This window comes from Podarcis raffonei, chromosome 3, assembly GCF_027172205.1.
Source record: "Podarcis raffonei isolate rPodRaf1 chromosome 3, rPodRaf1.pri, whole genome shotgun sequence".
NCBI classification, from domain to species: domain Eukaryota; kingdom Metazoa; phylum Chordata; class Lepidosauria; order Squamata; family Lacertidae; genus Podarcis; species Podarcis raffonei.
Genome location: NC_070604.1, coordinates 67,759,505 through 67,831,593, shown reverse-complemented (window position 1 = coordinate 67,831,593; position 72,089 = coordinate 67,759,505). Strand labels below are relative to the sequence as shown.

General features: G+C 42.7%; 1 protein-coding gene across 1 annotated transcript; it reads right to left on the bottom strand.

The window, feature by feature from the left end:
- Positions 1-19,806: 19,806 nt before the first annotated feature.
- On the bottom strand, positions 19,807-62,475 carry PPP1R14C (protein phosphatase 1 regulatory inhibitor subunit 14C). Its single transcript, XM_053382158.1, has 4 exons — positions 62,006-62,475; positions 23,820-23,903; positions 23,362-23,394; positions 19,807-21,071 (listed from the first exon to the last, which is right to left on the bottom strand). Exons 1-4 carry the CDS (start codon positions 62,267-62,269, stop codon positions 20,997-20,999), a joined length of 456 nt encoding a protein of 151 aa, XP_053238133.1. The 5' UTR covers positions 62,270-62,475; the 3' UTR covers positions 19,807-20,996.
- Positions 62,476-72,089: the final 9,614 nt, after the last annotated feature.

Here is a 72,089-nt window from a genome sequence, read left to right as displayed (position 1 = left end):
TCAACAAACATTTCTAGCCATTTCTACACCTGCCCTTAGTGGCTGGGGCAACACAGTCAGATGGGAAGGGTACAGGTAATAAATTATCATTATCATTATCATTATATTATTATTATATTTATAGTACAATACAAATTAGCTTCCTGTGCAGCTACTGGGTTTAAGAGATTTTCTAATTAGGGACTGACCCTGGGCAGAAGAAAACTTTTAGCAGTCACCCAGACTGTCAATGATCATCTGCAGAAGGTGGGAAGAAAAATGGAACTTGCAAGCCCTGAAGAAATATAATCCATTGGTAAGGGCTAATATGGACAATGCATGTACACCACTTGGACTACATTAACACTTGATGATTCATAGCTGAATAGGTGTGACTGCCTTCATTAAAAACAACAACACAGCATTTGAGAGTTCTTTCTGATGTGTGATGGGTCATGAACAAATGCAAACCATTCCCTTCTCCTCTTATCTCCAAACTCCTGGCGTGTGTGCTGCTTATTCCCACCATCTTTACTTACTTCTTTATTCTTGAACCCTTCTAATCTGGCATCCTATCTTTCAGCACTCTGCTAAAACTAACCTTGCCAAAGTCACCAACAATTGCCTCACTGCCGAATCCATAAGCCTCTGCTTAGTTGATCACTTTGTTTTGCTGGACTATTTTTTTTTTATTATTTTTTGCCCTAGGCTTCTTGTGAGTCCGTCCTGTTATTTTCTTCCTACCTGTTTAATCACTCAGTTCCATATGGGAAGCTTTTACTTAACTCTTACTGATGGGATGCCTCAGGGTTCGGTTCTTGGCTGCCTGCTGTGCTTTCTCTATACAATGTCCCTGGGAGACTTCATTGTGTCCATGGCTTTCAGTACCACCTAAATGCTGGTGGTACTGCGTGGCAGTATATGTCTTGGGGTTAAATCCTTAAACTCAACAACTTCCATCCGAAAAAAATCCCAAAAAAATCTTAACAAGTTTTGTTGGCCCTCACACATGTTCACTTCATCAAATCTGGCCCTCTTTGAAAAAAGTTTGGACACCCCTAAGATGGTTCATATTCATTTAACATACAGTATGTCATCTGAACTTCCCATCTTCCTTCCCATCTCTTCATTTACTCTCCTTATCCACTAGCAGCTTCACCATTCACCCTGATCAGGAGGCTTAGCCTTGTGTCATGGCTCCATTCTTGAGCATCGCTGAAGCTGGGAGATGGAGGAGGAGTTGGCCGATGCTTTGTCCACCATATCACTGTGTGAAGAACACAGCCAGTTACTGAATGTGTGGTTGACCACTGTGAACTTGCAGAGCCTGAACTCAGACTCTCACAAGTGGTTTTCCCTGAGCCCAGTTCCTCTGAAGCATCAAGCTCCACAACAGCTGCCAAATAAAGGAGGGAGCATACCAGCCAAGAAGCCACAGAGGCCTAAAAGAATTCACATTTAGGCCAGAGTGTGTGTATGAAGCCACACCCCAGAGAGGAGTAGTAATTTCGACTGGAAGGAGTTATAAGGCATCAGTTACCTGTTGTGCACATGTCCTGTTTGCAGACTACTCACATGCATCTGGTTGGCCACTGTGAGAACAGGATGTTGACTTGGATGGGCCATGATCCAGATTCAACAGGCTTTTCTTGTTCCAAAAGATCTCAAATCTGTTCCAAGGTACAATTCAAGGTGCTGGTTTTAACTTGTGAAACTTTCTACAAATTGGAACCAGAGATGTCAATGATAAGGAAAGGAAGGTGATAAACACAGGACACCAGGATATGGTTAAATTGTTCTACATATGACCAAGGGGAAGAATGGAACTGGGCTTCCATTTTCAGTCAGAGCTACTTATAACAGAGGCAACCAACATTTTTGGACTGGTAGGCACATTTACAAACCAACAAAATTATCATGGGTTATGTTGTGTACTGAAGTTCTCACCCTGGGCCAGCAGGGGGATACTGTAGATAGTTTTCACTCAGGTCCACATATGCAAATAAGGGATTGAAAGTGACGTTCAGTGATTGGATAGTTACAGAAAATTGTTACAGTTGAATTGTAGTAGAGCTCTTTATAAGCAGGCTGGCTGAACCCTTCAGTTCAGTTTTGTTCTGGCCTGTGAATAAACAAGAGCTGTTTGAAGAATTGCTGTGTCATCTGATATGTTCACCCACAACTTAACAGGTTACACACACCCTAATAAGGATACACCATAACATTTTCTATTGGCTGCAGTATAATGTCTATGTCAAGCCTTCTTTCTAATTTCTGTGACAGGAGGGGCAGGAGATTCTGTGGCCCACAAGGGGCTGCACATTGGCAGCCCTGACTTGTCACATGCAGGTCCACCCAAATTCTGATGCTGGAGGCAAAGTAAAGTATCAAATTTCATCCAATAAGCAAGTTGGTTTGCTACGCATTCTGGGATAAAGGGCATTCCCTTCCTTCTTTCCCTGTCAGTAGCTGTGTGTTTTTCCATTAAGCTCATAATCGGCAGCCTTGGGTGGCTTTCCCATATTTCTGCATGCTCACATAGTTCATAGAACAAAAAAACTGAAATAAAAAGCTGTGGAGGCACGGCCGACATAACTCCCACGTGAGCAAAAACCAAACAAACACAAAAACAGCTGGCTCCATTCATGGAATGAATTGTATAGAGACAAGGCCCTGTTGAAGATGGCCAAACAAAAGAACTATTATCTTGCTTGGAAACTGTAAGGCTACTTGGTCAACAAGTCACTTCATTAATTTACACATTAGTTGAAGGGCCACTGCAAAGCATCGCTTGAAAAATTGGAACAAGGAGTCGTTTAAAAGGGCCACACTGACAGCACAACCATAAACACAACTACCCCAAATCAGGAGGTGTTTGGAGAAGCTGAAAAGGTGGGAAAGTTATAACTAAGGAAAGGACATACTTCCCCCCACTTCAAAAAAGGCAATATCGTTTACAAGTAATAATTAAAAACAAAATCCTCAACAAATGTGTCTAATCCTCTTCTAAAGCCATCCAAGTTGGCAGCCACCACAACATCTTAAATGAGCAAATTCCATTGTTTAACTACGCGCTGTATGAACAAGTACTAGTGCTATTTGCCTTTTTTAAAAAACTTCATATCAAATGCAAAGATGCATTTAATGCCACATCTGCTTTGGTCATGAACAGTCCTTGGACCAGACACAATACTTCATTTGGAGGAGAGGGAACCCCGCTTTCCTTTTATTTTAAGCATATTTTGTAGAATCCATTATTAAAATTTGGCGTATTCCATACAATGTGTTCCTGCCTAAAAATGAGGTACACCAATACTTCATTTTAGAGCAGAAAAGCACAATTTAGATAAAGATATTTCTAGCATTTGAAGTGATCTTGCTATAGAAGTTGCTGTCATGTTACCAGAAAGATTATGGGTGGGTGGGTAGAATAAGACAAGAAGATGATGTATGGGTGGGGAAGAGTATAAATGGAAGCCTTTTCAGAATTAGAAAATAATGACGGAAGGAAGGAAAAGCATAAGAGTTATATTTGGAATTCATGTAGCCGCTTGGGGAAAGTGTATTAAGAAGGCTTTAAAAGGATTCTTATCAACATTTTCTTCAGAAATTAAAGTACTGTATAATTTAGTCATCTTTAATTTTTCAATTTGAAATTGTATGGCAGAGAGCAGGCTACTGTGTGTACTAGCCAGTAAATTCTCAGCTAAGTCACATCAAAGAATGAATGTTGCTGCAGGGAGTAGGAATGAAACAGCAGTGGAATTCCTATAGCTGAGTTGGAAATCTTAAACATGTATTCATTTATTTATCTGACAAATTGCATGGTGGCAAAAAGAAAACCTACCCCAAAAGATCGTGAAAGCAGCATGAATATTTCCCCCCCAAGATTTTTAGTTTGAGGGTATCTGCTTAACTTTTGTCAGCTGAGCAAGAAGGACCTAGTTAATAAATATACAAAATCCTGTAAAGGCTATGCATCAAATCAATTTCTGTTTAAATTCACCACTTTTTTCTGGAAAAAGGGTGAGGGAACTCACCATGAATGTTTGTTTGTTGTGGGCCCAGTCACAGTGCCGCCATGCCGCCCCTGACCCCCATGAGGGTGTGGCTAAAGGTAAGATGTGATTAATAAAGTCAAGTGGGCAATGATCTGGATTAAAAATGGCCACAACTATATTGATTACAGATATAGATGGATTTTTGGCTCAGGCATTGAGGGTATATCTGTTCCAGCCTCCCCACCCCCCTACCCCGACCAAAATAAAATATTATTACTTAATTTTTAAAAGGTAACGGCCTCAGTTCCCCTGAGTTTCTTCTCAGAAAAAACCCCTGCTTAGATTGTTGTCTAGACATATAATGATGGAGTTGTATGTTAACTGGTACTAAGATCATGCCCAGACCCTCCAAGTGTCCCTATTTTCCAGGGACGTCCCTGATTTAGAGAAATTGTCCCGGTTTCTGATTTGATCCTGGAATATTCCTGTTTTCCTTAGGATGTCCCTGTTTTCATTGGAGAAATGTTGGAGGGTATGGAGTATCCGACCCCCGAGCTGTCTGAAGGCAATCTTGTAGAGGGAAGCCTGTTTAATGTTCAATGTTTTATTATGTTTTTAGATATGTTGGAAGCTGCCCAGAGTGGCTGGGGCAACCCAGTAAGATTTGTGGGGTATAAATACAGTGGACGCTCGGGTTGCAAACGTGATCCGTGCGGGAGCCACGTTTGCAACCTGCAACATCCGCAACCCACAGCACCGTGTCTGCACACACACGGGTTGCGATTTGGCACTTCTGCACATGCGCAAAGCGCAATTTAGTGCTTATGCATATGCGCGAGCGCCAAAGCCCGGAAGTAACCCGTTCCGCTACTTCCAGATTTTGGCGCATCCATAACCCGAAAACTCGCAACCTGAAGCGTCTGTAAACTGAGGTATGACTGTAGTAAAATTATCATTATGGAATGGGACATCCTTAATTTCATCAGAGACTTTTGGAGGGTATGCACGCCTGCTACATCAGCTGTGATCTGTGGCAGCACTTGCTTATAAGTTCCCAGAGTGGGAGTGTCTTCGACAAGCCGCAGGTGTCTCCAGTCATCTCCTCCAGGTTCTGCCAGGCTTGTAGCTGAGGCCAAAACCCCTTGCACTCACACCTCAAGCAACTTATGAGGTTTAAATAGCCACATAGGCACTAGAAGAGCATTGCTGAGTCAGCGTTGTTGGATCAGACCAAAGGCCCAGCTAGGGCAGCATTCTGTTCTTGCATACAGCACCTGGCACACAGAGGCAGAGTGTCTCCAGTAGTGTAAAGCTCTCATACAGGGCAGATCTCATACAGGGCAGAGACTTTATCAGCAATGATCCAGGACTATTTTTAAAACCAGGCTTTTTGCTCCTTTTGTAATTTAATTATGTATCAAAGAAGAAATAAAAGTAAAAACTGCAGGCTGAATTTAGGAGTACTCATTTTTTTATTGCCAGTAAAAAGGCAGACAAAGGCAGATACTGCTTGCATTTTCTATAAATGTCTCTTCAGGTTTATTTTTATGGGCCACATTTTATTAGTATTAATAAATATTTTCTTTAAAAAACTCATTAAAGGTATTAATAGCTGTGTTAATAAATGGCTGGTTATTGCTACAGATACTTAGAGAGACATCTGGGGCAATAAAAATGTTTGTAACAGTTGCTCATAACTACCTGTCTCCTGCTGATGTGCTTGAGTCCCCATAAACATATGCAGCTAATTTCTATAATAAACTCGTAACGTTGGAGAGTCGCTCATTGGCCATTAAAAGCAACTCACATTAAAACCAAAGGATGACACATTTTACAGAACATTTATTCAAGAGGCTTCCATATTAAAGCAGATTTTAATTGCACCACATATTGTAGTTACCTTAGAGTTTGTTAGAAACCAAGACACTTCCAATTCTTTAGGCTTTCACCAGGACAGATGTGCAAATATAGCCATCACCACAGAGCCTCTCTTACTGACACAGGAAGCATAGAAAATTCCTAGGCTGCATGCCATAGTTTCAAACTGGGAATTTTCATCAATATATTTGATAACATTTTGCAGCAGCCATATTATCTCATAAATTTTCCACTAGGGAAGCTTCCTCCAACATGGTGCTCTCTAGATCTTTTTGGACTTGAGCTTTTGGACAGGCTTGTGCTGGCTGGGGCTGATGGGAGTTGTAGTCTGGAAGGCAGAAAAATGTGCTAGGTAAGATAACCACAAGCAGAATTATAGTAGTGAGAGTTCATTATGTTGGAGATAGGAACATTTTTTCAAATCCGAAGGGAAATGTTAGCCCCGTTCAGTTGTGTAAAGCATGTTCCATGAATGCAGGAGACCATCGTATATTCAGCAAATACATAAAGAAGATATTTAGTTACAGATTTGGGGTAACAGAGTTTGGGTGTGTAAGGGCACCCATAACTGCTAAAGTTGGTGACTGTTATAAATTAATAAACAGTAGAATTTAGATAATATTTGGAGTATGGAAGGGAAGATGCCAGGCCAGTGAAAAATACACATGGGATACAAGTTGCTAAGAATGACAAAGGATTTTTAAAAGTGACATTAACTAGTGCGGAACAAGTGTTTTCTGTTTTTGAAGGGAAAGTGGTTGGGTGATCATATTTAAATTGGCTGGCGCCTGGAGATGGGAAGAAGCCCTTAGGTCAGTGTTGGCTGTTGTACGTAGGTGTTAGTAGGCAGGGTCAGTATAATAGTGATCGTCAAATACACTTAGTATCTTAAAATAGAAACAGCGGGATTAGCACAGTAGCTTGTTATTCCGGTTTAGCTCAGTAACCCAAACTCTCTTGCTGGCGGATGAAATGTAAAGCATCTCCTGTCATTAGCATTAGCCTTATATGCCCAGCACTCCTGCAAGAGTTAAAAATAACCCAGACCATTGTGATATGGGGGAGAGAGGTTTCATTCATTTTTGTTCTATGTCTAAGCAGCTTTCACTCAGGCCAGTTCATAGCATAGGGCAGTTCAGTGGTAGTATCTCTCCAACCATAGATTACCTGGTCACAATCTCGCCCCCCCCCCTAAATTTGCGTCTATATATAAAAATTAGCATAAACCTATTTTATGCAAATCTATTCTCCTTTGTTCTATTTTTGGGGTTCTATATAAAGAACCTGCCCTATCTGCAGCTCTATTTGGCTGCAAAAGAATCTGTATTATGAACGTGGCAAGGCTGGAGCCAAACCACCTGCCTTTTCCTAACAATACTTCATAGTTCAGTTCCCAAACATAATGCCACTTCAGCTCTCCCATTCTAAGTGAGGGACAACTACAGATTTTCAAGCCCAGTCTCTTCCTGTTGTCTTTGCATTATATTTAGATCATAGGCCTCTCTGGTTCAGCTTTCCAGAACCTGCCCAGCTTCTGTGTTTATTTGCAGCTCTCGGTGCCAAGTACACTCTTTGTACCACTCACATATGTAGACAAACCTGGCAGCTGTCATGGAAGGGGCCTGAGTAGCATGCAAGTAAGGGGTGGCAAAGGGCCAACAGCAGGTCTAAAAATATTGCAAGATGGAGGCATAATAGACTATTAAGTAATCCGATAGATTAAGAGAGAAATGTCTATCATGCCTGCAGAGATGCTTGAATATGGATTAGCATAGAAAGTGCTCAGAGCCATCGGTGCTGAACTTTCTGGGAGGTCCCTTGTTCCTTCAGCTATTACTCCGCTGTCCATGTATCCCCTACCCATTATAGCCTCTCCACTATCCTTACTTCTCCCCTAAGCGTTCATTCCCCCCCCCAAAAAAAATCCACATGTAGCAAATAGCAATTTTGAAGTTGAGTATATGCGTTTTGTTAATGTCATTCATGCATGTAATGCTAAGCCAAACAATGGTTGAGCGCAACCAAGCAAATGTGTGGGTTCCCAAAATGAAGATCATGGCCATTGTACTCCTCGCCTGGTCCTGCTGCTGCTCTGCTATCCAGGGCTAAGGCATGGTTTGGCTTAGTGATACCTACAAATCCAGGAGCATGCCTCCTTTTCTTCCAGAAACACCATGAGCTAGTTTCATTCTGCTGCTTATGGTTTGTCTGGGGGGCGACAAGTCACAAGCCCAGGGTCAGATGTAGCGCTAAGCCAAACAATAGCTTAGTCCTGGGTAGTGCAGGAGCAGCAGGACCAGGGAAGGATAAAGTATATAGAAAGTTGTACAAGGTCCTGTAAGTTAAAGTATAAAGTATATAAAGTATAACTTCCAGTTATATTTACTCTATGACACTCGTATTTTTATGTAGACAACTTGGATTTTTAAGCCAAAGAATGTGAATAGCCTGGGTACCTTTTATCACATGTGGTGGAACTGTAATGTAATAAAAAAATTCTGGGAAATGATATGTAATGAAATGAAAAAAATGTTCAAACTAACTTTTGTTTAAAAAAAAGAAGCTTTTTTATTTAGGAATTATAGGTACCAAGATTCCAAAAGATAAGAAGAAACTGCTTATGTATGCTACAACAGCCACCCAGATGCTGCTAGCCAAGAGATGGAAGGAAGAGACAGCCCCGACCAAAGAAGTTTGGCAGATCAAGTTGATGCACTATGCCGAAATGGCAAAATTAACTGGGAAGCTCAGGAACCAAGAAGACAAGAAATTTAAAAAAGAATGGGAAATGTTTATAATATATATACAGAATCATTGTAAACAGGTTAAAACATTAGCAGGATTTTAAATAGACTTGTAATGCAATAGAAATTACAGATAATTTAGGACGATGAAAACTTTGGAGAAGTATTGTTATACATATGAAAATAGAAGTAAGGGCCCATGGGTGAGATGGGGGGGGGGAGTCAGGAGATTCAGAGCAATCTCGATATGTGAGTGTGTATGATAACTTTGATGTAACTTTTTTCTTTTTTAGTTTTTCTTTTTTCTTTCCTTATTTTTGAAAACTGTGTGTGTGTGTGTGTGTGTGTGTGTGTGTAATGTGAATAGCCTTGCATATAATATATGGCTTTTTATTTTTGTATAACTGCTATTGATATGCACACCCTACAATTCTAGGCTTCTACAAAGCCTCTTAACACACACACACACACACACACACACACACACACACACACACTTGATAATGGATGCCATAGATTCAAAGAATATCAAGGATATTGTCTTCATTATGCGGAGGGAGAAAGAGATACAATTTATACAACCAAGGTGGTTATCTCACATGAGCAGGGCTGGAGGACTGTTTCTAGAGTAAAGTTCACTTTGTAAAAATACTTTATTGCCAGGAGGGAATAATAGCTCAATAGCAGCAGACAGCTGGGAAGGGGAAGGTTTCAAAAAGCAGCCAATCAACCAAGACTTCCCTGAGGCCGTGTTTCATTTTTCCAGATCATTGCCAACTTTCTGCTGCCTCATTCTAGGTAGCCTCAATATGTTAGCTACTCACATGAATAGTTCATTATTTTTTTTGCCAAGATAAAATCACCACATTTGGGGACAAACGGTATAAGTAACAAAATGGCGACAAAATGGAAAATATATATATTCCTCACAAGGTGCCTTAATGCTAAAACTCCCACAAGATCTCCATAAAGACTTGATAACCAACATGCCTGCCATTTTGCATGGGTGTTGTTTGCTAGACATGGGGAACTCCAGCCCATGGGCCAAATTAGGCCCACCAGGCATTCTAATTTGATACATAAGACAGCTTTCCTCAGCCCCAGGCACCTGTCCCAAGTCAGGTGTGGTGCAGGTAAATCTGTGACTGCAAAGGAACAAGAAAGAGTGTTCGAGTGCACTCCAGATTGCTCCTGTGCAAGTTGGAATTGCATTTAGCACTTTTTAAATCACCTCCTGGCAAATAGAAGGGGAAGAAATGGAGGCAGTGAGAGATTTTACTTTCTTGGGCTCCATGATCACTGCAGATGGTGACAGCAGCCACGAAATTAAAAGTCACCTGCTTCTTGGAAGAAAAGCAATGAGAAACCTAGACAGCATCTTAAAAAGTAGAGACATCACCTTGCCAACAAAGGTCCGTATAGTAAAAGCTATGGTTTTCCCAGTAGTGATATATGGAAGTGAAAGCTGGACCATAAAGAAGGCTGATCGCCGAAGAATTGAGGCTTTTGAATTATGGTGCTGGAGGAGACTCTTGAGAGTCCCATGGACTGCAAGAAGATCAAACCTATCCATTCTGAAGGAAATCAGCCCTGAGTGCTCACTGGAAGGACAGATCGTGAAGCTGAGGCTCCAGTACTTTGGCCACCTCATGAGAAGGGAAGACTCCCTGGAAAAGACCCTGATGTTGGGAAAGATGGAGGGCACAAGGAGAAGGGGACGACAGAGGACGAGATGGTTGGATGGTGTTTGCGAAGCTACCAGCATGAGTTTGACCAAACTGCGGGAGGCAGTGGAAGACAGGAGTGCCTGGCGTGCTCTGGTCCATGGGGTCACGAAGAGTCGGACACGACTAAACGACTAAACAACAACAACAACAAAGTTGGCACCAAATGTGAGACCCAGATCAGAGCTCCTGCATTAAGGTCAAATGCAAGAGTCATGGAGGAGTAATTGCCTTTTGATATGCATAGCATGTAGATTCATCTAAAGCAGCCACCAGTATGTGAAACATGCATAGTAAAACACAGGACTCCCCTGAGGCTGCTCTGGCATTTTGTTTGGCATGTGGGTTGGTCACTGAGTACAGCAACTTTATCATGGGGTGGGGGAGTCTTTCTGCAAAAGCACAAATGCCTCTCTCTTTGCAGCATATCAGGAAGGATTTTGCTACTTGCAACATACACAAAAACACACAATGTTTCTCTTGCATGCTATGTTTGTGATAATCACATAATCACCATTGCATTCTTACGGTTTATGTTTTGACTTTTACACTAAAAAGAATTATCTTGGGGGGGGAAGGAGGGGGGGAGAATGGTTTAGTTTGACAACCGTGTGGCTTTCAATAAAGTCAGTCAGCTGGACAAAAATCATCTGACAGGATCCAGCAAGCAGCCAGCTGGAAATAGGATTCAGCCAGTACTGTTTTACCAGTTCTGAATCTTATGCGGCACTTCACAATTACAGTTTTCTTCTGCTACAATGGAAACAAAGCACACCACCAATGGAACAAACAATTTATTGCACCCACTTACAATTTTGTTCCCCAACATGTCTTTATTCAGTCTCTTCTCTCCAGAGTTGCTGTTTCACATAGTACATTTTGATGAAATGGGTCCCCCCACATCTAGATTCACATCAATTTTTGTCTTCACAGAACAAACACTGACTCATGAAGATGAAGAGTTCCTTTGAGGCCTTTAGACTTCATACAGAAAGCTGCACTTCTGCTTCCATCTGCTGCGTACATGGTGCCTCAGCAGCAAGTACATCTCTCTCACATATGTCCTTTGTTCAAGCAACATTCAGCTGAATGTTACATACCGTATTTTTCGCTCCATAGGGCGCACCTGACCATAGGGCGCACCTAGTTTTTAGAGGAGGAAAATACGGAAAAAAATATTCTGAATCAAATGTTGCACTAAACTATTTAAAGCAGCAAAGCGGGCAGCTCCTGTCCGCTTTGCTGCTTTAAATCGAGCCTCAGAGGAGGGTAGGAAGGGGAACCATGGCTTATCTAAGTCCAGTTAATAATGCTGAGCCTGACTTATGGCCATCGAGATTAGCCTGGCCGTCTCAGTGGAAATCTGGGGAGGCTGAGGTGGACTTTCCAGTGGTCAAAGTGTGGTTGTGTCTTCCTGCCCGGCATCTATTTCCTGCCCTCTTTCCCCCTGCACCCCCGCACCCTGCTTCAAGGGAAGGAAGCGGAGCCATGGATCCTCTGATCGCAACTGCAGTGGATTCCCTCCACTTTGAAGCAGGAAAGTGGGAGAGGAGCTGCTTACACGAGTGTAAGCTGCTCCCCTCCCACTTTGCTGCTTCAAAGGGAGCCCGGGAGGAGGGAATCCGCTGCAGCCGCAAGCAGCGGAGGATCCATGGTCCCCTTCCTTCCCTCCTCCGTAGTTGCTTTGAAGGAGGAAAGTGGGAGAGGAGCTGCTTACACGAGTGTAAGCTGCTCCCCTCCCACATTGCCACTTCAAAGGGAGCCCGGGAGGAGGGAATCTGCTGCAGCTTCCCCCACCTCCCGCAGAAGCTGCACGCTCTTTAAAGGGGCTGTGCGGCTTCTCCTGGCTTTTCTGGGAGGTGGGGGGAAAAGTGCGTCCTATGGTGTGAAAAATACGGTAGTTCTAGACATTTGCTACACTTATCACTCAGAAATGCATTACACTACACTATTCTCTCCCCCCCCCTCTCTCTCACACACACACACATATTGCCAACAGTAGAATTTATCAGAGCTGTTAGGTTGTACAATATTGCTATGCATTGTATTGACTTAATTCACATGGAAAAAAGAACAGAGCATGCAAGTATTGATAAATATTGGACAGGTACATATTCTTGCAAGAGCAAGGATATACTAAATAAACAGTGGTAGTAATTTTAGTCTACAATTCATACTGCATTTTTAAATGTAATTAATGTAATTAATTTAAATGTAATTAAATGGTACCAATTTTCATATTTACAGCCATTACTTGTACCCACCTGAGCAAAATGTGAATGTGATATACACCTGTTTGAGCCCATGGCAAGTATGTTTCTGTTAGTGCTAGGTGAAGCCTTTTTTTTTTTTTTTTTTTTGATCCTCAAGGAATGCACTCTTAAAATTCTCCTCAAGTCCAGTAGCAGAACAGGGACCAGGAAAGAAATCCTACTCAAGCGGCCTGGGGGTCACTGCTCCTTCTAGACTCTACCTATCACCCAAATCAATTACATAATATGAAATTAGGTGTATAATACTGGATTGAGAGAAATCAGCTGGGGAATGCAAAAAGAGCCTTCTTTCTTCAGCTCTGACATCCAATTGCATCCAACTGAAAGGTATTCCTTGATGGCATTTCCTTTGAAACTTTGCAAACAGGTGATTCTGTCAGTCCACCAATAAGTTCTGGCACTCACAGGGATCATATATTTTAGTGTAGAAACTGAACTCAGGGGACAGTGTGGTAACTCAATCTTTGTTTTTGCTTTTCTTGCAAAACAGCCCAGTGAGAAATTCAGCATTTTCAGCATAAAAACCACATCACTTCAAGCACATAAACACAATGAAGAAAACTAAACCCAGACGTAATTTATTTATTCCCAATGTCTGTACAGTAAAAAGTCCTCAGCAATCCTCAGTTGGTCACTTTATTTTTAAAAAAACAAACCTAACTAGATTTTATATTGTTAAATGCGAACATGGTTGGTTAGCTTTTGGTATATGAAAGAACTATAAAAAGTTAGGAAACAAAGGAGGGGGGACAGAAAAAACACTCTGCTCATATGTAGATTAGGGTGTGTTCTGTAACCCTGATAATTACAGAACCACTTATTTTGTGGCTCAAGGGGGGTGAAAGTTAACCATTTGAAACTCTGTTGCAAAAAACCCTCAAAGCTGTTAAAGGCTGTAAACTTATTTTTTCTCCCCAACTGCTCAAAGGATCTGAAAATCTGCACTCTGAAATGAGTTTATTGTCTAACATCCTGGTAAAAACTTCACACAGGAGAGTGAAATCATTCCTTTGACTTAATTGGCTGCCAGTTGCAGCCTTGACACAGGAAGAAAGGAGTAATTCAGCAAAGTGGTTAAAAAGGTAAAGGACCCCTGACAGTTAAGTCCAGTCACGAACAACTCTGGGGTTGTGGCGCTCATCTTGCTTTACTGGCCGAAGGAGCCAACGGTTGTAAGGAGACAGTTTTTCTGGGTCATTTGGCCAGCATGACTAAGCCGCTTCTGGTGAACCAGAGCAGCACACAGAAACGCCGTTTACCTTCCCACCAGAGCGGTACCTATTTATCTACTTGCACTTTGTCGTGCTTTCAAACTGCTAGGTGGACAGGAGCTGGGACCGAGCAACGGGAGCTCACCCCGTCGCAGGGATTCGAACCACCGACCTTCCTATCGGCAAGCCCTAGGCGCTGTGGTTTACACTACCCACATCCCACAGCAAAGTGGTTAGGATGATCCAAAACCTGCATGCTCTTATCCAGTGCTTTTTTTCTGGAAAAAAAATGTTTAGGAGTACTCTCACTTTCCTACTCATATTGAAATACTGCCCCTCAATGAGGCCAAACTTAGATTCAGAAAATGTTTAGGGGTATGTGTACCCCTGTGTGCCCCCAGAAAAAAGCACTGCTCATATCTTCCTCTTGCAACTTTTGAAAAGCAACTGCCCTGTGTTGCTCCATTCTGTTAAAGCCATTAGATTGATCTTCTACCTCTACTAAGATCTAGGATTCCATGCATCTAAGAGACAAATCAGCTTGCTCTCAACATACACTTTTCTTTGTCCCAACAACAGAAGACCTAGCCTGAAAGAGGAGAGAGTTGGGATTAAGCTCTATGCACATACTAAGGCCAAAAAGCAAGTCAATACAACTGATGCAAGCCCATGCCAGGAGCACAGCTGAGGACAATGAGAGAGCACTTGATTTTTAAAAAATGACATCTTAAGGACTGCAGCATTATACACATTCACTGGTCCAGTAAACGGTTGTTATGGCAACCAGGAGAAGGTCTTTTGTCATTTTAAGACATGAATCTTGCAAGCTTACAGAACTTTTCATGGGCTTTCAAGCCAGTCCTCTACAGCATAGTTACAAACAGGAAGTCATCAGCAACAGCATAAATCTTGCCTTGAGCAGCTCTTAAAGAGTTTGCAAGCACCAGGAACTGGAAGATGCCTTTCAACAAGGCCTGCATCCAATTCTTAAGGAGTTCCAAGCGAGGAAAAGTTCCATTGATTCTTCTGAGTCAGAGAATGGCAAGGCTGTTTACAGTCCCTGAACGTGATTTAACTTCTATTTAATTAAGTGAAAAAGTGCTTCATGGGTTCTTGTTGAAATTCATATTAAACATGCCATGACTTATCACTCTTTGGTGCTTAATACAAATATAGACAGTAGCAAAACCCAGCTATTGCTGGCAAAGAATTAGAACAATTTCAACACAGGAGCTTGACTTGCTTAAAGAACAGTGTGCTCAGCCCTGTTTCCACAGCCAGTGCACAAAGTGGAAGGTTTAAGAAAGCCATTTTCTCCCTAATCAGACATAAGACTAATGGAATCCTACACTTAACACAAGCCAGGCTCTCTAACAGTAACAAATTAGACATTGCTACAGATTTAGCCTGCTCCTACGGGCAGCATTGTGTTTCATTTCGTTTGCAGCCACTACACATCAGACCTCAATTTGAAGACTGGCAATTCAGATAGCAGTATTTATGGTAAAAGGCTAAACAGTATTTCCTACCATTTTAACTTTGTGTGCAAACAGGAGAAAAAGGCTGGCATGTTGAGACTGGAACAAGCAAGCAGCTGCACACTTCACCTGATGCCATTTGCTGGTCTAAAATTGGTCTCAAAATGGTGGGACCAGAAAACAGCATGCCAGAATCAACGTGGGATCCCCATCTCCAGGACACAGATGACTCAAGCCACTGTCTTGAATGTCAACTCAAGTCCCTTTCTAAATTTAACCTTCAGTCTAACCCTCAACCTTCATTTCTAAACCTCCCAACCCTCTGTCTCTTCTCATCCTTGCACAGCTCCCTGCTGGGCATGTAATAATCTCAACTGGGACAGTAATCGCAACACAAGACATTAGAAGAAGGACAGAGCATAAAATAAAAATGGCCTATTGGCTTTTACAAGTCCCCACCTCTTCAGCAGGGAGGACACTGGAATTAAGGGCTCATCCACACTCAGTTAACCCGTATTTTGATCTTATTGTGCACTGATTAATTCCCCTGGGTCTGAGAGTGTAATACAAACAATGACTGAAGTGGAAGAAGTATGAAAGCTAGAATCACTTTGGCCTCACTCTGAAACCCACCCATCCAAGCCAAAATCTCAACAAGTGGAGATCAATAATGTGTACTCAAAACCCTCCTGCTGGCTCTTCTCCTTCAGTCCTATTTTAAAAGAAAATGCCAGAAATGGGCTTGAGAGCATGCACGTTCATTCCTAGACAAGATTAGGCTTAATAGCACTCCCAATTTCTGAAGGTAAATGAAATTATACTGTGGCCAAACACGACTCTGTTCATGCTACTTTCGCCACCTAAAGAGCCTAGGCTGGAGATCTGGTTTCTTGCTGTTTTAGTTCACGGTGTGCTATTGAAATGTCACTCCATTGCTAGAGGAACACCCACACAGCATAAAAGAGGTGAATCACAATGAGATCTCAACTCAATGGGTCCAATTCTCATCTTACAACATCAGAAGTAATTCTGTTAGATCACTGACGTTACACCGCTACTCAGGGGGGAAGAATCCAGCTGCTTCAGTCCCAGAAGCAAAACCAGCCAAGAAATGATTTAAAATTCAGTTCCGCTCTCAGATACATTGTAAAGGGACAAAGGAATTTTCAGCATGTGTAATCTGTAGGAGTGCAAGCCACAACACTAACTGTTTTATGCTCACGCATGAGACTGAAGGCAAACAGATACTGCTTTTTAGCTCAGAGCTTCTCATGTTTCTAGTGGGTGGGTGGTGGGAATCTTTTCTGAAATGAGTTTCTTAAAGGATGCCATTTTCAGCAACCACTCTGCTGTGCAATTCAGAGCATATAGCACCAACTTGGTTAACTTCCAGGAAATTGTGGAGTGTTTTTTAAAAAAATACATTTTAGGTAAAGCTTTATGTTGTGCTATGTGACGATTTCAGAGTTGAAGAACAAGTAAAGATCCCTATCTAATTGTCAATGTTTCTTTTGTTTTACTGCCAAGTATTAAGTATTTTAATACTTAATACTCTGGCCGCAACCCCAGAGTCAGTCACAACTGGACCTGATGGTCAGGGGTCCCTTTACATTTATTAACAAATTATTCAGATGTAAGAAAATTTGTCATATTTTCATATGATGAAAATGACTTACAGTAGGTTGCCTTACTGTCTGGCTTCCATTTTTAAAAGACCCAAATTACTTAATGAACCGGAAAGCAACTTAAGACACTTTGTTTAGCTGCCATCACTATGGGCTGGGGGAGACTAGATTTCCCTCTTTCTATCCATTGTTCAGTCATAAGGATCTTTTTGAAGATTCTATTTCCAGTCCAGACTGACTTAGTGGGCTCCTAGTGTGGTGCTATTTTCAGATTGAATGCAAACACAATGAAAGCTGGCTTGGTGCTCTTGCACAACAAGCCAACTCCCCCCCCCCAGTGGATATTTTGCTGTGAGGAAAGATATGTGAAAACACCCTGGAAAGTGTGGGATGAATGAATGATGCAACACTACACAACCTCCCTACAAGAAAATAATAATATTCAAAACAGGTTGACTGGAAGTGAGTCTGGGGGTGGTAATCCAAACTTTGCCCTTCTACTTTTACTCTCATGTGATAAAGAACTACAATGTTCTGAACATGAACAGAAGGAAGAGACAACCAAAGCTGTTCTCAGTTACAGAGGTCCTGCAACTTCTTGTTGTTGTTAGGTAGTTTAATGTCCCTTTTATCCAGAAAGGAGATATTTAATTGTAATAATAATAAATTCTCCTCCTACATACATGTTAGGAGTTGCAAATAATAAAAATACTTAGTGTTTAAAAAGGTAAAGGTACCCCTGACCGTTAGGGTCCAGTCGCAGACGACTCTGGGGTCGTGGCGCTCATCTTGCTCTATAGGCCATGGGAGCCGGCGTTTGTCCGGGTCATGTGGCCAGCATGACTAAGCTGCTTCTGGCAAACCAGAGCAGTGCACAGAAACGCCGTTTACCTTCCCGCCACAGCGGTGCCTATTTATCTACTTGCACTTTGATGTGCTTTCGAACTGCTAGGTTGGAAGGAGCAGGGACCGAGCAACGGGAGCTCACCCCATCGCGGGGATTCAAACCACTGACCTTCTAATCGGCAAGCCCTAGGCTCTGTGGTTTAGACCACAGCACCACCATTTAGACCATAGCGCCACCCATGTCCCACTTAGTGTTTAGCACCCCTTTAATTTCAGCTTGCAAGCAACCAATATGGGAAAGTGCATGTGCATATATGTTTAACTTTTAAGAACCCCTTTAGACCGTGAGAATGCCATATTTAATTCCCCATCCCCATCCCATTCAGTTCAGGGTCCAATTCTAACATTTAGTGAAATTATCAAGTTCAGATAATGAATATGTGCTGAAAAATAAAGGTTCATTTTACTCTGCAGGTTTTATAAACTGTCTAAGGGCCTCTCCAGACTGTGGTGCCTTGTTTTGTAGATGTATTCAGCAACATGTCATTGATGCAATAATAGCACATTTGTGGTAGATTTATACTAGACCATCTTTCCATTTTATTAGTTCTGTGATACTACCCCAGTGTCATTACATTATTGCTGTATGAAGGGGTTAGGGTTGACTATTCAGGATGGCTTTCAGTCTGTATGGAAACATGCCTTCCTCAAAAAAAAAAACTCCAGCTATATAGATTCTCTTTAGGCTCTCTCGTTCCTCTGCCAGAGCACTCCAAGTCCAGCAAATCAACTAACTATCTTTCTGTACTCAGTCCAAAAGCATTGCCAAGGCTTCATGCTGGCACATTTAAATGCATTCTCCCCAGCAGTCCTGGAAGGAAGATACATTAAAAAACCCCTATCATGAAGGCAAGTGCCCCCGAGACTTGACACAGGTCAAATCAGTGATCCATGTCCTCTTCCTTTTGTCATAATCCAACTTAAATCTTTATTGAACCTTTCTTATCAAATCTAGCAGGGTGAGCAGATGCATTCCATGTCCTTCTACTCCTTTTGGTTCAAAATGCATCTATCACTCGCAGTGTGAACCGATCCCACTTTGTAATCTTCCTCTTTGGAGTTCATGACATGATTACATATTTTAAGTTGTTGGTGCCTATTTATTCCACTCTATGCTATTCTTCTTATTTACCTCATTCTTTTATTTTATTTTATCATCTTTTACTCTATTATTCCACATTTTAAGACTGTGTTCTATGTGCTTTTTATTTTGTTTCCTTGGTGCTTGTCATTGACAGCAACAATAAATATTTTATTTGACTGTAGCACAACAGAAGTGGGACAAAAACCAGAATATTTGTGGTCTAAAGAGTCGCAGGATTTCAGCAGGAAGCAATGGAACATCCACTGACTGCAAAGAAAGCAGCATCACTGCTCTCAATCTTCAGCAGGCATAAACAGTATTGAAATTAGGATCGTGTAGAACAGGCCCAACACCATCATGAGCACAACTCATCATGAAGGCACAATAAAATGATGTGTGGAGGAACCATAACCATGTAGGTGTCTCAACATGGAAGATAAGGGGCTGCACATATACCCCAGGCCCTCAATGCACACTTTAAGAGGACTACTATAGAGAAATACATGTGGCGTAAGGGAGCAATCATTCCTTTAAAAAGTATGACATCTTGTTGCCCTGTGGGTCAATTATGACCATGTAAGCTATTTATAATGTACTAAACGCACCAGCATATTTCCTTTGTGATAGGCATATGCCATTTTTTTAAATCTTCAAAATTAAATCTGAAGCAAAATGCAACACTATACATTAAAAAGCTATTAAGATCCATTCTTCACACCTTTCCTGGGCACAGTGGAGTCTTTTGCCTTAAAATAAGTTGGTCAATAGTTTCTTTCAATGGAATGCTGTAAGGAGACTTGAGTTAACACAACTTTATCAGGTTGCTTCTGTACTCAAAACAGGTTGGCAAAGTAAGAACACCTTTCACTTCTGCTAATGGTTAAAATACACGTAAAACAAAGCCCCAATTTGTTGCATTTATTTGAGTAAATATCTGGTAAATAAAGTCATTGATAAAACATTACAAAATTAAATACATTTTAAAAAGCTTGCCAGTATACATAAAGTCCACAAACATGTATTTCTTCTTTTAAAAAATAATATTATGTTCAGAGCACCCTTGATATAAAATGCCAGACTAGCATCTACCAGCAGATGGTAGCTTGTGAAACATTTAGAATGTTTTCCTGAAGTGTTAGGGATTCCGGCTTTCACAACTAAGAACCAGTACCACCCACACAACCTACCAAGTCTGATGCCAAAGTTGGAGAATCAGTCTAATATACTTGTCACAAGAAGGGAGGGCAGGAAGAAACTGCACTGGGCCAATATTACATGGTTTTGTTTGGTTTCACTTGCATTTCCTCATCTGGAAACCTTCAAATGGCATCAACCCTTCCCTGGCTGTTGCATCAGACCCTTAGGCAGTAGGTTAACACAATCCTAACAGACCATGAGGTGAAGAGGAGATGATCTGGCTAAGCATCAAAAGTCAATAAAATAAGTTCAAAGTCTACAAAATTAAGCCCTTGAAACCCCCTAGCTTGCTCATATGTTGCTTTGTGAATGAGTCTATTCACCCCAATGCTTTAAATGCATTTAGAAACAGTGGCAGCATTGACTTTTAACAAATTGCCTCCCTCCCCCACCCCCAACATCACATCTGCTACAACTTTCGTTTAAATTGTTAACTAGACCACATTTCCCTTCCAACCATGTGAAGCAAAACGTAACACTCACTCGATAATTTATGTACATAAGCACAAGAACCTTAACATCCATGAGTCTGGTGCACAACTTAATGAAACAACCCAACTGGTCGCAAAGGAAGAGCACCCCCTAGTAGTTCTATACAGAATTCGTCAGGTAGGATTACTGTCTGGGACAGTGGAAGTCTCTCTAAATTTGGCGTTTCCCCAACTACTTTGAGCATCCTCAGGTAGTAAAAGCAGCATCCATAATGTTGATATCCATGATAAAAAAACAACTGACACTTTAAAAAAAGCCTTAAAAACAGAAGTCGTCAAATTCATTAAAATGTCAGAACTCAACCAAAAAGTAATAATAAATTGCTCATAAAGACCGAACTAGAAGTTGATCTATTGAAAGTCCCAGTTTAGCAGCCACATCTCTCAAGAGGGCTCTGCTTCCAGTTATATACTCTTCTTCTGAGGAGGGCTCAATTTTCTCATCCCTCTTATCCGAGTTAGCAGTTCTTTGATAAAATCCTACAAAAACAAAGAATTGGGGAAAACGTGTCATTAGAAAAATCACCAAGAAAGTGCAACCCCTACCCACGCATTCATTCTAACACAACATTCAAAGCAAGACTAGGCCATGGACTCCTGAATGCATGTTTTAACAAAAGGCCGCCTTCAAAATCCCAGTGATCCAGATTGAGCACAGTTGCCAGTAAGAGTTTATACAAGCGGGAACCCAGAAAAAGACTATCAGCGGCAGAAGAGGGGAACGTCTCCCCTAGTGACCCCATTGGCCTTACGTGCAACCAAAGGGCATACTTTGCCCAGACCTAATGCCTCCTCCCCACTCCCTTTCTCTCAATTACAATGGTGGCAGAGGGAAATTGATCCCGTTCACACACACACACGCTTCCCTCCCACCTGCCAGCAGAGAACATTCGCTAAGTTTCTAGCTATCTCCATATATTCCTGCTGTGGAGATGCATTTTGAAACATGAGCACTGACTTCTAAAGGAGCCAGCTTATGTCCCCCATTTGGAGTTCCATCTGAATAAATCAAAAGACTACTGTATACATCTCCTGCTCAAACATGAATGGCACCTGCATCACTAAACACTCTCTGCTTTGCTGTGAAGTTTCAAGAGAGTTCTATTTCTAGCCTGCTTACTGGGAAAAGGACAGTGCGTGTATTAATAGTACAGAGGCATTAGTCATTTACAATACCCAAACATTTCCTAGAGGCTTGTAAAGCCAGAGTGCCTCTTTCTAGGCAACAGATTTATGTGGCTTCTGCACATCTCCAGAATTTCCACTGGCAAGCTGTGACTGGGGTTCACATTAGGAGTTCTCAAGTCACACACGGTTCTCAGCAGCACCAAGTGCCTGGTACAGTTGTTCATAAAGTTCAGTGCAACACTCCAATAGTTTGAAAGATTGGCTGTTTCAGTCTGACTGAATCTGCTCACATACACACAGAAGGTCAGAGATTTTCCCTGCTGCTTGCAAAGTATGTGTTTTCCCAGGTTGATGCCACATGCCCAGAAAAGTATTTTTAGCTGCTGGCATCCACTAAACAAGCTTACTTTTAAGATAAGACAGCCACATCAAAACATTGTGTCATTCATTTCTTACAGATGACTAACTACAAGAGAGAGAGAGAGAGAGAGAGAGAGAGAGAGAGAGAGAGAGAGAGAGAGAGACTCTCTTTCTCCCTCTGTTGTAGAAAGCAACAAAGGAATCATGGAAGCAGTGAACAACCTGACAAGTATATATAGTATGCTTGTTTAGCACAGTATAAAAGCTGGTGTCTCAAATGCCCTTATTTTACAATACACAGAAGACACCCAAACACATCACCGTGATACTATGTGCAGCTGCACAACACACTTTCAAGTTACTAAACACAGGAAGCTGCTATATAATAATTTGGACCACTGACCCATCTACTGGTAACTCAATATTGACTACGCTGATTAGTTCACCAGGAATTCAGGCAGGATATGTTTCCAGCCTTACCTGGAGATGCCAGGGACTGAAACTGAAGGATGCACAACACAAGCTTCAAGACTGAGCTATGGCCCTTCCACAACAGTTAATTTTTCATTCCACATTGATTCTTCTGTTTGTCATAATTTTTCAGGTGGTAGATTTCATAACACTCAACAAAAGGCTCATGCTCAATTTACAGTTGCCTTTAACAACTAGGAAAATTCTATGTGCTATATACCTTTATCCCCTTACCCTTTAATCTTACAAGGGATCGATTAAAGGACAGGTGATATGGATGCAAATATTTGTACTTAGAAACTGCAACAGAGGATTGTTGCAGGAAGACCATCAGTAGTCCACTACTGTTGCTTTTAACAAACAAATAACGTGTAGATCTTAAACACATGTCGACATAGACCAACACTGCACACATTTATGGAATATCTATTCAGCTTCCCCATGCAACTACAGTAATGAGCATACACACACATTTTAAATATGTGTGCAATGTCTGCCCAGCATGTGTTTGTTGCAGGAAGAACACCAGTGCTCCTCACAGCCACATGGGAAGCTACCTGAGTTAATAAGGATTTGAAACATGGCAGAGCAGTACCAGAGAGGCAGATCATTGGGCAGTGTGGCTTAACACAATTTGAGATCCAACTATCTCGTCAAAAGTATAATGGCAAAGTATTCAAATAACCCCATTAACATGGATCTAGATTATGGCTATCTGTGCAAGTTTATTCATTTGGGTAAGACAAGCTGATTTGTACACACTAAACTATCATCATGTTCTTAAATTTAAAACAGTATAAGATTGGTTTACCTCTGTGGGTTTGTAGCAATCTACAAGCGCTTCCTAGAAACAAAATAAGAGCATCAGTTGTTTTAATAAGGGCAGTCTTCCTTCATCCTTCTTGCATCTAAGGATTGGACACTTTCAGAGTAACCACCACATTTGCTGGGGAATAGACAGCTTTTCTATGTCAGTATTTCATGGTCCAGGGGAAATAGGTAAACAAGTTCTGCCTACTGCAATCAATGCCTGGATTCATATTACTTTACTCCACAATTAAGGGTTTATCTTTCATTTCTCCCAAGTTATACCTAGAATGGGATTGAGGTAAAAGACTATTCTACATTGCAGCAGTAACCTCCACACCTACCCCAATAAGTCTGCACAGAAAATTATTCTAGGTTTGCAATTCAGACAGTGAAGAACTAATTACCATAGGTTGCCCATGTATCTTAATTGCTGTCCCAAGTTGGTAAAATCAAACTAACTTGTAATTTGAGTGCTCTCTCCTCTTCATTAGCAGCATCAAGAAGGTCATCAATGTCGATTTCTACATCGGGCATCTCTTCCTCCTGGGAAAAAGAGGAAGTTCAGAACTATATCATTCAATTTCATTTTAGCCAGGTTAAAAAGCTGAATGGCAATCTCACACACATACATTCACACCTCATTCTACCACCTGCTGGTTTGGTCCTAATAAGACTTGTGGCATGCAGAGACCCAATTCTTCCCTAATACACCACCATGTGAACTGGAGCATGAAACAGACCAAGAGGTGAAAGCACCTGCTAGGTGGGCTTTTTGAGAAAGACATTGAAATGTGTAGAGGCTGAAATATCTTGCTTATCCATTTAAGAAACCAAGAGCAGCACAGCTAGATGTAACCATTACCTGGTAAAAATAATGCAGTTTTGCAGGTGTAAAGAGAAGCAGACTAAAGGAGAGACCTGCAAAGTATTCAAAGAGGGTTAAGTCCCTTTTCCCGCTTCATTTCAGCTCCAGAAAAAAGATGACTTTTTATTTTACTTACCGTATTTTATTTATTAGATTTGCATACCACCCTTCATCAAAAGATCTCACTTTTCACACCTACATTATGGGAGCAGCTTAACTTAGAGAAAATGTATTTCTTTCCATTCTGATAATTCCTACAGCATAATTTTTATTATTTTATTTAATACTAGCTGGAAGTGTTCAGGGCTGCCCATGAATTTTTTGAAACCACTTTCCAAAATATATAGTAAACTTCATAAAATTGTAAAATAAATCCTCAAAGTGATTTACAAAGAGAATAAAACAATAAAATTATCAATAAAAACATTAAGCTATGTAAAACATTCAAATCAGCAATAAAAATCAGCAATAATTCCTAAATCAAATGTTGGGAACAAGAATTCAGATCCTAAAAGGATGCATTTAAGCCTAATTAGAGGTCATAACAGCTGGTTAGAACATTAAATTTTACACCTTTGAAGCTAAAGGATTAGTGTTGCCTGTTAATGCTAATCTAAGTGTGTTGCTATCAGAGTACATTGTGGTTGTGAAGATGGCATATACCAGCCCTATGAAGAGAGACCATGGTGGGAAGGAAGTTGCCATAAACATGGCATTTAGGAGAGTTGGGTTTCACTGAAGAATTGGGACATGGGCTAAAAGAGAGATTTGTTCAGCTGTGTGACCATTAGTTTGCTGGGTGGAGGTACAAACTCAATTCCTTTCTTTCCCCTCTCCTACCTACCATTATAAACCGGAAAAAGCATCCTGGTGGTAATTCATTAGACACCAGGAAGCCACCAAAAGGATAGAGCTCTTGTGGGGCCAAATTCTTTTCACAACTGACAATCTGTGGAATACTTCAAGGCAGAAAAGAAATCATTAGTAAATATTTGTTCTGTAGGGCTAACTACAAGAAAACCAGCCAAGAAAGCCAAATAAATGCACACACACATCTGAGTCAAGGTAAACTGTGGAGAAAAAGGCTACAATTCTAGTCTTTGTGACTGAAGATTTCCCACAAGCCTTCAAACACTTGCATCTGGAGGAATCTTCATGTTTCTTCACATCTGTCTGTGCCCCAGGGTCTGCCCCTTAGTACAAGAAGAGAGGGTTTAAAACAGCCTTTATGTCGTTGTGAGCTCATCTACACCAACAGATGGGCAGCTTTTTATTATTTAAAGAGGATATAAAGACTTTGAAGTCATTAAACCGATTCAAAACAAGTCATAACATTATTTGCCTAAAAGTCACTCTTGGGTGCAACCCAGCTGCTACCAAGGCACAAACTCCATTTCACTTCACTCAACCTTGAGACAAACTTCACATATGCCCAACAGGCATTAACAGAAGCTGGACCAGACCCTTAGTTTACAAACTGTCATCTGTACGCCTCCCCCCAATAGCTCTGTTTTCATAAGTTAAAAAAATTAAAATGTCAAGACTGACTACATCTGAGAGATGACAGCATGCTAGTCTATCAAGACATCTGCCCTGTCATTAAAAAAGGGTTATAAAAAGGAGTCAGTACTCTTACAACAACAAAAATAGTTTGATGGTGGTTTGGAGGTTTGTTTAGTTTGCTTAAATGTTTGGTAAGAAGATGACATTAACTGTAATTCTTGTTGTAGTCCTCTCAGCATCACTGAAGGGGAGGTAATGACTTTTTTTAAAAAAAAAGACTTTTTGGCACTACTCTGTTTTCCAAGACTAGTATAAGTTCACCCATCACTTTTGCAATCAGCTCCTTTACTTCAGTCCCACTTGGGCTTCTTTGAATGCTCCTGCAATTGAAGAGGTGGCTGCAATTATTCTGAGACCAAGGGCTTTGGGGCCCACCAGAAATATTTACAATTTGCTCCCTCTGAAGTGCTCAGCAATTCACTTCAAACACAACTCTCTTAAATTAAAGGCATAAGGAAAGCATGAAAAACACGTGGTGGGGTTTGTAGAAGTTGTTTAGAAGCAGGGAGAGGGAACATAAACCATACTTCTTGACAGATTGTGTTAAGAGGATTCTTAAATCTGAGGATTTGTTGAGACAGTACTTTTTCAGTTTTGTAAAGTATCCTCAGTAAGGAACTATGTAAGGAACTAAGGAGCTCATCTTACTCTATAGGCCGAGGGAGCTGGCGTTTGTCCACAGACAGCTTCCAGGTCATGTGGCCAGCATGACTAAGCTGCTTCTGGCAAACCAGAGCAGCTCGTGGAAACGCCGTTTATCTTCCCGCCAGAGTGTTACCTATTTATCTACTTGCACTTTGACGTGCTTTCGAACTGCTAGGTGGGCAGGAGCTGGGCCCAAACAATGGGAGCTTGCCCCGTCGCGGGGATTCGGACCTCTGACCTTCTGATTGACAAGCCCAAGAGGCTTGTCAGTGCTTTAGACCACAGTGCCACCAGCGTCCCCATGCTATTTAAGAAAGCACCAAATGATGCTGCATCTTGACCCTTTGATCAAGGCTTCAGCTCTAATCAGGGGTCTTCCCCAAAGGTGCCTAACAGATTTCAACCCATAACAATCCTGCATCTGAGTTGTATGTTGCCATGTTTTTTGGATCACCATTTGCTCCTGCATTTGCACTTTTATCAAATGTACAAGTTCACATCTCCCAATAAAAGTCAGTTGCATCCAGTTGAAAAAGTTGTTATTCCAAGTTGCTGGTTACTTAAATCTAATCAGGAGCTGGTTACTTAGAAGCTCAAGTTGCCACCAGGCAATTCACCAAGCCAAGGGAAAGGTCCCTCTTAGGAGTGTGGCACTTTATATTTTATGGAGTAGACCAGAGCCAGGTGTTGTTTGGCTCCAACTCCCAGCCAGCATGGTCAATGGTCAGGAATGTTGAGAGCTGTTGACGAGCATCATCTGGGACACAGTAGATAATAATTTATTTGCATGTTGGATATTTGGAGACCCACATGCAGTGCCAGCTATATTATATGCTAAAATTGTCATGTAATATTCTTATTGAAATAGGAATTGTTGATCAAAATATTATTTTGCACCGAGCACTATTAATATCTAGTTTCTTCATCGTCTCAACCTGTGCTATAGGAAGCAATTCCTTCTTCTCATAAGGAAACAAAAGTAGCTTGCCTGTGGCCCATTTACAATTGTAAACTGTTCTACAGAATGACAGCTTATACTACAACTGCTGCAGCATGCTGACAAGTCTCCCATAACAACACAGTTTCTTAATTACATGCATCTTTTTTTAGAAGTCTGATGGTATCCAGACACAAATATAGACATTTGTTTAGCAAAGAAATGTCTCTTCCGTTTACCACTCTACTTTGATTATTCATCCAACTGAAAGGAAATACCCTTTCTTCACAATAGCCAATTAGCTCTCCCCATACCACTTTGGGGAAAGAGATTCATTTATAGAATTTTAATTAGGCTTTTAATGGCAAAGTTTAACATATGTTTGGCATAAGCCTATTTTTAACAACATGAAATAAAAAACCAAAAGTGTGCACAACTGACACCAATCATTGTCTTAGAGAGCCTACTCATACCAGCAAAAGCAAAACCACAGTATTTGAGAACTACCACCTCCCTCTACTTCAAAGGAAGTGTTGACCTTTCCACTGATCACTGCCCACATGAGATTATTCTGATCTGGATCTGGATAGAGTTCCATTCACACAACTGGGCTTTCCTGGACTCCTTCCCATTGCTGCTCCTCAAAAAGCTATTCCTCAAGAGTCAGGTGACACTCCAGAACTAAAAGTGACGCAACAGACGGGGATGCAGTGAGCAATGGTGAATCTGAAATTAGTAACTTCCCTGTTGTCCAGCAGAAGTGGCCTTCTTTTCATCCAAGACTTTGGACCCAAGCCTTAAGGGTGGTCAGCCTGTGGCCCTCCAGGTTATCACTAGCAATGCTATCTGGGGGATGAAGGACAGCTGTAGTAAAACAACCTATGGAGGACCACAGATTCTCTGCTCATGCCTAAATAAAACTTATTTTTCTAATTTACATTACCTCTTGTTTCTGTACTCCCCACCGTCCCACCCACTTTATGAATGAGAACTTGCACTCTCCACACACATTTTGAATATATAAAACACACCTTGCTTTTGGCCACTTGATATGGGGAAAAAACCCCTTGCTTTTTCTGTGTAGACAGAAAAATGGATTGATTGTTAAGGAGCACATATGCCTGTCTGCTCAGAGATGGAGCTTAAGTGTTTTCCTTTGTCCAAAGATGGCTTTTCATAGAATCATAGAATGAATTTTATTATTTCAATCACAGACCAGTTCCAGCCCACATACAATGTCAAGGAAGTCATAAAACACGACAGGGATACATTTGAATTTGCAATTAGGTATAACAGGGACAATACAGATTTAGCAACAGTTTAAAAATATATAAATTAAAACTTAGACACTAACATATAACCAAAAATTATCATTTAAGGCCTTAATCATTATGATAGCACAGCTTGTTCCTTAAGTTTTATAGCAATCACACAGAATTTGGCTACCCTTAACAAGATCTCAGGATCCTAGAATTGTGGAGTTGGAAGGGACTCTGAGGATCATCTAGTCCAACCCCCTGCAATGCCGCTATCCCATACAGGGCTCAAACCTGCAACCTTGGCGCTATCAGGACCACACTCTAACCAACTGAGCTATCCAGGCTTTTGTCTCATCCCAGCCAGTCCCAAGCTACTCCTGTGGCTGCTAGAAGAAAAAGATCAGAGCTTTCACCTCAGCTACGATGCACATTTTCCTGCTACAAGAACCACTACTGCAGAGGATCAGCACAGCTGAAAAGTGAATTACTTCACTTTGCTGCAGCGAATGACTGCAATTATGACAGGAGTTGCAAATTAGTGTGCTCCATTCAAAGACTTTGTCATGGGCAAGCTGGCACCAGCAAGCACAGCTAGGTTGCTGTGTGAATGAATGTCTGGATTTACTATTAAGTATTTTACTGTTAACAACCAGGGTTATTTTTAGACCATTTTCTAATACCAAACTTAAAAGGGTGCTTTATAAAGATTTTGAAGAATGAAAAATTAGTTGGTGAAAGATTACCATTTAGGATGGGGTGAAATTATTAAGAGCTTTTGTTCTCTTGATCAAAGTTTAATCCTTTCCCATGAACTGTGACATTCAAATCTGGTAAGTGGGAAAGTATGGAATATTTAGAAAATGTTCATTTAAGTTATTTCTTTAGTAAAGACCACCACAACTTCTGCAGTAGCTTTAATTTTTAGAAGCACAGGGTTCTTTGCACCCCTAATAAGTTGGGGAAACGGTGCCTGTAAAAATATTTTTCTTTTCCAGAAATAACCCCTCATCAACAGGGCGTGCCTCTGATCAACTGCTTTCTATCTCCGACAAAATATGACATGCAAGCTTCAACTAGGCTAAGGTGTGTTCTTTGATGATTTATTGGTGTAAATCATACCAGTGAACATCCAACAACATGATGCAAGCTGGGCATCCCATCTGCCCAAGCAGCTAGACTGCTGTTTTAATGGCTTGTTAAAAGCTCAAAAAAAATCCAAACAGGCTGGTATTAGACACGCCCCTCCCCCCCGAGAGAGAGAGAGAGAGAGAGAGAGAGAGAGAGAGAGAGAGAGATTTGGCTAGCATGATCTTGGACAACATTTCCAAATGGGGCACAAAAGCAACAAGAAGCAATGCTGAGCTATAACTCAATAGATCTGGAAGGGATCTAGTTTTTTTCAGGCATGTAGGTGCTACTGACTTACATTTAGCGCAAGAAATGGTGGACCCTTTAAAGGGTAAAAACCTTGTCCCCTTTTAAGTAACTTGTATTGTCAGCCAATCCAATCCAAATAACTTGATTGTACTAGCCATTGGCCATGACAAATCTGAATCAAAAATAAATACAAGCAAAAGGGGAGTCGTGCCACAAATAATGGTCTCTATTTAGATCTCTGCGTCTCCCTTACAGTTCACTGCTATATTGTCCAGGGTCTTCTTTCTGGGTTTTTTTGGCCGCCAAAGCAAAAGGGGCGACATTATGAATCACTGAAGCATTTACATCGCCAAGAAGTCACAGAACCTTCTCTGCCAGGGAGCGACATATTTCCTGTACGGACGGTAAGGTGAGAAATTGCCTCTTGGGTCCAATGTATAGTGGGCAATATAGTAAATAGTGCAAAATGTATTCCACCTGTGGTTGCCCACATATAGTCTGTCTTCATATGGTACCCATCTAGGATGGTGGAGGACATAGCCTGAAAACACAGCTCAGTAAAAGTGAATCTAAGTGAGGCTGGCTGGAGATTGACAGGTAACTGGCTCTAAAATGGACCATTTTTAGAAGGGGGAACCAAGGAGAGGTATTGTCAACCAACAAGGCCCTATTTCTGCCGAAATAACCCTTAATGGCTACTCTCCAATGTTTATTTATTGTATTTCTATCTCATCTTTCCTTTGAGGATCTTGAGGAAGCATACAACAGCCCCCCCATTTTATCCTCAGAAACCCTTGGTGGGTTAGGGCATCTCCCCATCAAGGCGCAACTGAGGGCAAGTCAGAAGGGAAGGGAAAAGCTGTATCCATGGAACACTAGCAAAAACATGACCCCATGCAATTGCTGAAAGGAGGGAGCTAGAACAGCTGTGGGCAATTTTACGGAAGCCTCCCTCCTGCACAAAGGATTTCCTCAAAGTGAAACAAAGATTTCTATCCCTTTCTGTATCACTGAAGGCATTCCTCATGGGCAAATTAAGGGTGCTTGCCTCACCCAACATGCAACAGTTGCCTTTTGATATCACTGCACCTTTGCATTTCCCCCTTCTGTTGAAGGCTATAAAAGAAAAACGATGCAAAAAAAACACCTGCCCCCAATCAATGCAGCTTTATATAGGTATCAACAGGCCAAAACACAAGTAGATTATTGAAGTCTTTGAGCATTTTCAAACAGTCACCTTTGCCCACTGCTGTGCGAACATTTAATCTTTGCTAACCAACAAACTTGGATTTCACAAACAGGTGAACATTCTGGCCACTGTAGGTCTTACATTTGCATTACAAACCCATTAAAGCAAGATCTGTTTCCCTATGTGAAAATGCTTTTATCCATGGATTGCGAAGGCTGGCAAATTGTACTTCATGCAGTACAAGTCTAGTCTGTCTTTCTTTCAAGCTTAAAGACTTCTTTATACATAGCACGTAAAACACACAATTCTCTAAATAGCGGGAAATCGTCTTGGAAGATGAAGATCATCATTATCATTTAAAGCCAGAGTGACACAGTCCCTTCCATCCAATGCTAGTCCTACTTAGAATAGGCTTAAAGGTAAAGGTAAAGGCCCCCTGACAGTTAAGTCCAGTCGTGAATGACTCTGCGGTTGTGGCGCTCATCTCGCTTTACTGCCAAGGGAGCCGATATTTGTCCGCAGACAGTTTTTCCAGGTCATGTGGCCAGAATGACTAAGCCGCTTCTGGCGAAACCAGAGCAGTGCACGGAAACGCCGTTTACCTTCCCACCGGAGTGGTACCTATTTATCTACTTGCACGTGATGTGCTTTCGAACTGCTAGGTTAGCAGGAGCTGGAACTGAGCAACGGGAGCTCACCCCATTGCAGGGATTCGAACCACTGACCTTCCGATTGGAAAGCCCTAGGCTCAGTGGTTTACACCATGGACATATATAAGCCTAAATCAGTCATGTCTATTAATTTTAATGAATTTACTCATTAAAAGTATTGGATATAAACCAATGTGTTTTAACTATACACTTGTCAAATTCCATATCCTGTGGCAGAAGCCCTCCATTTCACATAGAGTAGGACATGGTAGTTAAATGTGTTAGTAACTGATGTCAAGTACACACTTCAACATAAATTACAGAAGTAGGTAACCCAAAGTGTACCATTGGTGCTATTTGTGCTTGTTCCAGGTACAGTGGATTCTCTTAAAATGCTATAAAGGGAGAGCAAACGTGTATCAAGACAGGCAGGTGACCGATCAGCCACTGCAGCTTCTGCTCCCGCCATTCACTGCCTACTCTAGAGGTTTTCAAACTTTTTGAGTTCATGACTCCCTTGACCAATTACATTCTTTCTGCAGCTCCCCTGTGGGACTCAGGAGCCCAGTTATGTCACCCCTTGCCTGCAGAGCTGGCAGCTTGTCACCCTTTTCTGAACACCCTTGTGGAGTGTTCCCTCAGCCTCCTCTCCTTTCCCTTTTCCTTGGGAGTCCTCTGGGCAGCCGGTGCTGCTGCCCCTCCTGGCCCCAAAAGAGGTGCCTCCTCACATTGCCCCATAGGGGCCTGGGATGAGGATACCCCCAGCCTTAGTGGCCCAATGGAGACTGGCCAAAGGTGAATGTGAGACCAGCACGTTACATTGGGAGGCAGCAGTGGCAGTAGCAGGCACTGCCGGGCCTGTGTGGCAACACTGGGCACTCAGCTCCCAGGCAGGCCTTGTACACAGCTAGCACAAGAAAAGCTATTGCGGTACCTGCCTGCCTGCCTGGCCGGCCTCCCACTAGTCTGTCCATTCCCAACAGCAAGGGCTGGCGGACTGGTTAGCTGGGCTCCCTTGCCCGCTTGCTTGCTTATTCCAAGGCCACCTCAGCTCCTGCCAACCAGCTCCCCCTGACCAGTCCCAGAGGAATCATTCACCTGGGGAGCGTGTAGCCAGAGATGCTGAAACAAACAGTTGTGCAAGTCTTTGGGAGGCAGAGATGCGAGAGAGCATCAGAGGAGGGAGAGTGGGAAAGAGGGACAGAGGCCAGTACTGCCCGCAGCACCCCTGAGCATCATTCAAGGCACCCCAGGGTGCCACAGCACACTGGTTGAAAACCACTGGGCCTACTCCATCTCCTGCCCTCTCCATCTCAAGAAAAATTAGCTGAAAAGGTGACTATTGTCCCACTGTCTGCTTGTTTGCTCATTTGATCTTGTTTCCAGATCCTATTACTCTGATCTTCTAAGTCTTCCAAGTAGTTTTCCATACATTTGTTGAGTGTGCAATTCAGGGCATACTTTTTCCCTTCTCTTAAAAATCTTGAGATTAAAGAACCTGCACCTTTACAGTAGTCAGCTATCAGTGAGGACATCCCCTTCCACAATTGCACGTATTATGCAGGATAAAACTTGAGTTCTGGATTGTTTGGGTATGTTTGGGGGAAATAATTGAATGCTGTGGCTTGGTGGAGACTCCATGGAACAGGATACATTTGCAACTGTTGTAAATGGAGACAAATACGCAAAGTTCCAGATAACATCTAATAGGTCCAGATAGAGGAAAATGTGCACACATATACACACACAATAAGGTCTCAAGTCACTCATTTGCTTACAGCACTGCATACACCAGAAAGCCTGCCATGCCCCATGCCATGATGTTCTGCCTCTGGCACAAAGGTGACAGCTTCATATTGAATTACACCAGCTGTATCATAGCAGCAGTGTCACCATCTCAAAATGAATGGGGGGGGGACACAACTTCAAATTCCTTGCATCACAATGCAGTCAACAAGCATTTCACAGGGGGAAGCTACATCTCCATCAGAAATCAGATATTCTACTGCCAGTGTTCTGCTTCAGCACCATAGGGGGCGGGTGGAGAGAATAAGAAAGTACATGGAGTGACTGCCATTTGTCCCATTGGCGCATTTCCTATTTATATAAGCAGCCCTAATTATACAAACCACTTTTAAGGGCTTGTTTGGGCTACAGAGGGAAATCAGTCCAATGGACCTGCACAGCCAACTATGGTAATGAAAACTAGAGGCAAGCAAGGACTAATTACAAACCTGTATCAACTCCAGAGGCCAATGGGAGCTCATGACACTTGCTGCTCTCATTGAATTCTGACTACATTCTGCCTGCTTTCATATTAACCTCCCCCTGCAGAAGTGCCTCCCTGGTATGAATACAGTCATACCTTGGGTTACAGACACTTCAGGTTGCGTAATTTCGGGTTGCGCACCGCACCAAACCCGGAAGTACTGGAACTTCTGGGTTTCGGCGCTTGCACATGCACAGAAGTGCTAAATTGCACCTTGCGCATGCGCAGAAGCGCCACATCACAACCCACGTGTGCACAGACACAGCTCTGCGGGTTGCGAACATGCTTCCTGCATGGATCACGTTCACAACCCGAGTATCCACATGTGGACATGTAAATCTACTCCAAGCCACAATAGCTGTCTGTGCGTCACAGTGTGTGCTAATCATGCCTTAACAGCCATGCTTCGCTTGCTTCTTAGCTGATCATCTTCAAGTCTGCAGAGTCAAAACAATGTCACCTGCTCACCATGCAATGGTTGCCCACTTCTCCAAGCTGCCTATACTTGGGACTCCCGAGCTTCTGTTATTCCAGCTTCTCAGAGTTTGCAGTTCATGTGACCCAATTTCCTAGCTACTGCTATATAAAGCCCAGAATCTAAATCTAAAGAGATTTCAAAGCCACCCTGTTGCTACTGTCATTCATTTTTACTTCCCTACCAGTCCCTATTCTAACCTGCCTATGAGCTTACAGAATTCATCTAGCTACTGCTCCCTGTGATTCTGAATGCTACTTCCCTTGGAGTGGGCTGGCAGGCTGGATTCAGAGCCCGTAAGCTTTATTAACATTTTGTATGTTAGTTTCCAGGGAGAGTAGCAGCCTTTGGCTGGGAAGCTCCAAGGCTAGCTTGCCTACGCCACTATAAATATCAAGAGATCACTACATTGTTTTAGACTCCTGCTGAGGCTTTATTTCAGCAAGTCTACCCAGACATCATTCAGTTACTTATATTCCTTTAGAAAGCTTTGCTGCTTTTATCTGTGTTTTAATGATAATTATTTTATGCACACTTGTTTAACAGTTTCGTGGATTTTAGTTGTGTTTTATTAAGTTTTTATCAATCAATCTGAGCACATCAAAAAGTGTTCTCAACCTCAAAAGCCCCTGGAATTGTCAGACTTTGCAACAGAGACTTTGAAACATGTACAGAACAAGATGGACCAGAGAGGAGTTAAAAATCACAAGCTCCAGCAAGGGCCCAGATCTGCTAGGAAGATGTGGGTGGGCAGTTTCTCCTTAGCCTGCCTCCTACAGATGTGTTAGGAAATCTTCAGTGACCCCAATCTCATGAACTGCCCACTTAACTGCTGCCTGCTTGCAGTATTTGAGACTTCTAAATAGCCTGAAGCATTCTGCATTTTACTGTACAGATACACTTCAATTTTTACTGAGCAAAAACACTTCTGGAACTTCAGAGGCCAATACCTTCTGACTGGAGGTACTGGGTTTCAGGAATTCTGAACCCTGGAGGGAAAATATGGTCTCTTCCTTTAGGGGTGGGTGACATCAGTTTTGTATTTGTTGTTTCTTGCACACAGAAAATGTACAAATTAAAGGACAGCTGGTAATGCTCTTAGTACCCTAATAAGTCAGCAGGGTGCAGCAGCAGTGAGAAGTCTAGTCAAGAGGCTGTAATTGGCTCTGGTGCCCACCCATTGAGAAGAGGGTTAGTGCCGGCAAGCAGACTAGGGGTGTCCACACTGACTATATATAGAAATTTTGGTTCCCCCAGTGCACTGCACTGTCCTTTACATCTTGCAAAGTTTCCAGCAACACTCAAGTACTTCTGAAGTACTGGTGTGAAGGGGGGGTTATATATATATATAAAATGAGTATCTAATTCAGAATAAAACACATTACCTGAGCAAGTTGCTTTGCTACATTCTGTTCTGTCATGTTTTGGCTCAGTTCAAGTTCACCATGTGGTGAACTAGACAGAACAGATGGCCAATAAGCTCTACTAAACTGCCAAGACCAGCCACTTAAGACGACACATACCCAGATCTGAAATTTGAGCTCAGAAATATGAAAGGAAGCAAATCTTTTACTGCTCCATAAATAGTTGTCCAGAATCAATCACAAAAAGACAGTAGCAATGTTTTTTAAGGTTCTAATGTTAAAGTCTATCAGCTAACACTAAGTTCTGAATGTCTGAGACTAAGAAGAAGAAGTAGAAGAAGAAGAAGAAATAGCTATCTTTCAATCTGCCTATTTCCCCTAAGCCTAATGGAGCATTTACACTTTCAACCTGAAGCTAAAACTATCAAGTTAAAAATAGACTTCAAAAATAATAATAATTTACATCTGGAGAAGATATGGTCTTTTGTGGTTCTATTCTGTGGTTCATTCTTCATTTCCTCAAATAGTGAGACATTCAAGGACAGCACTACCTGATTTGGCTTGCTTTAAATATTAAGCCACATAGAGGTCACCAACGCAATGCTCGCTAGATATTCTGAACTGCAGCCCCCATCATCTCTGACCATTGGCTATGCTGGCTGGAAGCAATGGGAGTTGTGACTTCAAGATTATTTGGAGAACACCATGTTGGCTACCTCTGCAGATTCATGACAACTTTATAATAGTTGCTTTGTTCACAAATACACACATAGAACACAAATTATGAAAAGCCCAAGTACCACATAGGGCTCAGCATTCTTAGCAATTTTTCCTTTTGATGGCTCAATTTGATGGCCCCAGTTTGGAAGCAAAACAGTGCCACTGACAGAGTAGGGTTGTTGTTGTTTTAGGAAAATGGCGAAGAATTGGCCTGCTTCAGCCCATAATGGCTCTTGGAGATGTGTGCCATGAGATAGGTAGGTTGTCAGGAGCAGGGGAAAGTATGGCCCTTTCCATTCCCCTTTTGCTTCCGTATTATCTCTCTTCCATTTTCCTTCCCGTTTCTTTAAACTTAACATTGAGCTCTGACTCTTTCCCATGATTCGTTCAACCTCTCTGCCTGACAGTGTCAAACCAATATCAGTCCTCCACTTCTATCAAAGTCATAACAAAGGACAGCTGAAACGCACTGAAGAGCTTGCTCACCTGCGGAGCCAACAGCTACAAGGGCTCTAATAAAGTTGTGACAGGGTAGATTATTCAACATGACAACCTGTGTGTGTAAAAGAAGGCTGTTTGTAGAGCCTACCAGACTTTTGTATAGATCAATGGCAACTTGAGAGTAAATAAAAGCAGCATGGGGTGCAGGGCTGGATTTACGCTATGGTGCCCAACAAAGCTAGGGAGATGGATCAGAATACTGAGAAAAGCCACTGAAATGAAGAGCTTTTGAATGCGATTGACAGAAGAGTGACCTTTCTGCTCTGAACTAGTTAAGCTTCACAAGAAGTTGAGGGATGTTTGGGGCTTTTCTATCACAACCAAGCAATATATCTAGTCACTTTTTGTATCTGTACTAGTACAGTTGCACAAGGAACCAACAGGACAATTTAGTTGAATAGTTTGAGTAGCTACACATAAGGGCAGATTTAAAAAATAAATTCCTCTCCCATCCCATTAGTCAATCATGAGGTGAGAGGAGTCTTAGTTACCGTATTTTTCGCTCCATAAGGCGCACCTGACCATAAGGCTTCACTCTGTCCCTTCCCCCACCTCCCGCAAAAGCCATGGATAGCCGCACGAAGCCTCCCCAGGGCAGCGGGATGAAGGCTCCCCGCTGCCCAGTGGAGGCTTCGCGGGCTACCCCAGAGCTGCTCAGGAGCTTGTTGGGGCTGGGGGGGAAAGCCCGGGTTTTCCCCAGCCCCAGCCCCAAAGAGGTTGGGGCTGGCAGGGGAAGCCCGGATCCTCCCCCCCAGCCCCAGGGACCACAAATTCGCTCCATAAGACACACAGGCACTTCCCCTTAGATTTTAAGAGGAAAAAAGTGTGTCTTATGGAGCGAAAAATATGGTAAGTTTCCATTTCCCCTTAATTGAAAGGGACAACATTCGGCTAATGGGCCCTATAAGTGCAAATATTTCCGCTTGCATAGTGGGACTTCCCCCTCTTCTGCTTGTATCACACCCTCCACAAATCTGCTTCAGAGGGTTGGGGGAACTTCTAGAATAGATTTGGGGGATGTGCAGGGGGAGAACGTTCTGTTTCACAAGCAGAAATCCTTGCTCTCACAGCACAACTGCGTAAGTGCTATGATGGATTCCACCCTAGGTTCTTGGGATGAACGCTAGACCTTCCTGTGAAAACCTTTCTAAGCAAAATAACCTATTGTGCTTTTAACCTTCCTAAGAACTTTTGACTTTCCTATGCTCAAGTGCCTTTAAAGCAAAAAGCAACCATTTTACAACCCAAGTTTTACAAACAACAATCCAACCCGAAGTGATTGAAAGTCCTGCTTCTTCACAACTCATTTTAATAAAGTATTAAGAGATTTTTTAAAAAGCTTTCCCCAGCTGCATCTTGCCTTAAACCTCTCTTTTATTCTAATAAGCCCACTGCCAAAACATTCTCAGCATGATCTTACAAATGGCATAAGCAAACAGTTTTGAAATTGGGTGCAGCATGGCGGAAAACAACTTTGTAGTAGTCCCAGGTCACCACTTCTGGATATTGAAGTGGCTGGTTACAAAATTTGTACATGGAAAACACTTCTGTGCAAAATACCACACAGATCATTAGGTGTGCAAAACACATAGTTTGTCATAACATAGTGCTAGGTTTCTGCCTAAGCTACAAAGAATAAATTTTGTGTTGAGGAATTGTTTTTGTTTTAAAATGAAAACTCAAATGTTAAAAAAAACAACCTTTGAATGGAAAATGAATCAATATAGCTTTATCTTCAACTTTACCTTTAATTACAACAAAATGCACAGAAAAACTGCACATTTAATAGTGCCAGATATCACTGGCACTAATCTCAGTATTGAGCCAAAGGACACTAGTTGGAGTACCATCATTTGATTACAAAACACGGTATTTTCTCCTAAGTGAAAAGCACACAACAGAATATGATTACATTCCATCCTATTGCTGAGACACAAGAGTCAAACATACACCATTTTTATCTAAATTAGATCTTCCTTGTATTAAATGAAAACCCAGTGTCACGAAACCTTAAGCCAAGTGCCATGAATTTCTAAGGTGTGGGTCTAAAGACTGTCATTTCCTTTCCTATTTTATGAAAGCCTATTTAACCTGCTTCTGAAGATATACAACAATACAAAGATGCCTATTGTTAGTTCTCAAGAGGATTCAGAATGACGTTGTTATGCCCACCTCTAGGGTTGCTGTGCTCCAGCTCCCCAAATGCAGGTTGCCCACCATATTACAAAGGCTTTTCAGCTTCAGCCCCCTGGTCAAATTCTTTTCTGTGGACTATGCACTTAAGGAATTTGCCCATGCCAATGGGAACCAGAATATGCATATGAAACTTTGGAAGTGAAGTGAGAAGGGGCAGAAAGAAGCCTTACTACCAGAGTGATTCCCTAGGAAATAATGGCTCTTGAGTACTTGAGTTCACTGAGTCTTACTGATGACAGTGGTGCCTTCAGGACAGGACTTTGGGGCAAAAAGTCAGCAAGACCCCACCCCATAAGCACAGCAGGGCTAGCTTATAACATTTTAAAGTAATCCACATCATTATCTAAAAAATATCAAGTTCTGAGTCTTAAGTTCCTATCGCCTCAGTTCATTTCCTGAGTGAAAGCCCCTTTCTTTCAAATTTGTAGTATTGTTCTCAGACAGAAAGACATAACAAGAGACCTTGAGTTGCCCTCTCTCTTTATGGCATGGCTCCTGTGCCTTGAACAATTGTCTTACAGTAATTCTCCACAGTGAGGCTATAAGGAAAACTTCACTTGCTAAAATTTGTGTGTTAAGTCTCCTGTGCCTCTAACAGTTGCCTATCAAAGTGAATCATACAAGCTAATGAGTGGTGTGCACTAGAACATGTAGCAAATACCGGTACTCAGAATATGCGAAAAGGATTTTCCAATGTCTTGAAGGCATGGGAGACCATGAACTTGGCCCTGAAAAGCAGAGAGCAATCTAATGCAGCGGTGGGGAACCAGTAGCCCTCCAGATGTTGATAAACTATGACTTCCATCGTCCCTAACTATTGGCCATGCTGGCTGAAGTTGAAGTCCAGGAACAACTGGAGGGCCACAGGTCATCCCTTGATCTGGAATCTGAAAAATCAGATCAGTCATTGGAAACACAATACACCAGGTTCCCAAGGCTTGCGCATAGATGCCAGAAACCCGGGGTGCATGGCGCTGCGCTCCCCGGGTTTCAGGCTGCAGGCTGCTGTCTGCAAGCCTTGGGAGCCTGGCGGGAGCTCCCGCCAGGTTCCCAAGGCTTGCGGATAGATGCCCGAAGCCCGGGGTGTGCAGCGCTGCGCTCCCTGGGTTTGGGGCATCTATCCGCAAGCCTTGGGAACCCGGCGGGAGCTTCAGCAAAAGCCTGTATTTGCTCCATAGGATGCACAGACATTTCCCCTTCATTTTTGGAGGGGAAAAAGTGTGTCCTATAGAGCGAAAAATACGGTACTTCATGATTGAGCAACGAGAGGCCATGAGCCTCACCTTCTATAGAGGAACCAGTTTCTGTGGCGTTAACAATCTAGCAAGAAATGAGGGGGCTCTCAGGACGGAAGGGAGGGCAATCTAGCTTTTTCTGTGGAGGAAGAATGAGACAAGGAGCCAGGCTACTATGCACACCAACATGGCTGCCCAGCCTACCACCTCAAGTGAGAGCATGACCCAGAAGCCCCAGTGCTGCTGTGGGGAGCTCAGTCAGGCTCCAATTTTAAAGAGGCGTGGGGCCTGTCCAGATTACAGACAGCACCTGTTGCCTCTGATCTGGCTGGCCTCCACAAAGATGGAAGAATGAGCTAAGCATGTCTCATTTTCTTATGCTTCAGCAAGTAGTTACCGTACGACAGAAGGGTTGGCAAAAGAATAAGCTGCACTTGCAGTTCTGATGTCAGGAATGCCCCCTCCCCCGGGAATCAATTAGCAAATAGGCTGACCTGGCCTTATTAAGCAAGCCCCAAGTGGAAAGTGAGCCTCTTCCTCTCAGCCAAGTAGCTGCCTACCATCTCACCTCAGGTCACCTCGAGCAGCCCACCACCATTTTGGGGCCAATGCAAACAGGCTGAGGCACAGGATACAATAATTCACAGCGGAGAGAAAATGTCCCCGTTCACAATGGCACAAAGGCACCAAGCCCCAGGGACCAGACTTTTGTGAACACAAGTCAACAACCTCTTCTCATTCACAAAGGATCCCACCGGTGTGGCACAGAAAGCCCCTCCTCTAATTTAAGGCTTTGAGCAGCAAAGGATACATGGATATTTCTGACTCCATATTACCAGTTACGAAATCCGAGACTAAACTGAAATTAACCTGGCGCTTCAAGTTAACAACAAACAAATAGCATCTTTAAATTTCTGAAGTCTAAAAGCCTAACTTGTCTACCTTATCCTTAACCTGCCTCTTAAGTCTCGTAACCCAGATCCGCAAGCCATTTTCACACATTCAGGGCTACTCTGCACAGTCTGCAAATGTGTTAGGGACAGACTCCTCTTCCTGTACACTCCTTGCTGGTATCTGTGGAGCTGCAGTCATTTCAACACGCAAAGGAGTAGACCTGAATATATAGAAATGGCTGTAGCATACCATAGATACTAAATGCATAACAGCTATGTGCTTATAGAGAAACAACGTAGTTTCTGAGAACCAATTTTCATCTATGAGGAAACATTCCTTTAAACTCAGGATGTTATCTCATTTAGAGATCCCATTCTAATCAGTTTACAAAGTGCAGTCAATCATGTACCAATGAAGAGGCAACAATCAAAACAGGAGCTTATAGTCTCTGGCTGGAATGCTGGAAGAAATGCAGGTGCTGACTTGCTTCATACTGAATTTGGCTGCATATTTCCAAATGAAAACAGAGCTAAGAATCTGCCCCAGCTAAGTAGGCACCACATGGACCATCTAGAATCCTGGCAGAGTAGTTATTAAGTGACTCCACCCACTCTCACTAGCAAATTTCCTTTTCCATGGGTTACCAAACTATCTAGAGATCCAGAGATCCATCTCTCTACTAGCAAAACCAAATCACTCACAGTGACAGGTCTCCGTGCCCTGACCTTAATTAAAACCATGTGGCTGACTGTAAAGATGTAAATGTGGTAATAGCAGACAGTTGGTATAGGAGTAGGCTGAACTTCCTCAAATAAGGAACTCACAGCTTGCCTCCAGTAATTGCTTCTGCTGAGTTACCCCTCGCAGCAAACAGATGCTCAAGCAAGGCTCAGCTGCTAGTCAGCACATTGCAAGCAGAGAGGATGTACCTTTGAGACAACTCTCTTTTTTGCAAGGGATTAAAATCATTGGTACTTTGAGGCTCATCCAGTCCAACCCAGATATGCAGCTGTCCCATACAAGGATCCAACCTGCAACCGTGGCGTTATCAGCAACACACTCTAACCAACTGAGCTCTGTAGAAATCTGCACTTCTATGTAATTTAGGAAATCACCTGCTCAGAGACAACAGGAAGCTGATTCAGCTTCATGGGCTACATAGCCGCTTGACTAGTTTTACATTTCAAGCTGTTCTATTGAAACCTTAAGTGTAATTATTAAAATTGCACTAAGTTCTAACCAACTATTCAAAAAGAAGTTTCTAGACATGATTCAGAATTCTTGCTTATCAAAACCCACAGAAGATAATATGTTTGGCTCTTGAACGAAATCAAGCTTTTCAACAGCATGAAATCTTGCCAGATCATTATTAATTACTTTGCCTGGGAAGTAAACAGCAGATGCTGCTAGGAGCTAAATTCAAAATGTAAGCATGTTATACATTTCTCTCTTGCACATTGCAGAGAAGAACATTAATATCATGTTTTGTCTTAAGGTTTTAGCTGTTTTTTTACATTGTTGCCTTCCATTTTAAAAGGGCAAAAGTCGAAAACAGACAGCAATGATGCCAGTTCCAACATTGGTGTAAACTCTTCAGTAGTTTGCACACACACACACTGGGGGCTGTGGGAAGAAGAGGGAGAAGCCAGGACAAGCTAATTTGGCCCTACCACAAACAAGTGTGGAGCACAACACTGTCCTGATTCACACATGCCGCAATGCACAGACCCATGCCTTCTACTACTATGTGTCTATGAAGAAAGGGACAGGGCCTAACAGCTTGTAATTAAGCCTGTCATTTGAAGCATAGGTAGAAATAGGTTTACACCACAAAGGAGATTGAATCCATTTTTTCTATTATAGAACTACAATTACCCTATTAACATTTAAGTCAAAAGCAAAGCTTATAGTTACCGCAGAGTAATCCTGTTGAGACAGCCTGATAAGAGGATTTTCACTAGGAGGCACTGATTGTGCTGTCATTCTGTAAAGTCCTGAGCACAATGCTAAAATTCAAAATCCTCCCATTAGCAATCCACTCAGGTCTTTGGGGACTGTGTGTTTACTTGATCATAAACTGCAGCATGGAAAGATCCATCTTACTTAAGGTGGGGGGGGGGAGAGAAAGGTGGTTGCATCCACTTGTGCTGATTACTAGCAATTCAAGGATGCAGCTGAGAAGAATAATACCCTGAATCTTTTACCCTGAATTCTCAGAATCTCTTGCCCATTCTCCAGACCCAAGGTGATTAGCAGCTAGTGATGCATGCAAAAGATAAAGGGAAAACAGACAAGGCTTATAATAAGGTCAATGGTATGACCTTCAGCCTTCATAGTGCTCCTAATATGTTCATCAGACTTATGAATGGGAGGCTAACTGATCTCCAAGGAATTGTTCTACTCCAACTAATTTAAGTGCCCAGTCAACATTTGACCAAGCTATGTGGTGTATTGCAGTGCCTTATGAAATTCAATTTAAATGTTAAATCTTCCAAATGTACATTGCTCAATGAACAAGTCGACTGTTAGAGACGTATTGTTTCCCTGGAAGGGCTGGCAACATTATGTTGCAAAGCAGAAGCTATGAGAACCTAGCTGAATTAAATTAGAATCACAGAATCTTAGAGTTGGAAGGGACCCAAGGATCATCTAGTCCAACCCCCTGAAATGCAGATGAGGTTAGAGAAAGCCAGGTCTAAGTTTCTAGAGTGGGTGTGGGGAACATTCGGCCCTCCAAATGTTACTGAGCTACAACTCTCATCAGTCCCCACAAGCATGGCCAATGGCCAGGGATGATGGGAGCTGTAGTTCACCAACACCTGGAAGGTCAACAGTTCCTCACACCTGTTCTGGAGGCTAGCCTTTGGTAGGCAAACTAAGGCCCGGGGGCTGGATCCGGCCCCATCACCTTCTAAATCCGGCCCGTAGACAGTCCAGGAATCAGCATGTTTTTACATGAATAGAATGTGTCCTTTTATTTAAAATGCATCTCTGGGTTATTTGTGGGGCCTGCCTGGTGTTTTTACATGAGTAGAATGTGTGCTTTTATTTAAAACGCATCTCTGGGTTATTTGTGGGGCATAGGAAATCGTTCTTTTTTCCCCCTTCAAAATATAGTCTGGCCCCCCACAAGGTCTTAGGGACGGTCGACCGGCCCCCTGCTGAAAAAGTTTGTTGACCCCTGGCATAGGCGGTAGAAGAAAGGAAAATTGCTGTTATTAGTCTCTCAACACATCACCCTATTTAAGATTACAGCGTTCCTACTGACAAAGGGAGCAAATTTGAGCAAATGAAAGAATGTAGCTCAAGCAGGTTCTAATTCATGACTGGATACTGCAATGCACTCAGCATGGAGCCACCCTTGAAGATAGTCCAGAAGCTGCAGCCACTGAAAAATGTAGCTGCAGATTATTGAGTGGGGTAGCTAGGTGGGAGCATACATCACTGGTCCTGAAAGCACTGCACTCCCTGTAAGCTACCACACCATTCAAGGCTTCGATACTGGTGTACTAAAGCCACGAACAGTGCCAATGTGTATGACCCATGGGGTGGCAACTCAGGACAGAGCCTTCTCTATGACAGTGCCCTGGTTTCTGAACTCAGCATCAGCCTACCCAGCACCAGCCTCATGTAAACATGCTCTATAACAAGTCATGTTATTAGTCCATTTAGCCCAGTAATATCTACTCAGACTAGTAACATTTGGTCAACAGTAGGGAATGATCCTTGCTAATTCTTTGAGAAACAAATGAATTACTTTTTCTCATGGACCAATGGGTAGGTTATTTACCTTCAGGGACAAGCTGCTTACATTGCAGTACTAATCCAATTTCTGAGAGGTTCCTAGACTCAAAACGATCTTCCGGCAATTACTCTTGTAGAAGAAAAGTTTGGCTTTCCTTTGAATGAATTAAATCAGTTGTCCAAGGGTCCCAGGAGTTTTGACCATCATTGAGCCATCACTGGAACATCTTTGAGGCACCCCACCCTTTCGAGTTATGTGGCGCCCCCTCCCGTCTTTTCATTTTCCATTTTTGTACATAGTTGCTTTCTCACTGAGAAGCATGAAAACAAAGTCAGTTGTTAATAAATGTTAGCCTTTGTCCATGCGTCCTTTGAGGTAAACTAAGTTATATCAATTTCTAAGTAACTTTCTACAGTATTGAGAAACTGGCCTGACCTACTCTGCAATTGGCTGAGTACTGCTACAGTAGTCGTGCAGCTTTCCCTAGTAACTGTGCCTATTTCTGAAACACAGGAAATCATTACGTACAAAAAATGTCTGCTTTAACCAGGTTATTTTTGTTTCAGGTATGTGTTGTTAGCACAAAAAGAAAGAGGAGTTTCAAGCAACCTAGAAAGCTATGGGCCTGGTGGGTGGGCTCCAAAGGAGGAACATCTGACACAGTTCACAAGCACTTTGCAGAAAGTATAGTTAAAACATGCTTTTGTAAGATGTTTCAGAGCATGGCGCTTTTTCAATCCTCAACTGCCAAACATGCGATCGAGTGTGTGCATGTGCATGCGAATGCGCATGTTATAGCCAGTTTGGGAAGGGGGCTGGGAAACAAAAACAAAAATCTAAGTATATGAAGCAAAATTAAGATGTTAAAACAATGTAATAAAAATGAATGAATGAATGAATGAATGAATGAATACAAGCGTGCTCATCAAGCATCACACTGCTTTCACGCTTGTTGACTATCACTAGAATCAGGTTTACATAAGAGGAATTGGGTAGCACTTTTAACTGTTCCCCTGGCACCTCCTTCCCAAAGTCCAGGAAGCTTCTGCCCAGCTTTGGGAGGAAGGTGTGATACTTTAAAGGGTCCAAAAGCCCTCCTACCACCTTCCCAAAGCCTGCCTGCCTTTGGGAAGGAGGCAGGAGGGCTCCAGGATCCTGTCAGAGGTATGGCACCTCTTTCCCAAAGCCCACAAATCTTCTGCCTGGCTTAGGGACGTGTGCTGCTCATGTGCATGACATCATTGCCCCCGCCCCACAATCATCCTTGCAAGCTGCTGCCTCTGGCCCTCACTGTTCCCCTGTGAAAAAATTCATTGCATGCCACTGCTAATCATGCGTTTTTTTAATTTTGATTTTAAAAAGCACAGCTGAACTTTGATGGACTTGAATATTCCCTGGACCACTGCTTTTCAAGTATTGGGTTGAGACTCATGATTGAGTCATGGACTGATCTAAGGTCGGTAGCAACAGCAGCAACATTACAAACATCATACAAATATAGGGTTAAAAAAAGTAAGGAAGAAGAAGTGGGTTCCCAAATGCATGTTTTGGGTTACAGGTAGGTCCTAAGTCTGAAAAGGTTAAAAATTACTACCTTGCACAGCCTTCCCCAGACATGTATCCTTCCCTGGCTATGACCCAGAGATCTATGGAGGTATCAAAGTATGTGGACTTTGTTCAAAATTTGTTTTGCACTCTACACCAGCATGAAGTTCGATATGATGAAGAGTGCTATGAAAATCTTTTTTAAAAAAACAGTAAGGTAAAATGAGACAGCGGTTCTATTCCATGTTCCACCACCAGAGATGCTTGTGCCTTTTCATATTTTATTTTCATTTCAGATTGCAGATGAGACTCGTTTGGCATGTTAGGGGAGCATTGTAAAATACCTTAAATGTCATATTACTATTTATTCAATTTATTTCCCAGTCCTTCTCCAAAAGGAGCCCAGGGTGGCAAACACATTAGTATCATTAAAAACAATCACATTCTCTTAGCCACTTCTTTCAGCACTGCCAGGAACAGCATCTTTCAAGTCTCAAATGCCCAGGTAGTCAGGAATGTTTTTAAAATTCCTTCTGAAAATTAACAATGAGAGAGACAAATGCATCTCACTAGAGAGGGAATTCCCACAAATGGGGAACAAACACAGAGAAGACTCAGCACCATGCTAATGGTAAGAAAGCATGAAGAGAACATGGAATACAGTTCTACCTGTATGTGCTACTTTAGCTAGAGTTTTAGGAAGATGGTGTGTTTGTGTGGCAGGGATGTGTGTGTAAAAATGCTGTTATGTTGCCAACCTAGGACCGGAATACATTTAGCATCTTTGCTCCCCACTTCACTTTTCTGCAGTACATAGATCTAAGTTTATACTTGTCCAGATCCTACAAAGATGCTCATCCTACTAAAATCAAAGCTGGAATTTTCAGAGCAGTTATTCAAAAGCAAAGGCTGATTGCAAATGCCTAACCATAACTGCAATGTTTACAAATGCCTTTGTCTAAATAGCCAATGGGAAGGGCTACCACACCCTACCTTATACAATCACACAAAAACAAGAACATTGTATAAGTGTAACAGATTTTTCTTAAAGTCAAAGGTGACCTCCTACTAGACCACTAATATTTCATCAAAACCCATATTTGCAACAGAAATAGGGAGTGCAAGCAGTTCTCTTGCAGCAGAATGGAAGTCAATAGGACAAACTGAAAAAAATACACTAACTAACATTTACAGCTTTACTTGAAATTGATCTAGTAGCTAATGAGTTCTAAAAGTTGTTTGCTGTTATCAGTGGTATCACCAAATATGCTAGGCATGGATAACCATTGCAAAACATTACATACTGTCACACAGCGTTGATCTGCTGCCAACACTACATGACAGACACAATGTATATTATCAAATACCACAAAGAAAAGCAAGTGGATTGGGCATTTCTCAGTACATTTTTTATTTAATTTTTATACAAGATAAAAACACCAAGATACATAACCCAGGAACAAACAAAAACAATACCTCTCTGGTTTAAAAGGCCATAGATTGTTTAATTAGTCAAAAGCCTGGGAGAAGAGAAATGTTTTGCCTGGTGCCTAAAGATATGTAACAAAGCATTCCAATGGTTTTAACCCCATCAAGAGCAGGCCACCTCCCATCCACCCAGTCTGACCATCCACAAATAGTGCCTTAGTCTTATCTAGACTGAGCCTCAGTTTGTTGGCTCTCATCCCATCCATTATTGAGGCAAGACAAAGGTCTAGCACATCCACTGCCACACCTGCCAATGTAAAGGAGAAGCAGAGCTGTGTGTCATCACCATATTGCTGACCATGTACTCCAAAACTCTGGATTACCCCACTCAGTGGTTTCATGTAGATGTTAAACAGCACGGGGGGGGGGGGTAAAATCAAACCCTGAGAAACCCCACACTGAAGGCTCAATGGAGCTGAACAGCGCTTCCCAATCATCACCCTCTGGAAATGACCATCCAAAGTAGGGCCACAACCATTGCCAAGCAGTTCTACCCACCCCTAAGTCAGACAGCAACTCTAGATGGATACCATGGTTGATGGTATGAAAGCTGCTGAGAGGTCAAGGAGAATTAAGAGGGACACATTTCTCCCGTCTCTCTCTCTCTCTCAACAGAGGTCATCATACTGAGCAATCAAAGCACTTTCTGTGCTAAAACTGGGCCCTAAACCCCAACTGAAATGGATCTAGAAAATCAGTTTCCTCCAAGAGCGCCTGGATCTGGTCTGTGACCACCTGCTAAAGAACTATGTCCAGGTATTGGCCATTGGCCAGTAATTACTTAGATTTTGCAAATTCAGGGAGGATTTTAGTACATGAGAACCCACCCTAAATGCTGCAAAAGGCCTGCGACATACTGTTTATGCAGCCTCTGAACCAGGACTGTAGGTAACCATAGCAACCAGCTCAATTCTGAAGTGCACAGCAGATGTCAGGTGAGAAGCATTCACTGAAGTAGGTGCAGACAAATATAAATATTAATACATCAGTCATTGGCTAACATGAATGAAATTCCAGGAGATGGAAAAACACTACAAGCCAGATTTAAAGTAGGTCACAAAATGAGTTTACACACACTTGGGTGCCATTAACATCTAGCCATACAGCCTATGTTGATTCACTATTAAGCCTGTGAAGACACAACACTTGAAAGGAAAATGTTCATTTCACAGTATCACATGAAGCCTTTACTTGAAAGCCTCTTTAGCTTCAATGAAATCTGCTCTCAAGATATGCTAACACAACATTTGTAATGCCAAAACACCTTAGTTTGTTATAAGAAGTAGCAAGCATTCGGGGGGAGTAGTAGGCAGAATGCCTGGCTCTCCTTCTCATTCATGGTATAGATGCCTGGTGAGGTGATAGGCCAGGTAATGGGCCATTAAGGGAACAAAGGAAGGGGCTATGCATGAGAAGACAAACGGGAAGGGGCCCCTCATTCAACTCATGGGTAGCTAGAAGAACAAAACAAAAAAAATTTTTCCTTCCAGTAGCACCTTAAAGACCAACTAAGTTAGTTCTTGGTATGAGATTTCGTGTGCATGCACACTTCTTCAGATACCACACGAAAGCTCATACCAAGAACTAACTTAGTTGGTCTTTAAGGTGCTACTGGAAGGAAAAAAAATTTTGTTTTGACTATGGCAGACCAACACGGCTACCTATCTGTAACTAGAAGAACAAAGGCAGAGTTGAGAGCTGAGAGTTGAGTAATGTGCACTAGAAGCGGGGGGGGGGGGCTGCAGACTGGGAAGTCAGAGAAAGTCAGAGGGATGTATGATTTCTGCTTGAATCCAATGCTGGGGCTTTGGGAGAACAAGATCCTCTCGGGCTGTTGATGTTGATGTTGTATGTTCAGGTTGTATATATGTGAAAATAAACCATACATCCTAAAGACACTACGGTCTCCGCTGTATTGCATTCTGAAGGAAAAAAGAACCCTGGGTAATTGCCTGGAATCCCTTTTGAATGTTGCACTGCTCAAATATTGGGGTGGTGAGCAACAATATGTAACTCATCTCTTTCTTATAAGAGTTGGTATCCTGTATCTTGTTAGAGAATAACTTTAGTGTACATGTTCCCCAAAAGAGTGTATTTGCATGTTTAGATTTCTTAATGTTTGTATTATCATATTTTCGTGGTTCAGGTTCATTACATACCAAATACTGAAGATGAAACTGCAATACAAACTGCAGAATATTTGTTCTCCATTAAATTGTTTTAATCATTATTTGATGATATATTGTATGTAATTTCTATAAATCGCTTTAGGACTTCTGCTGGCTAAATTATGCCATGAGGATGACAATTGTGCAGTGAGGAGGATTCCCATCGCTGGAGAGTACAGGAATGTAATCCCCAAGTTTTCCTCTAATCTACTCTTATACATACAGAAAGTAGCCTGTTGCATATCATTCTGTGTTTTCCAAGTTGATTTATGGAAGAATTCAATGAACTGGTTTACTGTCATCACCTCATTATTATGCACTGTAAAATAATATGTTTAGTATTTTACCCTCCTAGTGACCCATTTTTTTGTCAGTCATGTTATGTTTTATTATTTACGTGTGTACATTTTTTAAAACAGATATATATATATATATATATATATATAGCCTGATGAGACGAGCTATGCATAGTATATGTTTATTTTCTACCCCAGTACAAGATGAACCTTTCTTAAATAAAGATAATCCACCAAGGTTTAATTTCCCCAAACTTGGACTGTAACCCCAATTGGCAGGTGAAGGGTCATCATGAAGAGAAGAGAAGAGAAGAGAAGAGAAGAGAAGAATGGAATGAGTGGATTGCAGCCTGGAGCAAGTATTCTGAAGAAGATGATGTTATGAAGGAGCTTTCCCAACATGGAGAATATACAATATAGTATAATTTCATTAGAGACTGATCAAGCCTGAAATACTCCTCTGATCTAGGGAACAACTGCAGCCACTCATTTATACTGTTTGCATAGCCTCATTCTTGCATGCCATGCTCCGAATGCCAGAGGAGGAAATACATGCTTTAAACTCAATCCAATATTAATCATGGGTTAAGTAGCTTTGACAGCCACTTCCAAGTCTGAAGAATGCCGTCAACTTGGAGAACCTTGCTACTTGAAGTAGACCTACACCTAGTTCAGCAGATTTCACCACAATCTATAACAGCAGTGTTGAGGAATATGTTCAGTATGAAGTGCCACTTAAGGACTGGTTGCAGGTGATTTCGGCAGTTTTCACTTAAAGAGCTGTTGACTTGCTTTTTAACATGGCAGACACCAATTCCAGATGTTACATACATATCCATAGCTTAACTGTTGGAGCCACCCTCAGATGCTGTATGAACAGGGAAATGAAGGCTTGTCTAATCGTGATCTTGCCACAGCATATGTATTAAGATGTCATCTTGAAGACTTTCATCAGTTTAGCACAGGCATAGGCAAACTCCGGCCCTCCAGCTGTTTTGGGACTACAACTCCCATCATCCCTAGCTAACAGGACCAGTGGTCAGGGATGATGGGAATTGTAGTCCCAAACATCTGGAGGGCCGGAGTTTGCCTATGCCTGGTTTAGCAGCACACCAAAAAAACACCCAGGACCCAGCATGATGGTCTGCTAGCAAAGAGATGGAAGATAGAAAGCTGCCTTACACAGAGGCAGACCATTGATCCATCTAGCTCAGTATTGTCTGCACTGACTGCCAGTGCCTATCCAGGGTTTTAGTCTTTCAGAGTCTGGGGATTGAATCGGGGACCTACATGCAAAGCACTTGCCCTGCCACTGCCTCGACCCTGGAGTTATGCAAAAACCAGCTTGATCCTCAGAGTATGCGCTTGTTTCAAACAAGTCAATAGGATTTAATCTGGGACACAGTTTCTCAACAAAAACTGTTCATTTCACATACTGTGGTAACCAGGTATGGACAACATTTTTTTTACCCTTACTAGCCCATAAAACAATTACTGTCATTCCTTCATACTGCTTCCCTTGTCCTTACATTACTTTTGAAGAAGCAGACAGTAAATAATTCCTGAAACTGGGAGGAGTATCCACTCCTGAGGGGACTTTAAGTTTGTTGGCTTAGTTAACCCCTTCCCTGTCTTGCCAACTGAGAACAGTTCAATACAATACTTATTGGATAAAGTACACAAAAATAATGGATAAAAAATATTCATATGCTTTTTACAATAATCACTTTTCTATCATATACTTTTGAATTGGACAGCTGCCTCCTTGTTTATCTTACATGAACGGTCACAAAAAGCTTTGCTCCCCAAGCACAAAACGTTGAATGACAGAATCTGTAGTATCCAGTCAAATTCATGAGTTTTTTGGATTCTGAATGTAGGTGTAAGAAAAGCCTACACATCTGCACAAATGGCAATTTGTCTGCTATTGACTCAGAATATGCTGTTCAGAATCACTTCAGTTTCTGCAACTAAACTCTTTTCATGTATTGAAACAGTACACCAAAAAATATTCTTTTCTTACCTGCAAGAGGGTGCAAGGAGACCCTCCAATTACTCCAATTTTGGCACAGACTCTGAAAATACGTTGTAGTGGGTGATGCCAGGGGCGGTGGAAGGGGGGGCGATGGGGGTGGGCTTCCCCAGGCGTCACCACTGAGGGGAGTGACAAAATGCAGGGCAGCACTCACCTCGGGGCCTGCAACGTGCCCAAGCCATGTGTCTCTCCTGGGAGTGACATGATGGCTTGGGCACCCACAGGCTCCGTGCTGCCCCAAACAGTCCGCCCACTGCCTCCCCCTCAGCTGTAGGGCGGCTGGGTGGGAGGAGGCAGGCAGACTCCTCGGAGGCCCTGCGGAGTGTCCTGCCCAGCTTGCCCCGCCCTGCAGGTGGCTGGCCCCGCCCCCTGGCGCAGGGCACCCACACCACCCAACTGGTTTGCTCCGCCGCTGGGTGAAGCACATGCCCAACAAAACCAGGTGTGGGAAACTTTTGACCCTCCAAATATTGCTGAACTCCCACTCCCATCAACCCGGGCAATTGGTCATGCTTGCTGAAGCTGATGGGAGTTGTATTTCAGCAACACCTGGAGAGCCCAACATTCCCAACACCTGAACAAAACATTTCCCTACCCACTTCAGTATCATGTCTTTAAATCAAGGGCCCCTCCCCACCTGTTTTATTACATGTGTATCCTGCAACATTTTCTCGACACAATAACAGAGAATTAGTGCTGGATTTATCCTGCTTTAGCTGTTCAGCAATACTTCCACAGTGCAGCCACATTGCTGCTGTTCAGAGGGGATATAGAGCAACAAAAGAAGCCATAAAAATAAAGCAAACATTTGTGGTATAAAGAGGTCTGCTATTTTCCTGGAAAAAGAGGTGCCGAGACTCACCATGAAGGCCTCCCTTGTTCTCTTATAATGGCAATGGTGCTCACCCGAGAGGTGCCGGAACTGAGTTCCAGCAAGTTCCGGCTGGAAAAAAAGCCCTGATAAAGAGAGATGGGATTTCAGTGGAAGTTACAGAATATGCACCGAATGGAAACGAAGAAGTGTGACTATCCCAAAACCTTTGCATGTGCAAATAGCACTGAGAGCAGGACTGCGTGTAATGACTCCAGTAGCACTGTAAGCACAAATCATCATGAATGTGCAATAAACAGGATATCTGGAGGGGCCCCAAGACACTATCCTTCAACCTTGTGTTCTAACAAGGTTAGATTCAAAGTGAAGCACTTTTATATCCCAGGAGCTCATCAAGTATGTGCTCAACTTTGACTGGAAACTGGGTTTACAATATTTCTGCAAGTTAATTGTCATCAACACAGATATACAATTTGCGAGAGCACTACGTGAAATAATGAATTATCCAACAAACTAATCATGTTATTACAAGCTCCCCAATTTCTGGGTGGTGAGAAGCTTCAGGAGCATAGTGCTTACTCAAGTTTGAGTCTACTGTGGAATGAGGCCAGCAGTGTTTTCTAATATTTGTGCTTATATACAAATAAATGGGATAAAAATGCTCTACTATGTTCCAATGTTCAGCGCCACATCAGGGACAACCAGCACCTCAAAAACGCTTCCAAAACCAACTCAGCTCCCATTTGCCTTTCTGCCAAACTGCCAGGCCTTCACATATAGAGTTAAAAACAACATCCCCAGGCAAAGGAGGAAGACAGACATGGTTCTCTTCTCCAAATAGTCTGGAGCTATTTTCTTAGTCACTGCTAAAGCCTGCTATTGACAGCCATCAGCTAATCTCCTGAACAAAGGGAAAGAAATGGGCATTTTTACCAAGACTATCAACAAATTCGAGCTCTGGAGTTGGAAAGAATCCCAAAGATCACCCAGTCAAACCAAAATCCCACATCATGGTGTGAAATGTAGGGCATACACAGCTGCACATAAGAATAGCGGTCAACACAGGTGGGTTTTTGTTTTTTTACCCCTGTGAATATGCCTTCCAAACTTTCATGCTTCAAAAGACACACTTACCTGTCTCTACCCCAAAAGATGATGTCCTTGTCAGTTTTGCCCTTCTCCCCTGTGCCTTTTCCCCTTTATCAAAAAGAATTATTTGCACTATCATCTGGTGTCCAACTCCCCCCCTTTCTAGAATAAGCCACAAGACTGTTCAACAGTAGGAGGATCCTTTGTGATATCCTAGCTGCTCAGTCAGTCAGTACACTGCACAGGCGGGTAGGGGTTAGACTGCTGAGCAATCCCCAGTCAGCCAGGAAGCTCACTGGGTAACCTTGGGACAGTCATGCTCTGTCAGCCTAACTTACCCACAGGACAGTTTGGCAAGGACAAAATGAAGGTGAGTGTGATATACACTACCTTGGAGAAAGGGCGAGATAAATACTGCAATTAATAATTCTGCTTCCGACTGACAAAAGTTGTCACACGCCCTTCTGAGTTTGCTCCTCAAGAGGAGACTGTGTACTTAACAGAATGATGAGCACACTTTCCGGAGCAGCGCAGCTCCTATTTTCATACATGTCTGCATGCAATATTATTTGTTGGTCTATGAGAATGTAGAATGCTGGTCTGATCCAGCAGAGGTCTTTTTATTGGAGCTTCTGTACAAAAATAATACGTATCTTGGATAGAAGTGTGGGTGTCCTGCTCATCTTCTCAGCCACTGCAAGTTCATTTCCTCAGGGATAAGAGGTTTTTATTAATTTTCAAATAAATTGTATGTGCCACTTTTTGGCCCTTAGGAATACACCCTAAAAGCAGCTTAAAATAAAGCAATTAAAGCATAATTTCAACCCAATTGAGTAATCAAACAGAGAAGCATATTTCTCCTGAAATATTTCATGTGGCATTTTAACAGTTCCACAAAGGATGGCATCGTGGTAGAGATGGGCTGCCCAGAGCGGAAAATGTGACAAGTGGTGTCACTTTCCAAAGCAGCAGTAAAAATGCACCTTCAGAGGCTGCCATAGCTGTCAGACCATTGGTCCATTCTAGCTCCATACTATCAACAGTGACTGGCAGACTTTGCCCATGAGCCCTTCTTCCACACCATCATCTCCAGAGCAAGGAGCCAAATGCTCCCAGAGCAGCAAAGCAGTGCCCCAAATATAATTCACCATGATGCTTTGGCTAGCAGGCTGAGCAACACAGTTCTCCTGTAGTGGCTTCAATATTCCACTTTTATTAGCTACAATATGAACACTCTTATTGTATATTAATCCCACCTCAGTATGCTAGACAATGATGAATGTATGAAGTATAGATTGCTTTTTTCTATCAAGCCAATCCATTTAGAGTCCCTGGAACAAACAGGCTGATATGTATTCTGATGTGACCCTGTTCAACACACACACACACACACACACACACACTATTGTGTTTGGGACTTGGCTTAAAAATGAACCTCATCAAGTTTCAAGATTCTTTTGATCAGACGGGGGCATATACACACTGAACTGAACATTTTCCTTTTCCTGTAGTAATTAAGTTGCATTCTTACTGTAGTAACTAGCCATCCTGAAATCACTTCCTTCTGTTTTACCATATCCATTACTTTAAAAATAGAAAAGACAAGGGTTCCCTGAATAATGATTTATTTATGTTCTAAATATAGATCATCATCTCACTCACATCAGGTTTCAAGATTTTTAAAGTAACAGGCACCATAAAGAATGCTTTTAAAGTCTTTACCCAACACTTTCCAGATATGATCCATTCTCTGAAGAGTCAAGTCAGAAAATATTTATAGCTTTAAAGATCACTTTGTTTGCAAGCTTTATTGCAAACTACTTTGTCGTAAACTAAACCTTATTAAAATTGCAGCTTCTAGGAGCCGTGTTGCGTGAGTGATCCACAGACCCACTACAATCTATTAAGAGGAATGACCTGCACTTAAGATTCTGGAGGGCAAAGTTAGCCAGTCGCAACATTAGTCATCAGCCTTGCTTTGCAATGCAGTGCATTTATCTTGTCTAAGCCACCGTTTCTCAAATAGGGCCAGATGCAGCCACCAGGAACAATTGATCTAGGAAACTGCTTTAACGTGGCCACAAGTGGTTTCTATGAGATACTAGCTGTTGTCTGCATCTTGAGACCAGGAGGAGTGTTTTGCCTCTGGTTTAGAGCCCTTCTGAGAAGTCCATCCAGGTGTGCTCCCTGAACTGACAAAGTGATTTGGGGATGTGGGTCCCTCCGGATCTTGGGGGACGATGGGAGTTGTAGTCCCAAAACATCTGGAGGGCCGAGTTTGCCAATGCCTGGATAAAGCCTTCGCAGTGTTATAAACCAGCTACCATGTCTATGATCTGTAAGCTTAACTTTTAGTTCTGCCTAACCTGGGACAAAGGGATGCAGGTGGTGCTGTGGGTTAAACCACAGAGCCTAGGGCTTGCTGATCAGAAGGTCGGCGGTTTGAATCCCTGCGACGGGGTGAGCTCCCGTTGCTCGGTCCCAGCTCCTGCCAACCTAGCAGTTTGAAAGCGCGTCAAAGTGCAAGTACATAAATAGGTACCGCTCTGGCGGGAAGGTAAACAGCGTTTCCATGCGCTGCTCTGGTTCGCCAGAAGCGGCTTAGTCATGCTGGCCACATGACCCGGAAGCTGTACGCCGGCTCCCTCGGCCCATAAAGTGAGATGAGCGCCACAACCCCAGAGTCGGCCACGACTGGACCTAACGGTCAGGGGTCCCTTTACCTTTAACCTGGGACAAAGTGAAGAACTCTTACACCGGAATGCTCACCCGTTCACACATTCTCCCATGTACCATCTCATGATCTGTGGGTGCCAGTGCCTGTATGGAGCTCAGCTGGGCCAAACCAATTCCAGCAATGCAAGCCTGGGGCTGATCAGATTCTAGCAAATGTATAGTATTTACTTTTGATCCAAGAAATCAAAGTGCAACCTTTATAATGAGAGGACTAGTCAAGCTGATCTTACAAGTATCAACAAGGTTTTTCTAGCATACTTTTCTAGCCTCATCCTTTCAGAGGCTCCAAATATTCAAATGTGTGTTATTGCCAATAACACACGTGAACTTTTCAGATTTAAGAACTTGCTTATTTAAGCACCAACATGTTAAAAGTGCACAACTTTAATGCTACCTTTCTTGCTGAAAATATTATCTGGAATAGAATAGGTTTTTACAATCTCCCCCCCCCCCATGAGAATGGCAAGAAGAAGAAATCAGAACAAGTTTCTGGCTTGAGCATTTAATCATCACAATCTGTCTGAGGATTTGCTTTCCTGTAGGCATAAGAACTTGCAGCTTCATTAACCATTTATTTTACAATAATTATACCTAACACATGTATGAATCCAAAGTCATTTCCTGTCTCTGAAATTAATTATGCTTATGCCCTAATTATATACTGTATTTATATTTTACTTTTCTTATTATAACCCGAACGGTCAGTAAAATTACCACTTGCCTTGATGCACCTAAAGGAGCTAAACACACTTTCCAAAAACGATCAAAGGAGGAATGAGCAACACTCAATGTCTCCCCCAAGAGCCACAGAGTCTTTAGTGGAAGGTGGGGCAGGAAGACATGAATTCTCCCACTTGAACCTTCCATATCATTGAGGCTGGCTGGCACTTTGAACAGAAGCACTCAAGTTAGAAGGCAAGGACACGGCAACATTTCACATTCACATCTTGCAGACTTCAGGTGATTCCTTGACCAGTCTTGCCAAAGCACTGAACACCATACCTAACTCAACTATAGCTGTATAGAATAACGCCCCTGACAAGCTGTGCAAGTGTTGCACTATGCAGCTCCACCCAATAAGTCAAAACCATCAGAACAAAATCTAAATTGGCACAATTTACTGACAAAGCTTCTTCCAGCTACGACAGTACACTTCACTTAAAACAATGGAAGATGTATATTCTACACTGCATTAATATTTAGACATTTTCCTTTGATGTGTGCTGCAAGAAACTAATGAAGCCTGCCCTCAGGTTCTTAATTCTTTATACTAGTTAGGCTAGATGCCCAAGAAGCCATTAGAACATAAAACAGAGGAGAATTCATCCCAAATGCTTTTTCTGGCCTATTTCTAGATGCTATAGAAATAGCTACATGTGGAGTGCCATAATGGAGGACCATCATTGGTTACAATGAACACAATGACTATGTTCCACCTCCGCTGTTAGAGGTAGCTTGCCTCTGAATGCCAGTTGCTGGGGGATCACAAGTAGAGAAAGCAATAAAGTGGTACCTTGGGTTAAGAACTTAATTCGTTCTGGAGGTCTGTTCTTAACCTGAAACTGTTCTTAACCTGAAGCACCACTTTAGCTAATGGGGCCTCCTGCTGACACTGCTGCACGATTTCTGTTCTCATCCTGAAGCAAAGTTCTTAACCCGAGGTACTATTTCTGGGTTAGCGGAGTCTGTAACCTGAAGCATCTGTAACCTGAAGCGTCTGTAACCCAAGATACCAATGTATTGCCCTCAGGTGCTGCCTGCAGGCTTCTGTGAGAGCATGATGCTGGACTAGATGGGCCTTCAGCCTGATCCAACCAGGCTCTTCTGCTTAATTCATTCACATATTAAGCAGGGAGGGAAGGTGTCCAATTCTGAACCTCCCCCAATGTCTTACCCTTCTCTCATTCAATGACTGCTCTCTCCAGCCAAGTTCACCTCATGTACTGGAGTGAAACAGGCAGGGAAGTGCCTGAAACTATTGTGAGGCAAAGTGTAAAGAGTTCAAGTCTCTGTCCCAGCATACTTCTTTTTGTGACAAAAGTAGTCCTTTATCCATTAATATGCTGAATGTGTAAACAATCACGACTACCTCCACTTTGGCCCTCAGTGAGACAAAAAAGGGGGTTCTTTAAGTGTGTGCACATGGAGCATTGCAGCAGGGAGATAAGCTGCTACAAAACACTAGCATGTCAGTGAATTGACTAGGCTACCACCCTTTGCCCTAACTTAAGTTTTCTAATTCCACAGGATTTTTGTATGGAGTTACATTCAATGAGCTCTCACCCTGAGTTTGAAATACTTCAGCAGAGATTCAGGTTTGCCACCTCAATGACAACTAGGCTTCCAAGGTCATCACTAGAACTAGATATGGGAGGTCTGTAAATAGTCAATTTCTGAAATTGCTGAAAGCAACAACAACTGAACAGCACACAAATTTGGGAGAGGAAAAGAGAATTGAATCTGGACCATGGGGGTCAGGGTGGGATGAGGAAAGGAGTTTTGGCTTTTTTTGCCCCACCTTGGAACCATTAATCCCAATTACAATCAACCACAAGCTTCTTTGTTTCATAGGACAATATTACAGGTATGATACCTGTGTCCCCCTTGACAAGGTATTGGGGAAATAGCAGCTTGAGAGTGGGGGATAATTTTCATTGGGAAAATAGTGCAGAGTTGCAAGTCTCCATTTCCCAAACAACCAAGGTGTTGATCTAAATCATAACCCCTTTCCCAGCTGTTATTTATAGTAATAATACTAATAATTTATTATTTGTACCCCGCCCATCTGACTGTGTTGCCCCAGCCACTCTGGGTGGCTTCCAGCATATATAAAGACACAGTAAAACATTAAACCTTAAAAAGCTTCCCTATACAGGGGCTGCCTTCAGGTGTCTCCTGAAGGTAATATAGTTACTCATTTAATTCTTTAAGAAACTTATAGTTGGAAATAACACAAACACTCTTTCCCCAATTTGCTATTTGAACAGAAGCTAACTATCATAGCAAAGTCAAAAGAACGTAAGTCCAAAAGCAATTTAATCCTGCTAGAAATCAAGCATTCATTCTTCCAATCAAATATAAATTGTGCAAGATACTATTTGCTAACCTGATGAGCACTTGGCTTCCTTAGGAACTCATCATCCCTGAGGAAAGGAGATTCTTGCTTTCCCCATTATACATACTGAACTGTCACTCACTGTTCTTTCACCAGGAAAATTCCCAACATGCAAGTAAGGGAATAAGCAACGTTCTTATTTAACATGTCGAAGCACAAGCCTTGACACATTCCACCAAACTCCAACATGAAACACTCTCTGTAGGAGAAAAGGACTGCCAACTCCGTTGAAATGAACCCCCAAAGGCACTGATCTATTTTTTTTCTCTGGCACTAAGTTGACTACAGACAAGATTAAGGTAGGCAACACTCACGATTTAAAAATATATCTAATCACTCCACCTCCCATGCTCCTCTCCTTACAGAAACATCTAGTAACATACGACCTCTAGTTAGTATGCAAGCCTGACAGAAGCACTCACTGGTTGCGATGTCCTCCCCATTTTACGCATTATCCGAAAGCGGAGAGCCCACTTAGCCTAACAAATTAAGCCTGGCCTCAGATATTAAAACAGTTTCCATCTCTTTGCACTTTAAACCTGCGATCTGAGATCACACTGAGAGGTTAGCAAACCGACAGCTCCGCGTACACTAATGAATATCATTATCAACAGTACGTGGTATGGCAGGCTGGTGAGGTTTTGAGCCAAGAGAGAGGCAAATAAACCATTCATAGAAGTGAGCGCGCTCCTCCGCGTTGCCGGCCGAGGATTTGAGCTAAGCCGCTGTAGGCAGAAGCGCGGAGGGTAATGAGCATCACATGATCCCGAGGAGAAGCGCCGCATGCAGGAACACCCAGAACCCCCCACTCAGCACACCTATGGCAAAATAGACACGGATTTGTTTTAAGGGGCAACAACGTGCCCTTTTATTTGGTTGTGGGAAGTGGGAATCTTGCATAGCTTTCCCCCCCCCCTCTCTCTCACACACACCCTTAAGAGGGCGAAGCTGAAGGGGAGACAGAACTCGGGAATGTCATTTAGAGGTGGCTTCATTCAGATTCACACACACACACACGCACACACACATCCCCGGCGTTTTCCTCAGCCAGGGAGATCTTCACACTCCGGTGCAATTTATAAAACGACCGTGATGAAAAGGAATCCCCAATATGCAAATGAGAGGATTAAAAATGGCATGCAGGTTAATTTTTAAAATAATGCGATCAAATCAGGAAAGCGGTTTTGTAGAAGGCGCTGGAGAGGCAGCGAGCTGCTCAGCCTCCCTGCTCGCCAGGATGCCGCTTCCCGAGGCGGGGAGGGCGGATTTAAAGTACTTGTAGCTCCTACTTGCTGGGCGCTCTCCGGCCAGCCGGGAGCCGCTGAGGGCTGAGGGCTGTGGGGTGTGTCTGGGGGCCTCGACGGGGCGCCCTTCCCTCCTGCCTTTCGGATCCGGGCCCCAATCACCCCGAAGGCTCCCTCCTTCCCTCCCGGGATCAGTTCCCCAGCCAGGAGTACCTCGCAGCCGTAGAGCTGCCCGAGCTGCTCCACGATCCACTCCTCCAGCACGAGCCTTTTCCGCAGCTCCTTGCGATCGTATTTGACCGTCACTTTGCCCTGCTGGTGGCGCCGCTGCTGCTGCTGAACTTGCACCACCGCCGCCGACGGGGCCACCGACTCTTCCCGGGACGAGCCGCCGCCGCTCTGGAAGAAAACGCGGTTCCCTCCGCCTCCTCCGGTGGCGGCGGGCCCCGGCTCGCTGCCCCCGGTCGCCACCGACATGGTCTGCTTCAGCCCCTGCTGCGCGGGGAGACCCGATCCTCCTGGGGTCTCGGGCTGGCGGGGGTCTCTGCTACGGCTGCCCGCCGAGGTGCTCTATGCCCGCCACGCCGCCGTGCGAGAGCGTGCTGCCAGCCCTGCCTGCACCTGCAGCTCGCAGCCTCTCATCGCGCTGCTCTCGCCGCCGGTTCAGCCTTGGAAGGAGGGGCGGGGCGTCCGGCGGCCTGGAAACGGGGCGGGGAGAGCGCCTTAAAGGCGCAACTCGCCGCCCGCCTGACGTCAGGCAGATTCCCGCCCCCCTCGAGCGCTTCTTGGGGTTACCAACGTTCCCCGTTGCCAGTGCTTGTGCCTTTAAGTAAGCAAGCTTCATTAGGGCTACCACTTCGTGACTGCATAGTGGCTAGGCTGGAATTCATCAGGTGAAGCTTTGCCCAAGGTTCACCTGCTGAATTTCCTCCCACCTGTTCATAATAATAACAATACTTTATTATTTATACCCCGCCCATCTGGCTGAGTTTCTCCAGCCAGCTTTCTGAGCAGCTCCCAACAGAATATTAAAAACAAGATAAAAACATCAAACATTAAAATCTTCCCTAAACAGGCCTGCCTTCAAATGTCTTCTAAAAGTCAGATAGTTGTTTAGTTGTTCATGCAGGTGGGTCCTTCTCAAAGACACCCTGTTCCTTTAAAATACTGACACCCAGAGGGGTTTTCAAGTAAACAGGGGTAGGATGGGACTATACGAATTACATGGAAGGGAGATTTATACTGGGAGAACAAAAGCAGTGATGGCACAAGCTACATCTGATGGAACTTGCATCAGATGTAGCGCTTAAGGATACCAGAACGCTCTGCATTGCTAAATCTAGGAAGGCTAATATGTGGATAGCCACTACCAGTCACCATAGTGAACCACTGAAGTTACACTGGGCTTAAACTGGAATAGTGAGACATTGGACCTTACTGTATGGCATCGGGCAATTGGCTAGTCCTGCACATGCAATAAAGCCCATACCCTCCCCCCAGAAAAGAAACCAGGGAATTGTAGTTTTCTGGGAATTGCAGCTCTGTGACCTCTCACTACAGTTCCCAGGATTGCGGTGGGGGGTGTACTTTCAATGTATGGTGTGTACACAGCCACTATTGCTGGGAGCACAGGATATACACCCCTGGACAAAAGTGGTGACAAAATATGCAGTGTGTGTGGCCCTCTAACTCATTCTCAGTGGCTACAAATAATGTTTGTAGTGTGTTTTGTGCAAGGTGCTTAAGAGTGAGTTTGCCATCTCCTTTATGAAAATCAACTCCAGAAACTCAGTCCTGATTGTGACACAGGGCGAGGGGATTTAAATGCCCTCCCCTCCATGCCCTCCTTTTCCCTACAGTTAATCACCCCATAAAGCTTCTATTAGGCAGGAGGGTATTTTAAGAAGCCTTCCTAGCACCAGGATCCCACTCTAGGAGATTTTGTTAAGAAAGAGGCATGTCTAACATGCCATAAAACACAATAGTAATGTAACGTGCTGGCTGGCCCGAAGCCTGAACATCTCCAGTAAGACCTATCTGTTTGAGCTGGATTTTGTAGGTTAAGGTTAGGTCACAGGTGGGGGGTGTTATATTTTAAATGTAATTGTAGCTTGGTACACTTTTATCCTGTTTTAATGAGGATTTTTATGACACTTTTTATTCTCACACAGCTTTAGCCTTTTGAAGGGGAGGGCCTTAAATGTGCATAAATAAATCTATACGGAACAGAGATTGATTCCAGGGCTTGATGGCCATTTCTGAAGCAGATTCCAGGAACTGCCACCAATAAGTAACAGCTAGCAGCAAAACCTAAATGGAGGACCTGTTCAAGTCAGGGATCAATCTAGTATGTCTTAGTAGAATATAATTACGAAACAACTACATGATACCAGGAAAATTGCCACAGGGAATATTTTACTAATGATAAATAGCAATCTTAATAGTGGTGGTGATGTCTGGAAATGGTGTTAATAATATCGATCAGTCTGCACTCCTTTAACACAACAGTGCAAAGACATTAATAGTCCATTCCATTCATCCCAGGGCTGGACCTGGAAACATGTTTTTGGGGAATTCTTGGCCCCCACTAGTCCCAGACATGTGGTTACTTAGTGATGAGGGGAAAGCACTCTGCACATGCTCAAAAGTGCTCTTATCACACATTTAAGAGACATACTTGGGGAATAAAATTGGGTCTCAAACCAAACCAAACCCTGCATTACCTTTTCATCCATGTCTCTCATCTCCCTTACCCTGGTAGCTGCAGTATTGAGAACTCTATTGTGTTCTCGACAGATTTTTGCCAAATACATTTGTAGTAACCTTTGCAATATGAGTGAGTAAATGTGATTTCTTCTTCCGGCAGTTGCTCTGAGTTTAGCACCCAGTGACAGTAAATGATGATACTACACCTGTGAATAATGCATTATTAAAGGAGAAAGAGCCTTCAATGAAAGGTGACACCACCAATTCTTTCACTTGGCAGAAAAGGGGAAAAGCTAATTGAACATATGACATTGCTTTATACTGAGTCATCCTGCTGGTTCATGTTAGCCCACTGCAATTCACTCTGACTGGCAGCAGCTCTCAAAGGTCTTAAGAAGAGGTATCTCCCAGCCCTTCAGACAGAATATTATAAACCGAAGATGGCAGAGACTGAATCTCAGACCTTATGGCTACAGAGCCGGTCCTCTAACACCAGCTCCAGCTCTTTTCAACTAATTCCTTGCAAAATTAGTTGGACTGCTTCTAGTTAGATGTACTGAACTGCCGACAGAGTCAGATCAACTGGATCTCCAATCTGATTAGGGTCAAATCTATTTTTAAATACTGATAATGCAACAGAAAGTATGACCAGAATCATAAATTGATATCTGGTGTATTATTATTAATTGGATTTCTTAACCGCCTTCAACAATAAAAAAATACAAGATTAAAATCAGTTTAAACAATTTACAATTAGAAGAGTAAGATGAGCCCTACCATATATACAGTAGATCCCAGGGGTCAAATGCCAGAGGAAAGTGCTGTGTCTTCAGCATATGATGAAAGCTATACAGTGAAGGTGTCAGATGAACCTCTGTGCGGAAGGAGTTCCACAGCTTAGGAGCTGCCACAGAAAATATAAAAAGGCATTAAGGGAGTATTGGATAAATTCATGGAACAGAAAGTTGTCAATAGCTACTGACCTTCAACAGCTATGCTCCACCTCCATGGTCAGAGGCAGTAATGTTCCTGAATACCCGTTGCTAAAAACCACAGGAGGAGAGCGTGCTCATGTGGTCAGGTCCTGCTTGCAGGATTTCCACAGGCACCTGGTTAGCCACTGTGGCCTGATGTAGCAACCTCTTTGTATGTTCTTAATATGTTACTGCAATTGTTGTCAAACAACATTCTTTGGAACCCTGAAGTTCCAAAGATCCTGTGATACAAAGATCTATAATGGAAGATAAATTGCCGAAAAGATAATTTGCTTGTTATCACCAAATATCTCCAGCTAATGTGTAATTGGATGTTTTGTTTCCACGGCATGCACTGGATACCAAATCGCACAATATGGTGGCTCTATCTTATAATAAGGGACGCGGGTGGTACTGTGGGTAAAACCTCAGTGCCTAGGACTTGCCGATCATATGGTCGGCGGTTTGAATCCCCGCGGCGGGGTGAGCTCCCGTCTTTCGGTCCCAGCTCCTGCCCACCTAGCAGTTTGAAAGCACCCTTAAGTGCAAGTAGATAAATAGGTACCGCTTTATAGCGGGAAGGTAAACGGCGTTTCCATGTGCTGCGCTGGTGCTGGCTCACCAGAGCAGCTTCGTCACGCTGGCCACGTGACCCAGAAGTGTCTCGGGACAGCGCTGGCCCCTGGCCTCTTAAGTGAGATGGGCGCACAACCCTAGAGTCGGACACGACTTGCCCGTACGGGCAGGGGTACCTTTACCTTTATCTTATAATGCTTAATTTTTATGGAGTGCAGTTCTGTGCATGTGTACTTAGAAGGAAGTCCTCAACGGTCTCCTCTACTTCCCTTAGTAGAGAGCCAGTGTGGTGTGGTGGTTAAGAGCGGTAGTCTCGTAACCTGGGGAACCGGGTTCGCGTCTCCGCTCCTCCACATGCAGCTGCTGGGTGACCTTGGGCTAGTCACACTTCTCTGAAGTCTCTCAGCCCCACTCACCTCACAGAGTGTTTGTTGTGGGGGAGGAAGGGAAAGGAGATTGTTAGCCGCTTTGAGACTCCTTAGGGTAGTGATAAAGCGGGATATCAAATCTAAACTACTCTTCTTCTTCTTCTTCTTCTTCTTCTTCTTCTTCTTCTTCTTCTTCCTCTATGTCCTCAAGCTCAGAAGAAGCTAACGTTTGCCTCCACTATAACCTATTTCTCATAAGGTGTGGTATCCTTAGCAGTGATAACAGGATCTGGTACTGCAGAGTCCTCCTTCTATTTAGCTCCACTGTGTAAAGCAATGGGCTCATCCACACTTTGCTTGTCCCGTGCTGAGAATGCACAGGTCCTAGAGGTTTTCTGTTTATCCTGTGCTTTCTAGGCATAGGTTTGAGCAGTTTTCCGTTTGCCACCCCTTTCAGCTCTTTACCGCTGAATCAGGGCAAGTGTTAATCCATGGAAAAGCCAATTGACATTTGCTCCGATTAAGCAGTACAAGCAGAAGCATGAGCAAGCCCAATATTGACCTGCTTGCAAACCTTCACCTCCAGTGGACCGGAAGCAACCATTTTCTCCCTGTTATCACTTCCTTGTATCCATTCTCATTCCCAAACATCAACATCATTATTATCTGAAGAAGTTCCTCCAGCTACTGACCAAATAGTTGTATGAGCATGGAACTGTTCATCTATTCTACCAAAGCTTTACCTTGAGGATGAGCAACACCACTGACTTCTCCATCACTGACCAGTTGCTTTTTAAGGTGCCGTGTCAAAACTTTTACAGCTCCTTGGAAAGCTACAATTTTCTCCTTCAGATTCTTCAAGTGGCATTGCAAATGCTCATTGACAGATGTCTGTTCTCTCAGTTCTCCAGGAATCCCCAGTTTTCAGGAACTAGTCCCAAATTCTATGTACCTATTTGCTTTACTTCTCTTTCAAGACCATCACCCTTCATCTACAACTTCTTATACTCCTGTCCCAGAGCCAAGAAAACTGTGTCTTATCTTTTTCCTCTTTAACTTGTAGCCATCTAGTTTCTAAAAGCCATAAGCAACCTGTGACTTCCTCTTCACAACCACCTGAAGTTTCCTCTCTTCAGAATATTGTTCCAATAAGTCATCAATACATTCCAGTGGAGCCACTATGGGGCCTTGAACCTATGGGCTCACTCAACCAAGTACAGTGGTACCTCAGGTTACATACGCTTCAGGTTACATACGCTTCAGGTTACAGACTCCGCTAACCCAGAAACATTACCTCGGGTTAAGAACTTTGCTTCAGGATGAGAACAGAAATTACGCTCCAGCGGCGCAGTGGCAGCAGGAGGCCCCATTAGCTAAAGTGGTGCTTCAGGTTAAGAACAGTTTCAGGTTAAGTATGGACCTCCGGAATGAATTAAGGACTTAACCCGAGGTACCACTGTACACAAATTTTCATTGTATTAGTTACTCAACACACTACCCTGACTCTTATCAGCAACACTCTTTTGCTTTCCCTTTCCCTGGAACACTCATTTCTGTAAATTAGATATGATTACGTCAACAAGCCAATGAAAAGGGAAGGGATTTTGTTTGTCCACGTACTTTTGAAATAATGAGGCTGCTCAGCTTCAAATATCTCTAAATGCTAGAGCTACTCCTCCACTAGTCAACTTTTCTCACAAACTAAACTCATGTCGAGGTTTCCAACTCCTGGCTTCCGATTAAGTTCCCAGGTTTTAGCACCAAATGTTAATCTGGGGATCCAATCCACACCATGCCAATAATCTTCCTCAGTAGCAACACAATGTAACAGAAAGTAAAGCTTACACAATAAAACAAACACAAGCGCTTCAGATGGTGACTGAAACAAATCATTCTTTTTAAAATTAATATACAAAGTTCAATGGTGATATTAAATTATTAAAGAATGATATGAATTGGAACTATGAATTGGAATAGAACTTATATACAAGTCATAGAGAAAAAGGAATTAATAGGAATTAATACAAAATCAGATAAAATATTTGAAAATAAAGCAACTTACATGATTTAATTTAAAGCAACTGGATAGAATTTGCTTATGAAATAGTAAGCAGCATTGTCAAAACAATCAAAGTGAATAACATAACTCCTAACTCCATCCAGCCCATCTAGTTGCAAAACAAATCTAAGTGCCCTAGCATATTAGATCAATAAAAATTCATAGCTACTAATCATCGGGCTGTAGGCTAGGCCTCGTGGTCCTCAGCATGAGCAAGGCATGAAGCAAGGCATTTGGCAGGCAACAACTAAGAAAAAAACACAACCATACAACACATATACCCTACAAGGAAAAGACCCACTTAAAGAAGAGAAGAAACGAAGTACACCTTTTGTATTAATCAGCAACGTAACCAGGGAGCATTATCCTTCTACTAAGTTTTCTAGTAAATGAGTAAATGTCTCATTCAAATAGGTTGATCCACATAAAATGTAGACCAGGAGAGGGGGGGTGCGGAATGAGCAACTGGGACCCCTGCTGTGTCAGCCACTCCTCACTTCCAGCATTCTTTTGACAAAACATTCTATGTTTTCACTTTTGTTTTCACATCAGGATGGGGGAAGTATGAGAGATACATACTATTGGAACTTATTTTTCTTGGGTTGAAGTGGTTCTTGGCCCCCAAAAAGTTTCCCACCCTTGTAGTGCTAGCTATGGGACCACTGTTAGCTGAGGAAGTGCCCTCTCTCTCTCTCTCTCTCTCTCTCTCTCTCTCTCTCACACACACACACACACAGACACACACAGACACACACACACTTCCGTTTTGATGTTATGTCACTGAACAGGCTGTTTCTGCCATTAATGGGGACCAGTAACATTTTGGAATTACCAAGATATTGAATGGGTACTTTTAGCACAGAGCAGAATCCACTGAAAAGACATTTCTAATTGCCCTACTAAAACAAATAGGAGCTGCACATTCATTTCAGTGGGGCTGACTCAGGACAACTTTGCAGTGGATATAAGTGCCTGGTGTCCATGGAAAATTCCGTAAGGGAAACAACAGAGTTGAGACAGTCTGGTCTCCTAACTAGACAGCCACAAAGTAAAAATGAAAAGCCTGTGGTTGTAGACCGTGAAACAGAGAGAGAGATCATTCTGTCATTGTTAAAATTAGACTCTAATGGATGAAACATTAAGACCAACGTTTCAGATAAAGCAGCGCACTTTGTTAATAAGGATGACATTTAATAATGAGGATACTGCTAGGAAAATTAGAAGTAATACAGAAGCAGCATTAAGAAATAAGATTGCTTGAAGCTCCCTATTAATTTTGATGAGCAGAGGCAGGCATTCAGAGCAAAAGAAGCCATCATGTTTATTCACCTCAGAACTGTAAAACCCACTATTTACAAAGGACAGGTGGTGGTTGGCTGAAAAAAACACAGGATGTCCTGATCAGCTGCTTACAAGCTGGAATACTTACAGCCCGGTCCTATGCATGTCAGCGTACTGTTTTAAATAGGGAACATTCCCTAGTTATGATTGCTGGCTAGTGACATTGCTGATGCCAGAGTCTCATAAGAGGCCTTTATAAACATTCTAATACACTTCAGCATATGTCGTGAAATGATTAGGCAATTCCGGTTCGAAATCAGCAGCTCCATCTCTCTTCTCTTCCTGCTAAGCATTGTCCATGGCTACTCTCGTTTTTAAAAATACTTGATTGGAAAATCACTTCCCCTCTTTCTTTGAAGTGGCCACAAAGTGCACATTTGGAAGACAGCAGGGAAGAGGCTTTGAAGACCGACAACCAGGGTCCTCAGGCCCGAGTCAGTCAAAAGAGGTTTCCCATCTGGTCCCCCAGCATAGCTTCTGATCCCGAACCCTCTCCACTTTATTTTGTATCTAAGCAACTGTCTCTTAAGCCAAGATGGAGACAAAGGCCTCTTATGCATCCCACCACACTGCAACCAAATGTCCTCAGGGAGGTTAAACAAACAGATAAGGATGGTGGAAAGAATACATACTGTATTAAAAAAAGCAACATGGCAAAAAATAGGGATGCAGCCCAATTAAGGGTATGATGTTATGGCCCTTGGGAAAACGCTTTGCAGATCTGTGAGGGGGAGCATGAGGTCTGATCATGGACCTCCTCACTGCGGTCACTGTCTCCCCTCTGCCACTGATGCTCCAATGGCAGGCCAGCAAAAACAAAAAAAGGTGAGTAACCCTCTGCTGGGTCCTCTCTTTTGCTAACATGTCCACAAAATTGGAGGGGTGGGCAGAGTAGAAATAGCTCTGCAAATGAATGTTAACTGGCTAAATTACTTAAATTAATATGTTTAATCAGCATATTTGCATAGAATCTGGATAAAAATTATATTTCTGAAGAAGAAGCATGTTGTCTCTGTCTCAAGGTGAGCAGCCGCAAGCACAGTATTCCTGCTCTGGGAGAAGATAGAAAGTGGGCTTCTAGATGGTAGCTTAATATTACAAAACGGAGGTGCAGGCCCTTTTGCAGTATGAGAGCCACATTCCCTGTGGCATCATTCTGCGTGTTGTGACACAGAAGTATGTGGAGCAGTGATCAGATCATCAAGACCCCGTTGGGCTGCCTGTACACCTCCAAGTGTCTTGCAGGTGTTGTTGACCAGTGAGCTGTGGTTGTCATTTGTGTGGTTTTAAAAAAAACAAAAACATTTTGATTCTGCCAGGTTTGAGAATATTTTGGATTCAGTGGAAATACCACAGGCATGATGGCAGTGTTTCTCCCCATGCAATTACGCATATAATTTGCTCTGTTAATCTCCTTGCAGTTGTGGCAGTCCCCAATATCTTGGAAGGAAACCTGTGATAAACATTGCCCAAGTGTCAAAACTGATGCTTCCAATTTGCTCATTAAATCAAAGGGTTAACACACTTCTCTTTAAAAACAGCAGGGCTCAAGGGCACCAGGAAAATCAATACTACCAGAGCCTATGAGACTTTAATTGTCCATCACGGCTGTGCTGTTTTTAAAACCTTTTTGCATTATTGATTTCTCACCTTCTTCCCATAAAAATAAAAGATTTCCACATCTTTATAAATGAGACAAAATACACTTGCTTAGAGACATGCATACAGATGCTGTCATGAGAGTCAATAGATCTTTTCCCCTTTAAGTTTTCATTGTTGCCTTGTAGGGGAAATAGGTGTGGAATATATGTGGCCATTTCTGATCCAATCTTGAGAAAAGTCCAGAAGGATTTTCTATGGCTAGGAAGGGAGGCTCCATCATAACACTCTACTGCCATTACATTCTGTCTCTTCTTCTAATGTACTTTAATATCCCATCACTTCAGTCATATCCTTGACAAGCATTCAGACTTTGTAAATAAAATATTTAGCATTCATAGAATCACAGAATCATAGAGTTGAAAACACAGCACAACCGCTTCCTCTCACTGCATTGCAAGTCCCATTTTTACATTGCTGTACACACCATTACCTGATTTGTTTTCCTGCCCCTGCACCCCCCTGAACTTCTATTCAATGAAGGTGCCATCTGCACATGTGCAAGAGATGGCTGAAATATACACACCTCAGCTTAACCACAGGGTACATTTTCAAATCAGATGGAAGCTGGTTTGAGGGGAAACACATCAAGCAGGAGTGTTTCTCAATAAGCT

Bases quoted from the DNA above. Each gene is read 5' to 3' on its own strand.
- PPP1R14C (XM_053382158.1), bottom strand. From the start codon at position 62,269: ATGTCGGTGGCGACCGGGGGCAGCGAGCCGGGGCCCGCCGCCACCGGA. The intron at 23,904-62,005 runs GTACTCCTGGCT...TCTTTTTCCCAG, and splicing joins GGCAGCTCTACGGCTGCGAG to GAGGAAGAGATGCCCGATGT. The intron at 21,072-23,361 runs GTAAACCAATCT...TTGTTTTTGTAG, and splicing joins ATTGCTACAAACCCACAGAG to GATTTTATCAAAGAACTGCT.